Raw genomic sequence first — 62,978 nt, forward strand, 5'->3', positions numbered from 1 at the left:
GGATGACAAATAATGAGAAATGTGCTTTAAGATTGCAGATTATTCAAACTTCTGTTTTGGATTTAGGATTCCCGTATGCCTATTCATTCTATGTTATTTAGAGGCAGGAATGTAGAATGTAACTCTAATGAAACCTTATAGCATAATCATATGCCTTCTGCAGCTGTTACGTAAGCCAAATAAAATAAGAACTGATCGATTTTGAAGTTAGTTTCTCTGATTGGGCTTACCTGTTATCTATTTCTTTTTACAGTATATATAGATGATAGGTCAAATTGTTTGGGTAAATAGAGTTGCAGAAGCTTGTATATTGTAGACCTGTTTCACAAGGGGAGGAAATTACTAATGTCATAATATACTTATTAGTATTCAACTAGGCAAGAGAATATATGTGTATTTTCTTTTCTTTTTTAATGTACCTTTGATTTTGGGGGGTTTCTTTCCTCGTTAGTTTTGTTTTGTTCTTTTTGTGTTTTTTTGCTAGTTTATATTTTAACTCTTGATTTATTTCTTTAAATGGGAAAAAATTGATGGAAATAGAGCTTGCCCAAAACATCTTAATGGTTCAGTTGGTGAAGCAAATGGTATCTCAACCTCCTCCCCACCCCCTTTCCCATATTAAGATAAATAGTAGTTAGTTTACTATGAGTCTTCTAGTCCAACCCCATGTTTTAATTCAAAGAATAGAGCCTAGGGGGGATTGCAGTTGAACCTACTGCCAAGCCCGGCACTGATCAGTCATCTTGTTTAGACCTGGCACCAAAGCTGTCCCTGAAGGTACATGGACTCATGAGCTCCATAGATGCTGAGGACCGGATCTTACAGCCTTAGCTCGATAAGGCCAACTTCTCTCAACAGAGCAAGGGATGGTTAATTCAATGCTTTAAAATGTTTGCAGATACAAATTGCTCCTGCAGCTAGTATTAAACAAGCAGGACATGTGAGGAAAAGTTTGTTCACAAGGCAGTTTTATTGCAGATACCAGAAATGTTAGAACTCTCAAGGAGATGTAAGGAAATATACAAAGACTTTGTGTAATATTTTTTTACATATCACCAGCATCGGAATAGGGTGACTTCTATCTGCATTCAGAAGTAGAGATGGTCAAGCAGACAGCTGGTGCAAGAGACAAGGAGAGTTCCAAAAATATGATTTTAAAATCAAGATGAGGACAACAGCAGTACAATCATCTGTTTTTTGTGTATGTTGTACATGTGACAGAGATAAAAAAAAATCAAGTTGGTGGCTACAAGTGTATCATCACACGTACCATATTATTATTATTATTATTTTTAGCTGCATCCCTTGGGCATCTCTGCAACAGATATATTTACTCATTTGAATACATTGCTGGGGAAAAACAGCTTCTATTGCTTTAAAATGCGGGTAAGGATGTAGGTAATTAGAGTTACTATATATGGAGAGAGAGAAGGTTTGCATTCCTCCTCAATACACTGAATCCTGGGGGCACAGTAATACCCAAAGAATGTTGAATTATGTTTGCATCAATGTTGAATTATGTTTGCATCTATTCAAAATAGGTAATTCTGGGAACATTTGCTTAGATATGCTTAGATGGTGCTGCTGAAGTTGGTAGAATAAGTGGGCACCTGCCTGATATGAATCTGCTCCTCCTGCTTTTGCTGCTGGTAAAGAGATTCTACAACCTTGATTGTGCTTCAAAAACTTGCGATGTTGAATTGACCAGAAACAGTAAAGTTTGCCGAAAGAACAGCTTATGTCCTCCACAAAAACCAAGTGTTTCTCAGTGTTTCTACTGCTCTTGAAAATAGCCTTGGATACTCATCTAGGCAACCATGGCTGTGTCTAGGAAGCATGAATTATAACTAATTATAGGCTCCTTCATATGTAAAAGGTAATGCAAAATAACAAAACCCTGACTTTTCTCATAGTATATTTGAAAGGGAGAAGAGGAGAGAAAGCTTCTATTCCCCTCCCCCCTTTCCTGCCATGAGAGCAGTTTGAATGCACAAATATGTGAGGCTGGAAGGTGACAACTCGCAAACGGATCTATCCTGAGTTTAGCTTTGGGCCTGTTTTGTGAGCTTTCCTTGGGAAATTATTGGAATGGATGCAAGAGCCCACAAAAGGCTCCTGATACCTTGCAGAGCGAAGATAGGCAATTTTATTTTTGTCCAGGGCCAAGTTCCCTCAGAGATAATCTTTGAAGGACGTTGGCTAATGGAAAACAACACTGCAGAAATTAATAGGTGGAGCAAAAATCTAGTGTATCCCATTTCAGCCGCTCTGGCACTCCCTGTCCTCTCTCTTCCTTTTATTCTTTTTCTAATTCTTACGTTTGCCGGGTAAGCAGAAGCCGCAGGAATGGGATAAATGTTACCAGAAGTTAGAACTGAATGAAATTAGGCTCAAAATCACATTTGGTTCTAAATCACAGGTTGAAGCAGTTCCATGATTTCAGCTACAAAACAAAAGAGAATATTTTGAGCTAATTTGGAAAATGACAGTATTTATTGCAGCACGAGACTTTATTGACACGAGAGATAATTCCACGAGGTATTGCCGGAACTTTACATTTTGCTTTTTGTTAACAACTTTAGAGGCTGGTATAATCACACGAACTACTGTACATTAAAATTTAACAGCGGATGTACAATAAAGTGATCTTTTAAACAGAGCTTATAAAAGTAGTATGTCTAGTTTGGTGCTCCTGTTCCTCATCTGCAATTTAGTGTATTCTCTTTGTGACAAGAAGATGGGCAAAGCCACTGAAGCAGAGAAGCCAAGAGACAAGCTATGTTACCTGCTTCCTATAGAGTTATGCAACAGTACCGCTGACCACACGGAGGAAGGAAATATGTGAAGCACCATTCCGTTCACAGAAGCACTAACCCAACAACGTGAGGGTGCAGGGAAATTACAATGGTCTATGCAGCAGAGCGTGTAAGAAGACAGATGGGGTGAAACACATACAGTCAGAACAATCACATCAACTCGCATCTTCTGCCTTTCTGGGATGGGCCACTTCTGAGCCTGCAGGTGGATGATTACATGATTGAAATGCTTCTGTCATTGATCAGAAAACATGCCTGTTCATGCAAAACTAGCATGCCAGGGGGAAAAGTGGGCTCGAAGCCCTGACACACTGGTCTTGTTGCATGCATACATACATCCTTTTAGAAAGCAAAAGAGAGAGGAAGTTTCCAAGTATGTGATCATCCACCTAGAACTTGGAAGGGCTGCAATATTAGATCAACTTCCTGATCATACTTTAGGCTTACAAGTGTCATCCCAAGAAGCCATTTACCCTGTAAATGTAGAGGATTGTGTGATCACTGTAGCAGAAGTATGGGCAATTGAGGGCACACTTAATTTTCAGAAAGTACTGTATGGTGTGTTGGTTGGGTATGGGATAACAAGAGACTCTTCTGTTTCTTGAAGCAGGAAGTGACCTCTGCTTTTGGAAACCTTAGCTGATTATTCTCTTGCTTGAGGAGCTTGTGGACGATACAATCTTCATGCTTGAACTCCCCCCACCATAGGTGTATCCGCCCCCTGTGAGGCTTCCAGATCCACTTAAGCTGCCCCCACTACTAAACCGGCTCATTTTTCCTCCTCCAACACTAACATGGCTATGACCGCCGCCGCCGCCTCCACCACCACCAAGGCTTAATCCACCGGCTCCTCCACCAATAGTATATCCAGCTCCTCCTCCGGCTCCGTAGCCAGATCCCCCACCGACACTATATCCTCCGGCTCCTGCACCACTGATGGTGCTCGAGCTGCTGATCACAGCTGTGGATTGGAAAAATCATACAAGAAATCAGTCTTGATCACTAAAGAGGACAAAGGCACTCACTAATTTAATTGAAGGTTAGATTGTGTACTTACAGATATTAACAGGGGTTTCAAATTCTCCCGACATCCTAAGAGAGAGAAGAAAAACAAAGCATTGAAGCCAAGAACAAATTTTATCGTCAAGAAAATTCTATAGCTCTCAGCATTTTCATGGCTTTTATAATGACATCAAATTTGCTTCAAAATAGCTTCGAGGAGTCTTTCCTGAATCCTGAAAATTTACCACTCAGGGCCAGAGCGTCAGGTTATTATGTGTGAGCTGGGTATTCTCAGGATAATGAGATTCAACCACACAGGTCTGTACAGTAGCATTTTCATAATTCATGGTTTTCTAACCACTCCTATAGTAGCATTTATGCCAGGGGCGTCAAACTCAATTTCATTGAGGACCGCATCAGGTGTGTTTAACCTTGGGGGTCTGGAGTGGGTGTGGACAGGATGTGTGTGGCCAGCTCAACGTCTCTCGTGTTGAGGCCGCCTGTGGTGTCCCAAGTGCTCTGAAAGAGAAAACAGGCTCCCGAGCTCCGTTTTCAGCTTTGACAGCAGTATTCTACCAGTTTGCACCTATTCTCCAGAACCGGTTGTTAACCTTCTAAGCAGTTTGGAGGACCTGTTGTTAGAAGAAATTACTGGCCTAATCCTGTAAGGAAGGCAGGAAGGAAACATTCTGGTGTTACTTACAGAAACTGCCTCTCCGTTAACCTTTATTACATTCTTGGCAGGACTAGACTTCCTGTCTCAGGAACTTCTCTGGAGTTTTTTTCCCCTCCTTTGCTGGTACTTTGCTTGTGTGGAGTGACCATTCAAAGTTACAATGGCACTGAAAAAGGTGACTTATGACCATTTTTCACACTTACAACTGTTGCAGCATCCCCACAGTCATGAGAGGCCAGGTGAGGAGATACGTGCCTCGATGTGAGTGATATTGAGTTGGCTACACCCAGCCAGTCACATGGCCACCAAGCCACACCCACAAACTAAGCCACACCCACAGAACCGGTTGTTAAAAAAATTGAATCCCACCCCTGTTCGACAGCCTCCTGTAAACCTCTGCCAGTGAAAATGGACCTCAGGAGGGCCGCACACAGCGGCCTGAGCTCCTGAGCTTCCTCTGCTTTCACTGGCAGAGGCACTGTGGGCCAATCCTTCACTGTTTCCAGGGTCCCCCCCCACGAGCACATCTAAGCACCTCACTGGCCAGATCTGCACCCCAGGCCTTGAGTTTGACATCCCTGATTTAAGCTATCTCCTTTTTGGCTTTAGTCTTGTATCAACATATTTCTCTTTCTGCTGTTCCAAATAATTTTCTCTAGAACTATGCATTGTTGTTTCTTTAAAAAAAAATCTAGCTACATTACTGGCTAAAGGGATTGTCCAAGTCCCCACCCATGTCTATACTAGGCGATCTATGGTCTGTTCTGCATCTGACCAGAATAAACAATCACCTACAAAACTCAGATCTTAGCAACTGGTCTTTTGCAGATGGAAATAGGCAAAAGAATCTAATATCCTGGTCAGTGACTTACCGGCATTCCTCTCCCTCTAACAGAGTCCTGTATGTAGCAATCTCAACATCCAAGGCCAGCTTCACATTCATCAATTCTTGATAATCCCGCAGCAGGCGAGCCAGCTCATCCTTTGCTGTTGTTAGGGCAGTCTGGAGGTCAAGCAACTTTGTCCGAGCATCTTTCAGGGCTAACTCCCCACGTTGCTCAGCTTCCGCTAAGTTGGACTGCAGGCTGGCAATCTGAGAAAGAAAGAGACAAAAGTTCCCTGAGATATCACGTTTTGTGTACATGCAGGCAATTGGCAATACGAATTAATCAATTAATTCATTAATTCAAAGTGACTTTTTAGTTGCAGCACCAACATTAAATGAGCATTCTTTCCAAGCCCCATCTTTACTTTTAATTGTTTCTTAAAGAAGAATGTAAGATCTTGGAGAAAGAATTCGACTAGTAGTTGAGGGAATTTGTTTCTTTCTGTTGCTGTTGGGTGTAAGGTATCTGCTTTGTTTCTTGTGGTTTATTCATAGTAAGACACTGCTTCTTTAAAAACACCATTCTATGGTCTTGTTATTTTTACTTCAATTAAAATATGTCTTTCTCCTCCCTCCCCCCCACCAAAAAAAAAAACCCCAGGTGGTTTCCATATGAACTGGATGAAGCGAAAGTATTCAGGTGGGAAAAATAAGGTGAGAATACCAAACCAGTAAAAGTGAATAATAGAAAATGGGATCCTGAACCTGAAGCCCTGAGGAGCCTTGAAGATATGCTTTGAAAGCAATTACAAATGAAACTAAAGAAATCTGGAGAAGCCATCAGCCACCTAATTGGAAAATGGCCCATTGCCCTTTCTCCCCAGAAACCATAGAAAGTTTTTTAATAACAAAATAAGAAAGAATAAGGAATTATTGAAATATGAATTGCATAAATCCTGTTTAAAGGGAGGGGGGGTGAGCCTAGGCAGTTACAAGAGTTGAATCTTTGACCATCCTACAGCAATTAATTTCTCCTTAGAAAAAGAAATAAAGAGAGGAGAGGAGAAAAAGGGAAGGAAAAGGGATGCCTTACTGCTTTCTTCAAAATTTCAATTTCAGAGCGAAGTCTTTGGACCAACCGGCTCATATCTGCAATCTCATCTTTGGTTGATTTCAAGTCATCTCCATGTTTGAAAGCTGTACTTTGCAATTCTTGGAACTGAAAGTCAAAGTAGAAAGAAATTATCATCTTGTGCATCTTAAATAAGTTCCACTCACAAAATGTTCTTTATTCACATGCATAAAATAATTGGTATTGGTTGCAAACGTATGGAAAAAAGGTTGAGCATTCGAAGCACTTGAAAAAGAAATTTTTGAATTGCATAAGCTTAATGTACAGTAAGATCTAGTTTTTCTTTAGATGAAGAGTCAAAATTTAGTTACAGGAACAGAAATATATTTTCAATAAAGGAATGCATATACTGAATATAAATTTATATGCAGATGTGCTCTCAGGGCAAAAAGCAGATTCTTGGGAACCATTCCAGGAAGCTGGAAGACTCTCAAGACAAAAGAGCCAGCTTACAAAATGAGCAGAACATGCTTTTCCACTTGAGGAAAAACAGAAAGGTACAGTACATCGTATGTCAGGCCATACCTTTTTGTTTTCTAGCAGCTGAAACATCTTATAAATACACCCAAGATGGGGAAGGTTACATTTTAGAAAAATGAAATACAAATGGAAGGGATGAGGATAACTATTTATTGACAGCGGTCATTCACCAAACCATTTTTGGGTGTAATATGCCCTATGTGTATGACGTAAAAATAGTGCTCCCTATATCTTGTGAAGTAGATAAGATCTTTAAAAATATGATATAATGATCTCATGAACCTCTTTGGGTTGCCATAAAAACCGTTGTTTGATTTTCTTGCAAAAGACTAACTTTCTGGACAAACTGCTGGTTGGTTCTTTCAGATTTCAGTAGTTCTTAATTCAGGAGCATCAGAGAGTATGAAATTATATTTTGTTCCAGTGTTAACATTGAAACCCCTCAGAGATTTGCTGTATAACTGAGGGGACTTTTTTTGTCATTCAAGGTGAGATGAAATTACATCTGCTTTGGCCAAGGATCCTCACCTTAGATTGATACCACGCCTCGGCCTCAGCTCTGCTCCGATTGGCAATGTCTTCATACTGAGCTTTGACTTCAGCAATGATGCTGTTGAGGTCCAGATCTCGGTTGTTGTCCATTTGCAGAATAACGTTCGTCTCTTTAACCTGGGAGTGCAGCTGAGCCAGCTCCTGTCGGAGTTTCAAACAATACAATTGTTAAGGGAAAACCCCTGATGTGGAACCGTGGCCTCAGAGTGTGTTCGTGCCCTTGGATTAACTTGTTAGACATGTATCTACATTGAAAGGAGCTCACAGGAAAATAAGTATAGGAATGATTTTCCAATAAAGATTCCAGATCCTCTATCAAAGCAGATATCCTTTACAGATGGGATTTCTATCATTATATATGATTTTGAATTCTCAGTGTCACTTTGTTCATAGCTATCAAAGTAGAAGTGGCAACAACCACCATTCACTTCCATGGGGAAAAGATGTGATGCGTATTGGCCTCACATGGCATGGGAGATGTGAATCTCTCTCTGAAAGCCCATTAAGATGTCCACCTTTTCAGGTATTCTTGCAATACAGAAAAAGTCCCTCCTGATCTCACCCCACACCAAACAATCTGATAAGGATGAATTTATTTTACCTAGGATTAAGATAATAATTGTTTTGAAAGGAGCTATTCATGGTTAATGAATTTATAGGACAGCTTTTATAACAGGTAAACGACAGGGTTATGCAGGCAGTAAAACACAGTCAGAAAGCTCTACATGGGATGGCATGCGTTGCTCTACAGGGACATGCATTTATTGGTCACATAGTGGAAAAATGAATTTGCTTTAGGTGCTAATAGGTGTAATAAGGCAGAAGTGATCCTTACCGCATCAAAGAGCGCTCTTAAGAACTGGATATATTGAGTCAAGGAGTCAGACTTGGATCCCAGATCAATTTTGTGCATATATGAGCTGTCCACATCCTTTGGAAGAAACATATGAATACTATCATAGTCTGGACAGAGCAGGCAATGTTGGGTCAGAGCTTTAAATTTAACACAGAAATTCCTGCTTTAAGGCTTTTTAAGGAAGCAATATTCTATGCAGGTACTATACTGGGTACATAATACAGAACAAAGCATTTATTTATTTGTTCAATGAAGAGCTTGCTTTGTGGAGCTCAAGCCTGCATTTATAGTGCTTGAGCTTCCTAGAATTCCGCATTAGAACTACCCTATATGGTAGGTTGAATTGCCAGAGAGCCAAAGGCCCAAATTTTATCTTGTGAGCTTCCATGGGTGTGGGTGGACTGCAACCTGGCTCTCCCCACTTTTATCCCAATACTGTAACCATTACCCCACATTCATTTACAATCAGTAGTGATATCAGCTGTGGTGGACATTGCAAGAACAAATCCCTATAATTAAGCTGCACTTTTAGAAAATAAATATACCCCAGGTTAGAAGCCAACAATTTTTAATGCATAGATATGTGAACTTTTGGAAGAGAGTTTTTTTTAAAAAATGTGCTAATAGCAACAATCTGTACCTCTGTCCTAAGATAAGCTGCACATCAATGGTTCAGAAATGTTGGTATTGGATTTAACATAGGTAATGGGGTAATTGTGAATGCCAGGCATGTTAGATTATTAATTTTAGCACTGCAAATAGATGTGTAAGTGCAAATGAGTGGGGATGTATACGAAATAAAAAAAATATGATTGTGGCTTCACATTTCCATGTTAATATGTTAATATGGACCACTTACCTTTTTGAGCACCACAAAATCATTTTCACAAGCTGTCCGTTTGTTAATTTCATCCTCATATCTGCAATAGGAATAAATGATTACTGGTAATATTAGCTTTATTCAACCGGTTGTTCAAATGCATACAAAATCTTTACAAGCCTTACTAAATATATACCTTTATGACAATCTTCTATGGCAAATGAAACCAGGAGGTCATTGCTTGCCCTAAGTATCAGCAGAAGTTCTATACTTCATATGAGACTATTATACCTGGCCAGATCCTATGCACAGGACCATACATGGCAAATCAACTAGGTATAAATTGAAAGAGGACTGCCCACCCAGTTGCAAATAATGAGAAGGGAAAGCAAATCATGAAACTATGGTGAAAAAAAAACAGCATAAGAGCAATTGCAATAATTGGGAGGAAGGCATCTCACATTGCTTTGCCTTCTTGACAGAAATCCACATTATCCACCCAACATCAACTACTTTTTTTTTCATTTTTACTTACTTGTTCTTGAAATCTTCCACAAGCTCTTGGGTGTTCTTCAGTTCTATGTCCAGGTGGTTTTTATCATTGCAGAGGCTGTCAAACTGCCTTCGAAGAGTTTCAATGTAAGCCTCATAAATAGGTTCAAGATTGTCCCTTAGTGCTGGAGAGCCTTGTTGGTACAGAAGATCCCATTTGGTTTCCAGGACTTTGTTCTGTTGCTCAAGGAATCGCACCTAAAACCCAACAAGGGGAAGAAAGAGAAGAGATACCTCCTTATCTTTCTTGGAAGAATTGCCTAGAATCTGTTCGTTTGTTTTGCAGATTAGTTCCTACCCTGTCTATATAGGCCTCTCTGTCTTCCCCTTTTCCCTGCAAAAATGCTGTGAAATAGACAGACCTCAGAGAGAATGACTGGACTACGTTACCAAGTGAACTTCCATGGCTAAAGCTGGGAGCTGAACATGGGTTTCCCTAATGCCAATGCAATTCTTTTATCATTCTTTATCAGATCAGGTGGAAAGGCCCTGCTGAATCTCTGCTGATTTCTCCATGTAACAATATTCTCCAAGTCACTTCTGAGACAAAATAATAGAGTTGGAAGGGACCTTCTTGGAGGTCTTCTAATCTAACTCCCTGCACAAACACGAAACCCTAAAAGATTTCAGACAAGTGGTTTTCCGGTCTCTTCTTTAAAATCTCCAGTGATGGAGCATCCATAATTTCTGAAGGCAAGCCATCCCACTGTTTTAACTGTTCTGTCCTCCTGAATAGTTAACCCTCCCTCCATCCTTTCTCTAATTTTAAAAATTCAAAATGTTGAAAATTGATTTCCACACAATTTCACCGCATCAACATTTCGGCAGAATTTCATCTACCATCATCAGGCTTCGGTATTGTGTTTGTCTGTGAGTCAGACTATATATATATATGTTTTCTTAAGTTTTCGTGGGTACTTACATGTATGGTATTCAGCTTGTTCGGGTATTTTCCCATGTCATTATAGTTGTGCTTTTAAAGTTGTAGCAATGTTTCGGCAGAATCTCATCTGCCATCATCAGGCTTCTGTATTGTGTTTGTCTGATGAACACAATACAGAAGCCTGATGATGGCAGATGAGATTCTGCCGAAACGTTGCTACAACTTTACAAGCACAACTATAATGACATGGGAAAATACCCGAACAAAGCTGAATACCATACATATACATATTCGCATTGTGAAATTTTAAATCACCAGCTGATTAAAATTGGCATAGATCCTTTTTTTAAAAAAGGAAATAAATAGGAAGTTGCATTTTACATCTATATTTTGTTTCTCTAAAACCCCAGCAATATCTATTACTAGGAATGATTTGAACATGAAATTTTATAGGGAAGCAAAAATATTCACCTTTTTGGAAGTATACAAATCAGGATTAGGCCATCCTTTCTTCGCTCTTAACCCAGTCAATATAATTCCATACCTACCGTTGCATTTGAGGCTGCTAATTTGATTAATGGGGCCTAATAAGGTCACTCCCACTCTCAACTAACTATTTAGGCTGAAACTTCTTAGGTTGAAATGTAGATGAATGAACTATTTGACAAACCAAGATTAAGTCTTTCTAGCAGTGAAAAGCTTATCTGGTCTCTACATTTTTAGGGGCACTCGGTATTTTAGAATTGCCTTTGCGGTTTTCCATTCATTTTTAAAGGTTTTAATACAGATTTATCAATGTTCATTTTTTATTTGTATTTTTACTTCACTGGTTCACTAGTCAGAAAACCGTAATTCCTATATAAGCAAACAAATAGCTGTACACGGCCTGAAATCTTAGAACTAAGGAAAAATTTCCTGACAGAACAATTAATCAGTGGAACAAGTTGCCATCAGAAGTTGTGAATGCTCCAACCCTGGAAGTTTTTAAGGAGAGATTACACAACCATTTGTCTGAAGTGGTGTAGGGTTTCCTGCCTAAGCAGGGGGTTGGACTAGAAGACTTCCAAGGTCCCTTCCAACTCTGTTGTTCTATTCTATTCTATTCTATTCTATTCTATTCTATTCTATTCTATTCTACTCTACTCTACTCTATTCTATATCACTTTGTTTTATTCTATGATCTGCCACAATTCACAGACAAAAGCTTATTATTTTGCTACAAAATCTACCAAACTATTGAAGTAAATCTAAAGAAGTTGTCTTTGGGGTACATTATGCTTTGAAGCTGCTATTGCTTCAAAAATTATTCAGAAGGACTTCAGAAGCAAACCTATACCCTTCCCCAATTCATTAAATCAGCTATGATTCCCCCCCACCCCACCCCCCACAACTTCTACCTAAGCCAAGCCTGGGATAAAAATGTGGCTGCTTTAAAAATCACACTAATGATATGGCTGCTTTAATAAATGCACTCAGTGGCCAAAGCATAGGATAGTTTTCTCAATGGTAGTTTAGGGTTGGATTGGTGCTAAATAAACATGGAAAACCATGTTTAATAAAGATGTACTTGAAATAAATTTGAAAAAGAAAAAAAAGATGAAAAAAGATCAAAAGAGCTCTTATCTTTCTTATTCATATTTAAAACCTCTTAGGATAAAATTGCAATGGCTTATAATTTGAAAGGGAGTATTTATTAATGCTCATTAAAGAATGATATGTCTTTATAGTCATCCAATGCTCTAATTGATATGTTCTCCCCTCCTCCATGACCCCCCCCCCAGAATTCAGGTTTTTAAACTATGAGAACAAAATGTTCATTATGATTCTGCCATATTTCTTGGGTGGCCTTGGGCAATTGACTATTTATCTCATCAGAGCTGCTCCTTCATCTCTGAAACAAGAGTAATAGATAATGAGGAACTTAGCCTTGAGGGATGTCATAAGAATTAACAAGATAATGATTTTCAAACTTGGCACCAGAATGTAATGCAGTTGCCAGATGCCTGTAAACTTTTGTATTTTGCATGGGAAAAGATTATATTTCTCATTTAGCCAGAAGGAAAGGCCATATGTTTCTTAATAAGGAAATTTGAGTCCGAAAGCAGCACTCTTGAAAACACACAAGTACAGATAAATAATTGGAAAGACCAAACATCCCATTAGATATTCAGCTGTGAGGAAAATTAGATGTTAAATGTACTGAAAAAATTGTGACAAAATTCTGTCAGTTTTGCCTTTATTCCACAGTAATAAATCTGAAATACAGCATTTGCATTTCTCCCATTTGAATATTCAAGAGTGAGAGAAAGAGGGAGAAGGAATAGGAAAGGAAGAAGTGAAATAAACAAACATTGCTTTGCAAAAATGCGTACTGTATATTGCAGAAACTAAATGCAAATATGCATATACTGGAATACACAAGTATGCATGAATTTTCATGGACTGAGATGGAAACAGGATGCATTAAATATTTTTTTAAAAAATCATAAACTAGAGAAAGTAAAGCAGATAAGTCTTCCCCACCCAAATTCTGGTTCATCCTGACTGAAAGGACAGGGCATCCTGTGGAAAGTAAGGTAGTCATTTCCCAGGAATCCCTGAAGCCACATTTTAGATCATTGTGGATGACCAGTTCACAAGAACAATGTTCCCCATTACATTTTGATATATACAAATCCAGAACAGGTTTTTCCAAGGGATAATGTTTTTCAATAATAGTTGTATCCATCTTTTTTCTCCAGAACTATTTATTGGGAACTCAGCCATGAGAGTGATATACTGCTACTCGGAAATACAAAACTATATATGACTGGCAGTGCTTGGTATGCATTTTCATTCACTTCATCCTCAATGTGAAAAACCCAATGGAGAATATTGTCTCCCTCATCTCATTCCTCAACAGTGGAGGCACCTCAAAAGGCTGAAACAAGAGTTGAGTATAAATGAAAGATTTTCCTCCAAATGGAATTTAAACAAGTTTTAGTATTTTTTAAAAAAAAACATTGTTATTATTTCTAATAAATGTATGATGAGGCAGCTATAAGACAAATCCTAAGAAGAGGATTGTATCTTACACATCCAGCTTTGATTGCCAAAATGTAAAAAAGATGTTGAGATGCTGGAAAGAATGCAGAGAAGAGCAGCAAAGATGATTAGGGGATTGGAGGCTAAAACATATAAAGAATGGTTGCTGAAACTGGGTATGTCTAGTTTGATGAAAAGAAGACTACAGGTGACATGATAGAGGGTGTTCCAATATCTCAGAAGTTGCCACAAAGAAGAGGGAGTCAAGCTATTCCCCAAAGTACTTGAAGGCAGGACAAGAAGCAATGGATGGAAACTAATCAAGGAGAGAAGCAACCTAGAATTAAGGAGAAATTTCCTGACAGTTAAAACAATTAATCAGTGGAACAACTTGTCTCCAGAAGTTGTGGATGCTCCAACACTGGAAGTTTTTAAGAAGAGATTGGACAACCACTTGTCTGGAATGGTATATCCTATAACAATAAGAATAGTTTGACAATTGAGTAATTAGGCAATGGGAAAGGATAACTGGATTGAGAAAGGAAAGAAAACAGAAAAGGAAACAAAACTGAACTTATATGAGGTGAAGTAAAAAGATCATTAGACAGGGAAGAGTTAAATTCACCAGGAAAGCAGTGTTTCCTACCTACAAAGCTCCCTATAGAACCGTAACCTTCAGACTTATTCTTCAGAATAAATTTTTATTTCTGCAATGAGCAGATGAATGGACTTGGTCTAAATAACCCTACCCAACTCTATAATTCTATTTACCAATGACCTGGACAAAGACATCTGCCAGTATTTTGGAAAGCAATGAATGAGGGCTTGGCAGAAAATTTACCAGGCACGTGTCAAGTATAGATTTAATGAAGGGAAGACATTACTGTGGTATGCCTCTGTAGAGGTATATTGATACAAGTGTTTAGAAGAGAGCTGTATAGAAAACCCAGTGAGGAAAGGCTCAAAGTATTAATTAGATTTGCATAGGGCTAAACTACATTTTCAGAACATTAAATTGTACAGACAGCCCTTCCTGACCTGTTCCCTGTTAATGTTCTCATGCAGGGGGAAGGGAAGGAAAAGCATATTTTTAAAGCTCTTTCATGCAGGATGCTTGATTCCAGTGTTCTGCTTGATTGGTGTTTCTAATATCTTCTGTCTGTTTTGTAGCTTTTTTTTTTGTCTTGATTGGCTGGCAACATTGTGTTTCCTATATTGGAGGCTTTTAGTGTGGCTTGGCTCTGAGTAAATGGACAGCAAACTCCAAGACCAATAAACACAGACCAAGACTCCCAACCAATCAGGATGAAGAAAAAACCATTCTGGCACAGCAGTATGCTAGCACCAAATTTAAAACTGAAACATCTGTGAAGGTCTGACTCACAGACGAACACAATACAGAAGCCTGATGATGGCAGATGAGATTCTGCCGAAACGTTGCTACAACTTTAAAAGCACAGCTATAATGACATGGGAAAATACCCCTACAAAGCTAAATACCATACATATAAATACCCGCGAAAACTTAACAAAACATACACACACACACACACACACACATATGTGTGGGGTGTGTGTGTGTGTGTGCATCTTCAAGACAGTCTTGAGTCATGGTGACTACCTATACTAATCCCTGCAATTTTCCCGTTGCCATTGTCCAAGGCCAAGAAAGAGATATGGGCTCCAGGTCACTTAGCTACTTTCATATCCAAGACAGGACTAAAACTCAAGGCTTCCCAATATCTAGCATGATGCCTTAACCTCTACACCAAGTTTGTTTTTATTTATTTCTATTACATCATAATAATAAAACCTTGGGGGAGTAGTTTGTGAATACTAGCAATAAATGTTTCATAAAACATGTTATGAAGACGAAGATGAAACATGATTTTCACATGCATGTGAACAAACCTGTGATTGAGAAACACCTAAGAATGAAGCTGTATATGTCATTAAGAACATACTATTGTTATATAGTATGTCATTAGGAATATACTACTAACTGCATAATTCCTTAGAACCATTTATATTAACCAAATGAATTTTCAAATTACTACTATCAAATTAATCCAAAATGGTTGCAATAAAATGCAGCATGCCTACTTCTCTCACCCCTAAATTCCACCAATTTCAACAGTTCTGCATTTTAACTTCCACATTCTAAAAATCCTTTTAAAAGTCACAATTGTTCATTTCCACCCCAGTTGAAATGCATGCAAAGAAGTCCTTGTTTAAAAGCTTTTATATTTCTTTTATATATAAAAAGTAACCTCTGTCTCAAAATGTTGTAGGTTTGCTTTGCTAAAATTTGGCTTGTGTTTACCCAGCAGCTTTCCTCTTATGAGAAAAGATTTCATTTAAAACTATGTTTAGACACATGTTCCAAAGAGAAACCAGCTCTTTGAAATAGTGATGATTAACCTATTCATTCTGGAGGCAATTAGCTTTTCAGGAATTAAATAGGTTTATTTACTACATATACTAGAATAGATTTATATCAATGTCACTATAACATTTTATTTGAAAGAAGATGCCATATCTAGTAAGTGAAGCCAGCAGTGAATTTAACAGTATTGTGGGGGTGGATGTTAGTATTTCTGACAGAACTAATTCCTAATTCCTTTGGTAGAAATAAGAAGGATTGAAATTAGGAGGAATTTGCACATACCTTCTGCCACCAAGTTTACTAAATTATGCAGTAGAATGCTATGCCAGACACTAATCTTCAGATCAGTGTATCTCAACTTCAGCAACTTTGAGATATGTAGACTTCAACTCCCAGAATCCTGAGAGTTAGCTAGGGAATTCTGGGTGTTGAAGTCTTAATTGACCATGTATTCCATGACAAGATATCTTTTCATCTAGTATCATTACAAATGTCTGACCATCCTTATTTGATAATTTCCAGGGAAAATATAAACTTTCACATTTAGAGATAAGGTATTTCATTACAGAAATACCCTGAAACCTAAGAATTTCTTCCTAGTACTTAATTTAAATGTACAACTTAAATAAAGTTACTAGTTCTTTTCTCAAGTGTAGCTTCCCACCATCTGGTGCTCTCCAGATAGGTTCAATTACAAATGTTATAGTTCCCAGCCAACATAGACAAAGGGATTAATAGAAATTACTGCCCAAAATACATGAAGGAAACCTGATTGAGGAACGTTGCCCTACAATTAAAACAGCAGAAACTCTAATCATTGTAGCTTCAGTCATTTTGTCCTCTTTATGAAGTCAGGTTTTCATAAGCTATAGAAATCCTGAGCAGCATCACTCTACCTCCAGGTTCTAAAAGAAAATTTCCCTTGTTTCTTATTTTCAGAACAGCCTTGAACCCCTTGTATGATCTTCCTAGTGTTTCTTTTTGCAATGCAATGTTCTCCCTGCCCTCCATCTTACCTTGTCAATGAAAGAGGCAAACTTGTTGTTGAGGGTCTTAATCTGTTCCCTCTCTTGCACCCGGACCCTCTGAATCTCAGGATCGACCTCCACATGCAGAGGAGTCAGTAAGTTCTTATTCACTATGACGTTGTGGATTCGCCCAGGTGGTGGGCAAGGCATTGAGCCTGAAAGTGCATATCCTCCTCCACCACCACCACCAAAGCCTCCAACATGACTACCTAGGCCAATGCCACTGCCAAGGGCAACCCCGCCACCATAACCTCCATATCCTGTGCTATAACTGCTGAATCCCAGACCACCACCCAAGCTTCTTCCATAGTGAGCTCCTCCACCACCACCGGAAGCTAGGCCCATAGAGATCCGCTTGCTTCCACCAACGTTGTAGAGACTTCTGCTGCCAAAGCCACCACCAAAAGATCCCACTCCTCCGATGACAGAGGTTGAGCTGTTGCCCACTCGGAAGCCACTGTTGGAGACAGAGTAGTTCCTCCTTCCCCCCGCTGAAAATGATCTGGAACTGAATTGCCGATTCATGGTGCGTCTGTGAGTGGGAGAATGGCAAGGTTGTGAAGCAGAAACAGAAGTCGAGATTAGAGGAGACCAAGAGCCCCCCTGTGATGTGGAAATGAGAGATGTCTCCTTATATGCATTTGACGTCTTGGGCTTGGTTGCATGGGAATGAGAAGAGGAAGGCAAATATTCAAGGGCTTGGCTTGCCTTCAAGCAATGAGTTCTACGGTAACGGCCCAACATCAAGTGCAACACGCCTATCCGATAACTTTAATTTGTTCAAATTGCTTGCCTTGCAATACCAGCTTATTTGCATCCCTTTCATGTTCACCATTACCATGTTTGCTTTCTTCAAAGAGCTTTAAGCTATGGTACACAACTGAAGATTAATGCAAGGGGGTACAACTGAGGATACTTTCCTCTGTGCCAACATATACTGTTGCACATAAAGAACAAGGCACGGATCTGGGTGTGTGATGCTCTGCAGAAGTTTGTAGGTCTTCTGAGCCAATCAGCAAGATCACAAAGAGAATTCTAAGAACACACGTTCAGCTCTAGAAAATTCTGCAAAAGTGCATTTTAGCGGGGAGCCCTGTAAGAGCATTTGTGTGTTCATATTTGTGTGTGTGTGTGTGTGTGTTATTATGAATCACATATGAATCACATAAATTGTGAAGAATTAAACGTATTGCACCTCCACATCAGTTTTTTCCAACATTAGTTTCTTTGGATGTGTTTACCTGCAATTTCCACAAACGGCCACTATCACAAACAATGTTCAGAGATGAGTCTCAGGCTAAATACTTAAAGAGCATCAAGATGAGAATGGGTGATTTTCTATGAATCCGTGTAAATGGCTCAGAAATGATAGATTGAGCCATTTGAGTAACACCATGCCTTTCTTAGGGCTACAGCATCATTGGAACTTGTACAACATTTTATTTAGAGCTATGGCCATCTAAGAAAATTTTGTGTATCACTACAATGTGGGCACCTTGGTTAAAGGAATACTATAAACGAGTTCATTTTAAATAACAAGTTGCTTTCAAGGGTGATTTCAGGACTTTGGGGTGGTTTGGAAAACCATGTTCAGCTAAATGTTTCCAGCTTCTATTCAAGCAATACTAAGTACTCAATTAAACCACAACAAGTAATAAAAGTTCCCTTAATTGCAAAGAAACTTCAGGGCAAAAATGTCTTGCACTTGAAATATTATGTATTAAACAATGTTCTTTGCCTGCCTGGGCACAACATGCAAGGAACAGAAACCTTTATAGGAATCATTTCCCAAGCTTGCATAGAAACAAATGCAGCCAACTTAATGCGTCATTAGAAAAGCTGAAAAATGTATACAATGTGATCTATATTTTGGCTTTTTCCCCAGGCATGGAGCAATGGGGAGAGAGAGCCTCTTATTAAATTTTTCATGCTACTTTCCATATGGTCTTCTCTTCTGAATTCATATAGTTCTTTGTGTTGTTAAAACATTCCTAATGTTTTCAATGTTTTATGATGACCAGAGTCTGATAGCCTTATACTATAAATATGCTAAATAAACTAATAATCCCAAGCAATTCCATCCAACCCCCAACTTTCTCCTCTGATCAAGTGATGACCTTTTGCTAGTGATTTAATTCAGCCAGTTGAGATGGATAAATCAGGGAGTAGCTAAAAGCGAGAAAACAAAAAATGTAATATGTCCTCTTCAGAATCAGATCTATTCAAATGTCTTCACTAGTCTTTCATAACTGCAAACATTACAAGTGTACACTTGCTTTTCACACCTTTCCCTATAGGCCCTGTACATTTTCAGAGTAGCCATTATCTGGGTGGGCAAATTATGGATGTTTATGTTAATTGATGGATGTTTAAACTTGAAAAACAATTTGACCAGGAGCTGAGCTTTTGACTAGTATCAAGTACTGTGGAACCTAATTGCCTGTGTGCACCTCAAAGGTCTCACTTCTTTCTCAGCCACAAAGTCTCTGCACCAATGGCCTAGAAAAAAATACCTCACACAAATTTCTGTTTTGAAGATACATCTCTTTCCCTCTAAAGTGTCACCTCCTGTGGAGGTGACATGCTATTCCTCTACTTGCAGATTTAAAGAGGTGGATGTTGTTATTTATACAGCCCAAATGATACTAGGAAAACAGAAGAGAGGAAAGGGTTCTGTGTTTCAGAAAATTCCGCAAAGAATTCTGCAGAAAATCCAAGCATGAGTAGAAAAACTTCACAGGAGGCCAATTTTCTCCTACTCCTTTTCACATTTATCATTTTGAAGATCTTGTCAACTCTCAGTGGCATTTATCTTTCCCCTCAGCAACATCCATAACAAACCACAAAATGATGACATGTACACAATGGAATTTTGATAGAAATGACACAATTACATACTTGCATTGTTTCTTCTGACTCAAGTATGTAAATGGCATTTTCTTGCCCATTTTTGTTGACTCTGTCTCTCCATGTTTTATTGTGTAAATTTATTAGGTAACCCATTTCTATGCATTGTACTTTTCTTACATTTCTCCTAATGTATTCAGTTCTCTAATCCTTATCACAAAATGGGCAAGGCATACTCTTATGTAATGCCTTTTTAATTTCTATTGACAAACAGAGGGTACAGCCTACTAATACTTTCCTACCACCATTAATACAATTTTGAAATGTCTCCATCCAGTTCACCATCTTTTTACAACATTAAAGTATTACAGGTACAAAAAAGATAAACAACTTGTTTTGATTTTTTATTGTTTATGTATAATTTGCAATCACATTCTCTCCATTTCCCCTGTGAAACACAATTATCTTGCTTCTTGCGCATTATTTCTCAGATTTGCACTAAATATATTCTAATCTATTTAATATTTGCTGAATCATATTCTGAATCATATTCTCAGCCAACAACATGGTATTATCAGTATATAAAAATCCACATGACCGCAACCAAACTTTAATGTCACTGCAAACATTCCATTTATATATATTTGCTTGGGCAGAGGGTTGGACTACCAGGTTCCTTCCAACTCTGTTAATCTGTTAATTTATCACATACTTCCTCTACATCAACAAAGAGGGTAAATTTTATTTCTTACATTCTTTATTTAATTCCCTTTTACATCCTTTAATCCCTTAATTTGAGGTAGAGTCAACCCCCAACTGATATGCCACTACCAAGGACTGAACTTTCAAACTTCTGAGTGGGAGGCGAGCATCTTCACCACTAGGCCACCTCGTGCTCATGCATTCTTTACTAACCTGCTGAAAAACAGAAATCTCAGCTGCCAATCTATCCTAGCATAAGGCCAGATTGCAATTTCTCAAATTTTACTCTTTATTACTTCAATCAGAATTCAACCAAACACCTTCCCAAGCATCCTTAAGAAATTCATCCTCTCGTTGATTGATTTGTTGATTTTGCATTTACTCTTTTCTATTTTCCTTTCATTCAGAAAGATAATGATTTTCTTCCCATCATCAGCACAGATGCAGATTTCACCTACATGTTTAAAAAAGTTGCACAGCCACTCCTCAGCCAATCATGTCAAATTTAACATTCCTCTACTTTCTCAGTCTGAATCCGCAATCTTTCTATTTTTCAGCACTCTTGCAGCATTTATAAATATTTTTTTCATCATTTTTTGTTGGATACCAGCTTTTATTTCAATTCCACACTTAAATATCGCATGATTATTCCCATGTCAGTTTCTAAGAAACCTTCCAAGGTCTTAAGGTCTTCCCTCATCTCAATTTCATGACTTGCATTTTTAATCCCATTTACTCTGCTCAAGGGCTATTGAACTCTCTTCTCCCATTTCCACAGCCATGTCTTTTTCCAATCAACATCATTCTGTAGTTTCTCTGCCTCTTTTAAGCTTCACTTAAACGCACTGTTGGATTGCATTGGGTGTGGAGCATCAAATATATTGAGTTTTTCATTTGTGTTTGCCTTTGGAAATTCCTACTTTCCATTATGGCTTTGCCCTGATCTTTCCATCTTGGTCTTTCCTTCACTGACTGGTTGCTTTTCCTGTTCTCTGTTCATGTTTATAGATGGGGACATCTGTGTTAGAAGATCACATCTTGTGCACAAGCATGCTGGTGCTGGAACCAAGGTGTGTATGAAGAACCTGACAATGGCTGAGATACACAATAATACCATATTTCCCTGAAAATAAGACCATGTCTTACTTTTTTATTTTTGCCACCAAAAAAGGCACCAGATCTTATTTTCAGGGGACGTCATCCACTGACTAACCTCACTTGCACACGTCGCCCCGGCCTCCTTTTTGCTGTCAGAGGCCTTCAGAAACTTCTTCTGCAGCCAGCAAGGCTTTTCTGAAGGCCTCTGCAGCTGATAACAGAGCTCTGAATCGATCTGGAGCTTTGTTATCAGCTGCAGTGGCCTACAGGAAAGCCTTGTCAGCCTTGCTGGCTGCAGAAGAAAGAGGCCGTGAAGGCAGGTGTCGGGTGTGCAAGGCCTGGCTAAAACTGTCCAAAGCTAAGTAGTAGGGCAGCTCCACCACCACCACCCCATCCCCACCCTAGCTTAATTTTTACCTGTGCACTCTGGAGTGGGAGGGATCTTCATTAGGGCTTATTTTGTGGGGAGAGGTAAGGCTTATATTGGGCGCACATATAAAAATCAATACTTGCAGGGTAGGTCATATTTTCAGGGAAAAAGGGTACACAAGTTGAGAATTGCAGCCAGGAGAATGTCTGTGGATATTCTCAATCATCCAGGTCATAATTGTCTGAAAGGTGCTTTTTCAAAAGGCAACTGGACTGTTTTTATCTTGAGGAAGAAGAAGAAAATGCTTCATTTCTCATCCAAGAAGCTTCATAAGTTAGAAGCTTCTTGGATGAGAAGCGAAATGTTTTCTTCATTTTGCTCAAGGGAAAACAGTCCAGTTGCCTTTTGAAAAAGCACCTTTGATGCAACCAGAAGAGACCAAACATGCATCAGTTTAGTTTTTGTTTCCCTCGAGAACCCACAGCTAATAAAATATATTATGGTTTTACGGGAGGCAAGACATTCTTGCTTTTATGAAACCATAAAAAATGCTGTAATAAAGACAATAATTTTAATTTAATTGTTGAATTATGATTCATTTTAAACAGTACTAGTTGTTTTTCATAATTCTTTTCTTTATGGATTAGGATCAATATTTGGTATCTGTGCATTTTTGCAAATGTATGAATGTGGCCCATTGATTAGCACATTTTTTTTGCAATGTGGCCCTGGAATTCATATGAATTTCAGATCCCAGCTGTAAATGTTATACAGGCAGTCCTTAACTTACAACAGTTCTTTTAGTTCAAAGTTACAGGGCACTGAAAAAAGGGATTTATGACCATTTTTCACACTTATGACCATTGCAGCATCCCGATGGTCATGTGATCAAAATTCAGGCGCTTGACAACTGTCTCATGTTTATGACGGTTGCAGTGTCCTGAGGGTATGTCACCACTTTTTGTAACCTTCTGACAAACAAAGTCAACGAGGAAGCCAAATGCACTTAGCAACAATGTTACTAACTTAACAGCTTATAGTGATTCACTTAACAACTGTGGCAAGAAAAATCAATATAAAATGTTTTGTAGATGGCACCTAGCCCCAGCAAGATTGGCCAAAATGTATCCAAACACAAAAGCAGAATGTTGGAAGTGTAAATATAAAGAAGGAATGTTCTTCCATATGTGGTGGCAGTGTCCAGAGGTTAAAAAATGTTGGATGAGGGTACAAAGATGGTTATCAGAAATTAAAGAACACAAATTAGAACTCGAACCAGAAATATTTTTATTAGGAATAATTAAGGGGAAATTGAGCAAGGGCATCCGATACATCATTATACATATCGTAACTGCAGCAAGAATAGCCTTCGCACAGGGATGGAAGAAAGAAAAGTTACCATCTGAAGAAGACTTGACACAAAAAATAATGGATTGTCTGGAACTGGATAAATTCACAATGGAATTAAGAGTCAAAGATGATTTTGATTATTATGCAGTTTGGGATAGGTGGTACAAAAGGGTGAAGGATAGAAATAAGAGTTGATGTTTATGTATAAAAGGAGATGTATGTATCAATGATGACACGAACACTGTTAATGTGAATAGAGATTTGTATTTCTGTTTTTAAAAATAAAATATTAAAAAAAACTGTGGCAAGAAAAGTTGTAAAATGAGGCAAAACTCACTTACCAAATGTCTCAGTTAGCAACATAATTTTGGGCTCAATTGTGGTCATAAGTCGAGGACTGCCTGTATAAGACCATAATCCATTTATCCTATTTCACTCTAGTTTCTTCCCATCCTTCCTTTCCCTATATGGCCATTCCCCCCAAGGCAGGTACTATCCTGTCCTGGTAGTAGCAAAAATTTGTCTGTTCCACATTCTAGCTCTTGTATCATTCATTGTTTCTCTCAACCCTCATAATAAATTTCAGATTAAACCTATTTTTATTCATTATCATTGTAGTTGTGTGGACAGATGAATAGATGTATAATTACACCATGTATCTTAGTTGCCCACTGACTGTTACAATTTTCATTCATTTTTGTCATTCCCAATGACCCAATGGGGTCTTTGTCCTGTATTTTTTGTTCTGTGTCCCCACATTCATCTATTCATTTTGCCTGACATCATAATTTCCCCCAGAGACTGGCTTCATTCACAACGTTGCACCATTTATCCCAACTTCTTCTTGGTTCTACCATTATCACCATTCAATGGAAATCCCAAAGGTGCTTTTTCCAGAAGGCAACTGGACTTTCTTGGGGTTTTTCCTTTGCTTGTCGTCCCAGAAGCTTCCGCAGTTTTAGCTGACTGGTGGGGAATGGAAGGTTAGAATCAGTCAGTTGGAACTGAAAAAGCTTCTTGGATAAGAAATGAAATATTTTCAGAGAGAGGAAAAAACCAGAAAGTCCAGTTTCCTTTTGGAAAAAAAGCACCTTTGGGACAACCATGACCTGGATGAATGAGAATCTCCATAGTAAAAAGCAACATGCAACTGTTAAAAATGAGGAAGCCCTACTTTCAGAAGAATCTATAATATAGTAGATGATATCAGTTCAATCAATTTTACATGCATTTCAGCCCTTTTAATTATAATTATACCATCCCTTCCCTTCATGTATTCATCAACTCCCATTCATAGGAGCCAGCCACCTTCGTTCAACTTTATTACGTCCTTCTTCTTTTCTTACATTCCGAGTTGCATTCTTTCACATTCCAAGTCATCATCAAATGGCCCTATAAATATTGATCTCCACTGCTCATCATGGGCTTGGCCAACTGAAGCTTTTATCTATCATTAGGGAACCAACCTTAGTCACATCCATGCCATGTGCACAATTCCCCACAATGAGGCCAGCATCAGTCAATTTCTACTCATTTTGATCAGGAGGCCAGAAGCACAGTAGAAACTACCTTGCAAGCCAGTGTACAGTTGCTGCAATCCCACCAGCTAAGAAGTAAATACAATCTCAAAGGTGCTTTTTTTTTGAGAGGCAATTGGACTTTCTGTTTTTTCTTTGAAGATGTTTCGCTTCTCATCCAAGAAGCTTCTTCAGCTCTGACTGGATGGTGGGGAATAGAAGGATTTATATTCCTCGCAAACAGCTGGTCATTTGCATTCTTTTAGAGATACAGTCTAATAGCAGATGATCAATGTTAAAAAAAGGATAATTATGGAGTTAATGTTATTTACATTTCAATTAAATCAAGTTTAGCTTTTCTTCTGGCCTCACTTTTAATGTCTTTCTCCTTATCCCACCCACTTTTTGAACTGCGTGACCCAGTATGCAGCCCAATAGGATCCTCCTGCCATATAAACTCTGCCTCTGGTCTCGGTTATTCCACTTCCAAATGTTAAGTGGGACAATCGCATATTTGAATACTCTCATTAAATTATGGCATTTATTCCATGATTTTACAAGCCTGTGCCCCTTCCCAACAGAGAAGAGAAATCCCAAGCCATTTATTAGGAAGAACTTTCCCCATGAAAGTTCAAGAGGAATGCATCCCACCCCTTTTCTGAATATTGAAACATCTCTCAAACTGTTACTGGCTTAATCTGAATGGCTGATTGATTGATTGACTGACTGATTGATTGATGATTGATTATGTGTCATCAAGTCATTTTCGACACCTAGTAACCACATAGATAGATTTTCTCCATGATAATCTATTCCTTAGCTAATCCTTAAGGTCTCCCCATGGTGCTTTCATCACCACGGCAACAGAGTCTATCCACCTTGCCGGTAATGGCCCTCTTCTTCTCTTTCCTTTCCCCTTTCCACAGCCTTGGAGCCTTTTCCAGACAGTTCGGCCTTTGCACAAGATAAAAGAAGGAGAATTGGAGCCTGGTTGTGGGTGCCTCACGTAAGAACTCTTGTTTGGCGATCCATCCAGTCTCTTTTCTTGGCTGTCTACAATATTTACAGACATCTCCAATTCCAAAGTTAAAAAGAGTCAGCATTCTTCCTATCTTCCTTCTTCAAAAATCCAATGACTGTCTTGCCCATCATGAATTAAACCCAAGCAAAGAGAGGAGAAACAAACTGGAGGCAAAGGGGAGGTGGGCTGGCTCACCTTCCCAAGTTATAAAGTAGCTTAGGTAGTCCTTGACTTACGACCACAATTCAGACCATACTATCCATTCCTAAGCACAGTGAGCTGTGCCTGATTTTACAAGCGTTTTTTGCCCTAGTGGTTAAGCAAATCACGGCAACTTTTAAATGAACCGTGTAATTGTTGAGTGAATCCAGCTTTCCCCATTGATTTCGCTTGTTGGGAACCAGCAGGGAAGGTCAAAGATGGTGATCGCCTGGTCCCAGGATGCTGTAAATTCATGCCCATTGTCAAGCACTCAAATTTTGATTCCATGCCCCTAGGGAATATTGCAATGGTCATAAGTGTGAGGACTGGTTGTAAATCACTTTTGTGACGCCATTGTAATTACGGTTACCCCCAAAATGGTTGCAAGCTGAGGATTGCCTATAGAAGGATGTAATATCAAGAATGGACCCACTGCTGTTACCATTGATATGTACATATTTAGGACAAGGTAGTATATTTTAAAGAATAGAATCCTTAAGATTGGGGAGGGGGAACCTTTTTTCATTAAGCTATATCTGGATCTACACATTTCGGTCAAAAGCCAAGGAACTATTTGTGATAATGACAAACCTAAGGTGACTGGATGGGAACTGATAGCTGCCTCCTGGCCTTCTCTTTCCTCTGTGAACAGAGCGTTCTCTGTCATCCTGGGCCAGCTTAATAGACAGTTACTGCTTAATGATACAGGACTGAACATGATTGAGTAAAAAGACCTGCTCCCTTGATAGCATCAAATCTTTCAAGCCTGAAACTCCTTCCTGGCCGTGCCAGTACATGTTTGACTCTGAGATAGATATGGCAGCGTTTCACTGAGTGGTGCCAAGGTCGGGACAAAAGACACAATGTTTCTCCATAGAAGGGTGTAGAAACAAGTCCATCCCACAATTTGGCCACGGAATGCACAACCACTAAGGTGTAGCTTGCTCATCTAGGTCAGGGATGGACAAAGAGCCACCTGCAATGCTGGATGATGGGTTGGGGTGTCATATGGGTGTCATATACACCTGAGTACTTTCTATGAAACCCAAGCTGCACAAATTTGCCCAGTGATCTAAAGGAGCTGAGAAAGTTATGGAGGAAGGATAGGTCTTTTCTGTCACTAGGGGCTGACATAGTAGTGATGTTTCAATATTTGAGGGGCTGCCTTAAAGAAGTGGGAGTCAAGCTATTCTCCAAAGCACCTGAAGGCAGGACAAGAAGCAATGGATGGAAACTAATCAAGGAGAGAAGCAACTTAGAACTAAGGAGAAATTTCCTGACAGTTAGAACAATTAATTAGTGGAATAGCTTGCCTTCAGAAGTTGTGGTTATTCCTTACTGGAGGTTTTTAAGAAGAGATTAGACAACCATTTGTCTGAGTGTATAGTTTCCTGTCTGAGCAGGGGGTTGGACTAGAAGACCTCCAAGGTCCCTTCCAACTCTGTTATTCCATTATTCTGTTATTGTTGCCTGCTCTTCTTAACAGTGTTCAGAATTTCAGTGCCATAGCAGGAATAACAAGCGCAGTAAAATCAGAAAAATAGAAGAAGAGACTTTGACTGTCATCTAATACAATATATAGAAAAAGGGAAATCCCTACTAGAAATCCCTAAAATTACTTATCAACATTTCAATGATTGTGTGCTTTCTGCAACCCCCAGATTTTGCACCTGGAAAGGTCTGTAGGCTTTGTACTGTACTAGGCTTTGCAGAAACTGGGTCATTAAAAAAAATCAGCAGGAGTTGTTATTGAGAAAGTCCCAGAAAATTGCACAAGTTACAGGTTGCCCATCCCTGATATAAAAGGTATTATTCTCACTTGGAAGAAAATGTGAGTGAGTTAACATTATTTGGGAGGGGGCTCCTCCCAAGGTGGCTCTGCTTTCTGGAAAGGAATAGCTTACATCTTAGTGTGTAGTATAGACAACTTCCAAGACTCCATTCTAGTATCTCCCCTTTGTAAGGACTTCTTTGCTTGAGACAGTGAGAAACACTTGTCAGTGTCAGCTACTTGGCTAGAGTTCTATGTGCTGCAGTCCTGCCTAGCATCTTGTAAGGCCACAGGGGTTTTCAGTACACCTAATAAGTCACCTTTGTCCAGGGCTTCTGATACTCTTCCACTGGGAACTGATGGTGTCTATAGTGCCTGCAGAGATATTCTATCTCTGGTCAACAAAACAAAAGAGAGGAGAGTTTTGGGTTGAAGTGAACTCTACACGGCAAGCATCCAATGTCCAGAGTAGCAGTGGTGTAACAAGGCTAAGACACCAAAACTTAAAAAAAAAACCCTTTTAAAAAATTATTTTAAAAATAAATTGGCATCACAGATCAAAGGAGATACTGCCTCATCCTTGTCAAACCCGTCAGTCTTAACAGTTTTGGAATGCCAGGAGTGCAACACACAATAATTATCAACTGTCCCCCAGTAATTATTAACTACTTGGCATCCCGGAGCACCTGACATAATTTGGCACCTGCTAAAGCAATCTCCTGTGTAATGTTACTCTGTTTGTGCTGCTACCTGTTGGAAGTTCACAATATGGACTTGATCATAGAGCTGGAATAGGTAGAGACACAAACTGTATATGAAACCAGCAATTAGGAGAAGCTTTCAATAACCAATACTTGTGCCCTGAACTTCTATTACACAAAGAGATTGTTTATGTTCTTATAAAGTCTGCTGATCAACAAACAGCAAATAGGATTTTTAGTGGAAAACTACTTTAATCACCAATCCAAACAAGTGCAATTTGTCTATTCTGGCTTATTAAACAACACCTTTAATAAGCAAGACTGGATAAATTGCCATTGTTTGGATTGTATCACAACCTATTTGCTACAGTTGGCTACCTTCATACAACATGATAAGCCAGAAGAAACCACCAGGTTATGGGTTTGCATTGTGTTTGTATCATGAAAGGGTGATGGTGTCATAAAATAAAAGTCTTCTTTATCCCTCTATGGATTTAATCATGTAAGGAAAGAAAAAGAAGTAACTCCTATTAATTTCAGATTTGTTGCACTCCTTAAAATAAAATTAAATGCTATCCTATTCTTATGAACAGAGGCAGATTGCAATTAGAAGGAAACACAACAATAACCCAATTTTTTTTTGCTGGAGATGTTCTGATCTGTCAAAAATGGTGGGGGTGCTATTCGTTAAAACATGGAAATGAAAGTAGGATTAATGGGAGGGCGATATGATACCCTCATGCTGATGCTGGAAATTAAATTAATTAGGAGAACTTTCTGGGTAGGGCAATTATGTCAGTCTCTCACACTAAAACCAAAACTGAGTTTTTTAATATCTGAAAGCTGGAATCACCAGCCAGTTTGTTTCAAAATATGCTAGGAATCCCAGTCAACAAGCTGGTTCAGATCTCTGCAGATATATTCTAAGGGATGAGTGTCAAACTCAAGGCCTGGGGGCTGGATCCATGGGGCTGCCCTGGAAACAGTAAAGGACCAGCCTGCGGTGCCTCTGCCAGCAAAAATGAAGCTCGCGAGGGTTGTGCACGACCCTCCTGAGTTCCGTTTTTGTTGGCAGAGGGTTTCAAAAAGCCATCCCAGCCAAAAGCAGAGCTTTCAAGGGCCATGTGTGACCCTTTCCGAGCTCTGTTTTCACTGGCGGAGGGTGGCAAGAGGCTGTTGAAGTGAAAACAGAGCTCGGGAGCCTGTTTTCACTGGCAGAGTGCTCGGGCCACCACTGGCACCCCAAACACAGCTGACATCATGCTGGACATGCCCCACCCTGGTCATGCCCACACCAGCCCTCTGAGGTCAAACACAACCCTGATGTGGCCCACAATGAAATCGATGGGTGTGATGACCCAGGGCGTGGCACAAAGGCAACACAGTCACATAAGTAAGAAGAGTCCCTTTAATACCTCCAACTTTGCCCCCAATGTCCAGGTCACCTTCATCTGGAGAAAAAACTTTCCCAAGAATAGTCTTTAAGTGGAGGAAATTCAGTCCGAAAACAAAGTACATACAACCTGTAAATAAAAATCCATACAAACCACACTGCAGTAATTAACTTGACAGGGCAGGAGAAGGAATTCCAGATTTGAAAGGCCAGTCAAACACACATAGTTGGGAAGATGCCAGGAACCCACATAAGCCTCGACAATAACAGATAATTTGCTTCCAACAAGTTGCTGTACGTAGCTTTCCTTTTTAAACACTTTGTTCTCAGCTGCAGCTAATGAAGGGAATCAGGGCCCTTTCCTCCCCTGTAAACCATGAAACTCATGTTGCTCCCTTCTCTGTTCCTCCCTCCATGTCCTAGGATGAAGAGGGGGTGGGCCTGGGCCCTCCTCTGAATTCCTTCTGCCTTGCTCTACCTCTCCCCTACTCTGCCCAGCCAAACTGTGCCTTTCCCCAGTTTCTTCCACAGCCAACAGAGCCACACTCCCACTCCTTGTCAGCTGCTTGGCCTCCCCTTCAGAATCAGATTCCAACAGGGGCATGACAAGGGTTATCAAAAAGACTAGTTCAAAGACTAATATATTTATTGTTCTATTAGTCTTCATGGACATATTTATCATCCTATTAATCTTCATGGGTTACTACCCACTGTATCAGATGCAGAAAGATCCTGAATTACAGGATATTTGGGGGAGGACTGTAAAGAGTAAGATCATGTAACACAGAACATACAGTCTGCATTGGCAATCATGTTATAAGCCAGCGGTTGCCAACCGATGGGCCACGGCCCACTGGTGGGCCTTGAGAAAATTTTCATGGGCCGCAGAGAAATCTCACCCCTAGAGCACCCCCAAAGCAATTAATCCAGGCTGTGCAGAAACACAAGGCTGTGCCGCCAACATGGCCTGCAGGAACGCTCCCCGCCCACTTACTCCTTACCCAGCAAACTTGCCTGCTAAAATTGCTGTTTTTCCTTTTTCCGACCATCATCTGTTCTGCTGTGCCAGGAGATTTAGATTAGCTAGGAAGCAGGAAATGGTTGGATTTCTTGCTTTCTGGCTAGTCTTTAGATCTTCGGTTCTGCTTTTAAGTACAGCCAAATCTCCAGACTCACGGCAAGCAAATTTGAGCGACTGAGCTAGCTGATGGCAGATAGATAGATCACTGAATGATTCTGTGAGCAACTCAATCTGCCTGCTTTGCCTGCTTTGGGGTAAAAGTTGCTCTTTTTTTAAATAAAACATTCAATATTTACATGCATGGTGTGTTGTGAGTTAATTTTATGAGTTTGTTTGCAAGCAAATTTTATGTGACAGACTGAGCTAGCCAATGGCAGATAGATAAATCTCTGAATGAATCTGTGATTCTATGAGCAAATCAATCTGCCTGCCTGCTTTGCCTGATTTTGGGTAAATGTTGCTCTTTTTTATGAAAAAAACTCAATATTTATATAAATAATCCAAGCCATGCCCAGCCAGTCACATGACCACCAAGCCACACCCACAAATTAGGCCATGTCCACAGAACCGGTTAGTGGTCCCTGGGATCTAAAATTATGAGTTTAGTGGTCCCTGAGGTCCAAAAGGTTGGCAACCCCTGTTATATGCAGTTGCTCCTGTTCACAAATGGAATATTTCAAGTGGAGATGAGACAACGAACTCTTGGGGGTGCCTTCCTCCAGATTTCTGCATTGAGCTGGTGGTTAGACTTAGATAGCATCTAAAGATGGAAGGAAAGAGAAAAAGAGGACAATCAATAGCAGCAAGATAGAGGGACTCAGTAACAGTGGTGATGGGAGCATTGGTGGAAGACATGAATGGTCCCAGGCTAGGGACAGCTTATCATGGAGAAAATATATCTGTCTGATCACTAGGAATCAAAAAAAAAAATACTCAACAGCACAGTATCAACCAACCCGTTCAATAGTTTTATAAACATTAGTCAAAGCCTTGAGGAATCACTTCGTCCATGAATCTCAACATTTCCCTATTCAGTAATTTCTTTCCTTCATCCCATCTCCATTCTATTTTGTTCCCTCCTTTTATTTCCATTTACTTTCAAGTAGAGTTTCTCCTTGCCCTAAGTCTAGCTTCTCTTCTGAGCCCATCTCTAATTGCTCTCTAGAGTAAGACTCTTTCTAATGAACTTGAACAGTATCATGGCAGAGGGGTGGGCTACAGACAGAGCACAGACTTTGTGCTGTACTTAAGACTAGGACATGGGAGCTTATGGATATGTGAGGTAATCAGTAGATTAGTCATTCTGAGTGAGATAGGCATCCTCTAAATTTGATATATAAACAAACAAACAACAAACAAATATAAAATGGTGCTTTTTTTTTCAACACCCTAATTAACAACTAAACACAGGGGTGGGATTCAAATTTTTTAACAACCGGTTCTGTGGGTGTGGCTTAGTTGGTGGGTGTGGCTTAGTGGTCATGTGACTGACTGGGTGTGGCCAACTCAATATCACTCACATCGAGGCACGCATCTCCTCACCTGGCCTCTCATGACTGTGGGGATGCTGCAACAGTTGTAAGTGTGAAAAATGGTCATAAGTCACTTTTTTCAATGCCATTATAATTTTTAATGGTCACTGCACACAAGCAAAGTACCAGCAAAGGAGGAAAAAATACGTCCAGAGACGTTCCAGAGACAGGAAGTCTAGACCTGCCAAGAACGTTAATGCCAAGAGTTAATGGAGAGGCAGTTTCTGTAAGCAACACCAGAATGTTTCCTTCCTGCCTTCCTTACAGGATTGGCCAGTAATTTCTTCTAACAACTGGTTCTCCAAACTGCTTAGAATGTTAACAACCGATTCTAGCAAATAGGTGCGAACCTGTAGAATCCCACCCCTGACCGCGACCAAAGGTTTATTCTTCCAAGCTTTCAGGCTCACGTGGAGCCCATCATCAGAGAACTTCTTTCTCTCTCTCTCTGGAATGTGGTTCCTGGCTGTGCATGGCTTTTAGTCAGGGGTGGGATTCTACAGGTTCACACCTATTCTCCAGAACTGGTTGTTAACATTCTAAGCAGTTCGGAGAACCGGTTGTTAGAAGAAATTAAAACAAAAAATTTTCCTGTAAGGAAGGCAGGAAGGAAACATTCTGGCATTGCTTACAGAAATGGCCTCTCCATTAACCCTCATTACATTCTTGGCAGGACTAGACTTCCTGTCTCTGGAATTTCTCTGGAGTTTTTTTCCCCTCCTTTGCTGGTACTTTGCTTGTGTGGAGTGACCATTCAAAGTTACAATGACACTGAAAAAAGTGACTTTTGACCATTTTTCACACTTACGACTGTTGCAGCATCCCCACAGTCATGAGAGGTCAGACAAGGAGATGCATGCTTCAATGTGAGTGATATTGAGTTGGCCACGCCCAGCCAATAACATGACCACCAAGCCACACCCACCAACTAAGCCATGCTTACAGAACCAGTTGTTAAAAAGTTTGAATCCCACCCCTGGTCCCGGTAACTGAGTCAAACTGTATCTTGGTGCTTTTTTTGTCTTCATAACAGTTCCTCAGTAAGATTTCCACCACCACCCCACCCCCAAAAAGAAGCTACTTGAGAAAGATTACAGTCTTCTGAAAGTAGGACTTCGTCATTCTTAATAGTTGCATGTTGTTTCTCTACTTGAGAAATTAGATTTCTCTGTATTGTGATATCATTTAGACACAATCTAGTCCTCAGGATATGCAGAGTTCATACTTGCAATTTCTGAATGAGTCAGCACAGTACTGGAGGGTTCCAAAATATTCCAAAATGCTTTTTTAAAAAAAGAAAAGAAAAATATGCTTAGATTTTTTATTTCAAATATGCATTTATTTAAATATTTAACATGACATTTATCTACAGACATTTTTCAATTTACAGATAGCTACAAAACCTACATGGCACAGATTTGAGTGAGGACGTGAACCCTTGGCTGAACCATAACTCACATTAAATTATCTGTCCCAGGACACTAATTCAAGAGAAAGGGGACCTGTGGCCCTTCATACTTTGCTGATGAAGCTATAGCTCAATCACAAGGTCTTGGAACATAGAAATGGTAACTTAGGTTGAATACCAACTCAGCTGGATTTCTTGTTAAAGTTCCATGACCTGAATGTCTTCCTTTCAGCAGCTTCCAAATTGACCATGGGCCAAATGGAAGAAAGCCTGAATTCCCTGTATAAGTAAGTTTTTAATTCCAGTGGTTTGGCACGACGAGGCAGAGCTAATATCTTGGGAGTACTTGAATATCATTGATGAATACCCTGTAGATTTATTATTTATTTATCAAATTTTTGTACCTGCCCATCTCACAAAGAAATGACTTTGGGCGGTGTACAAACAAGGCTAAAAACAATTAATTAATAAATGGCCAGGAGCGTCACAAAACCCTATAATTAAGATATCGGACTTCAAAGGAATTGTGTCCAAATCATTCAGTGGGTGTATGCATTGCAGAAAAAGGCTTCACACCACAATCTATTTTCTCCCAGAAGTTTCACACAGAAGATTTGGTATGCATGTAGGTCACAGTGATAAAACAGAATCTGTTCTGCAGTATCCATACTCCATCCAGTTCTGAAGGGCTGGATACTCTTGGGGCTAGATGAAAAATGCTATCCAGCTGGTTCTGATATGATACAAACTGATTTGAGCAGGCTTGGCTTGCACCTCTCAGATCATATTGGAATATAAACAAACACTTTTTAATATGCTTCCTTAAAATAAAGACATGTTTTTCAGTAGAACGGAGAAGATAGAATAATAGGGTTGGAAGGGACCTTGAGTTCTACTAGCTAGTCTAGTCAACTAACTGAGAATAGAATAGAATAGAATCATGGGGCTGGAAGAGACCTTGGACTTCTGGCCCAACCCGCTGCCCAAGGCAGGAAAACCTATACCATTCCAGACAAATGACTGTCCACTCTCTCTTTGAAAACCTCCAATGATGGAGCACCCACAACTTCCATTGGCAATGCATCCCACTGATTAATTGTTCTCACTGTCAGAAAATTTCTCTTTAGTTCTAGGTTGGATCACTCTTTCATGATCTTCCATCCATTGCTTCTTGTTCTGCCCTCAGTTGTTTTAAAAATAGCTTGTCCCCTTCCTCTCTGTGACCGCCCCACAAGTACTGGATGACTGCTATCACATCATCCTTAACCCTTCTCTTCATTAAGCTAGACAAACCTAGTTCCCTGAAGTGAACACCACATGATTTAATTCCAGACTCCAAATCATCTTCATTGCTTTTCTCTGCACTCTTTCTAGGTCTCAGCATTATTATTTTTATTTTTATTTTTTTGTATAGTGGTGACCAGAATTAGATGCAATATTCCAAGTATGGTCTCACCAGGGCAATATAAAACAGTACTATCACTTCACGTGATCTCGAAGCTATCCCTCTATTGATGCAACCTAGAACTGTTTTAGATTTGGGTGTTGTTGTTTTTTTGTAGTTGCAGCACACTTGTAAGCTCAAATTTATGTGGGTTGGTCTACTAGGACAGCTGGAGCTGTCTCACAGTTGCTACTGTTCTATAAAACCCCTTATCTCCAAAAGGTATCAAAATATATATTCCTAGGTAGATATTAGAATATGTATTTTAAGAGAGACATATTTAAATGTAAGAATGTTATTGGTTCTGCATTTTTAAAGAAACTGATTAAATTTTCAATGAAACTTTTTAATCCAAATTTTCTAATGCATAAGCCCACATTGATCTGTATACGAAGGAAACTGCATGTCAATTAGCATGCATTATTTTGTATTTCTTAATTTGCAGCTGCTGCAGATATAGGAGGAAATAAATTTAGAGCTGAATAAATGCAAGTGAATTGACTATTGGGAAATTTAATTAACTAATACTAACAAACATGGATCAGCAGTAGACTGATTGAACTAATTCATAGTCTGAATTGGATTTAAATGCAAATTTTAGGTACATTGGAAATGTAATTCACATGATGAATTAATTGGTAGGTCATTCAAAAAAAGAAGATTCTAAGTAAAAATAAACTGACTCATCTCTCAGTTCTTCCTCAAGAACCTATAATTCTTAGCTATTGTTTTGCAAATCATCTTTAGCTTTACTTGTTCAGTCATTGCATTGAGTATCACATATCATATTTATTTGAAAGGAAGACAATCTTGAATTTAAGATGACATTTGGCGAAAAAAGTAACTAGAATTGGACAAAAATATATTTAAACATATACTAAAGCTCTATGTGGTGCCCATTTTCAAACCATGATTGCCAGCTTTAAACAAAACAGATGCTTCCTCCTCCAATACTTTTGTATTGAACATATTTGTGCATTTGCACATGTACAGTATGTGTGCACATACTGGCTAGAGGCCACATTTCAAAATAAGGCAGGTCCAAACTGAGGAAGAAAAAAGGGAAGGTAGGAGGCTGAAGTGGTGGTGAGAGGAGAAATAAGTGAGATAGGGTTAAGAAAGGAAAGAGAGTAACCGAGAAAGAGAACAGAAAGCCCAGTAGGTATCTGGATCTTATACAGCAAGTATAAATCTACAATAGGAATGCTGTGGTAATTTTGAAATCTTATTCATAGGCTGCTGCTGGGCTTGAAATAGATGACTTTAGTGGGGTGATGGAAACAGGTTAGGACTAGGGTTCAAACTCACAGGGCATTGGAGAAAGAGCTCCCTCCCCCCATACACACACACACACAAACACACATTCACACTTACATTTGCAACCCAAAAACTTTGACAGAGGCATTTGTGCTGAGTTGTAAGGAAATTCAAACCTACGCATGCTTACAATGTCATAAATCCCATTGAGACCAATGGCTTTTCCAAATGAATATGCTTGGGGTTATCAGACCTGTTTGGTCATCTGAAATCCATCAAGAGAGGTGAAAACTATTCAAGAGGAGTGGGAGGCCTGAATGCCCTTCCTACCCTATTGTTATCTCTTTTCTGCCACTCACTGGAATCATTGACATCTAGATACCTCGATTCTCCCATTCATCTTTTTCACTTTGAACAAAATCTGCTTTGAATATAAGACAATCCTCCCACTTCAGAGAGAAGTCTTTTGGGTTAACCTCCTGCTTCTCATCTTACTTGATTTTCAATGGCTACAGGTTTGTTTGTTTGTTTTAAAAAAAAAAACTTTAAAGAACACAGGCCTACTTGGAGGTCAAGCATTCTCTTTGCCCCTACACAGAAGGTTTCTTGAATCTCCTGAACCACAATCACATCTTCATCTTCAACTTGATATAGACAATTGATCCTGTCTGTGGGGATTCTGACCTAGCTACCCCCTTGTAAATCCCTTGTTCCTTGTTTTAAAACAGCTGCAAGAACAAAACCATAATCCTTCTGAAGAATTTGCAATTCCCAGGCAGTCTTCTGTGTAAGACCGTGGTCTTAGCACCACTAGTACTGTCACTTCCCAAAACATAAGAGTAGTATTCATTAGGGAAACATCTCTTCAACGAAGTCTTTCCTAGATGTCATTTAAACTCTGCAGATATTTCCTCCATGTTCTTGCTGTGTCATGCTCTTGTATTTCTCAATGAGGTTGAAGGGGCAGATCCCTTAGGTTGGAACTGGTTTGAGTCTGAATGCTACAGTGGATTGTAAGCTTAGCAAGGGAACATAGGAACTCAGCTCTTTTCCTTCCCTCCATCAGACCCCTCCTTCTTTGGATATTTCTCCCTAGGATTCCCCTCTTCCCTCAACCCCACCCCCAATTGGGGTTAGAAATAACCCTTCCCCAGCAATTTGGGAGATGAAAAACATGCTGTATCAGCATTTGGCAAGAAGCTCTTTCTCATGCTACTGTAACATCAGTGCCAAGAGTTCAGTGCCAAGAGATACTTTCCTGATTGTCCTACCAGCTCCCATTCAATGTGATGAGAGAATTTGCTTTTGAAAGTCTTCCTAAGGGGAAAAAAATAGAAAACTTCCCTATGTGCTCTTCTGCTTATATTACTACAAAGTGAGGAAGGGGATCTATGTTGATATCCAGCCTTTCACTGCACCGTCATCATGCTGGGCTCTGGCTCCCTTGATCTATTAAATCCTCATATATTTCTTGGAGTGTTGTGTTACCCTCGCTTGAGCAACTCTGGGACAATTTCTTATTTCCTCTGCAGAAATTCTGAAAATTCATTTGTCCCCGCCGACAAGTTTGGAAGGGAATTTGGAAAATCCCTCTGAGCCCAGATTAGATCTGATTTGTCCTCTTGGGCCATTTGGGAAAAGAGCCAGATTTGTTCCTAATCTCTGAAATCAGAAAAGTTTACTATTTTAGCCTGAATTATGAGAATGCCATGGGGGGGGGGTGGGGAGAGAAAAATCACGATGTCAATTTTTTTTAAAAAAAATTATTTTTGCAGTTGGGCTGTTGCTTTATTCAGGCGAGATCAGTCATTTGAGTAAAAGCACTTTCTGGTATGAAATCAGTACCTCGTCCCGGTTGACAATGGTACATCTCTCTTATACTTGTAGTATTGCCCATCAGTGAGACACCAGAGGTAAACAAGATGAGCCACAAATGAGTCGATCAGTTGAAACCATTTTGTAAGGGGGGAAAAATGTTGTAAACCAAATATTCCTAGTCTCCTATTTCTCTTTTCAGCTATAGGTCCTCCATGTTTGAGTTCTTCATTGAGGAAAAAAAAAACATTTTAGCCCTAATGAACACCCATGGGTAAAAAAGAAAGAAGACACCAGCAAGAAACAAGTTATCACAATGCAGTTTATTTGCAATTTCAAGCATGAAGTTATGGAGAACAATAGACCGAGCAAAAGAAGCCGAACAGTTGCTAGTTTATTTACAACAAGCATTTGGGGACACTTACAAAATAAGCCATACAAACTATTATGCATTTTTAAAATGTTCTTCATCAATTGGGAAATTTATTTAACAGTTTTTTTAAAAAAAAATCAACTTGCAGCAGGGAGAAGGGGAAGGCAACCAAAAGAATACTAAAAATATTTTTCTACGGTTGATAAAGTCAAATGCTATGCTTCTTCTAAGCACAGAACAATAAAAGGCATCGTTTCAAAAGATGGCTGACCTAAGCACTTGTCTTCTAATTCCCAATTAAACAATGTGTTGTTTTGACTGTGTATATTCCTCAGGGTGTTGGAAGAGGCCTGCCTACTATTACAACTGAATTAAAACACAGGAGTTCTTTGTTTTCTGTTGGCAACTTCTACATATTGCTTCAATTAGCCCATCCATTAAATTGCCCTTTCCATTCTCAAATGCCATCTCAGCAGAAGGCTACCACATTTTTAAATGCTGAGCGACATGCGCCAAACAGAGCAATGGGGCTTCAGTGAGAAAAATACAGGCCCTGATGATACAGACCAGTTTGGGTTACACTTTCCTCCTGCTTTCAATGGGATTTAAGAAGATATAATTATATCACATTCATCTACTGGTGCAAAGCACTCAACAAAAAGAGCAGCATAAGAAATTGCAGAAATATGAAAATGGACGTGAAATTATGACCATAAAATGAATGTCAATACTGGAAACAATTCAGTGGGGTTTTTTTGAGTGCTTAAAAACAACCGAAACAAAAGGTAAGCATTTTCCCCATCCTGTTGATTTCAAATATGGAGAGTGAACCTAGTACTCAATCTCCCACTGAAATCATCGGGGTGTTTTTAAAAAAATGTCTTATGTGGTCAGATTTTATTCCTAAAGTTTTGCACCATAAGAATAGTATTTGAGGCAGGGAAGAGGGGTCCTTAGTCAGAAGGCTTGGGCTTGGCTTTTTGGTTTGTTTGCTTTTGACTAAAATCAGCCTTCACCAAATTCCAGATTTACTGATTTAAAACTTGCTTGCCAATTCATGAGGTGGTGGAGGAGGGGAGCTGGACTAGATGACCTACAAGGTCCTTTCCAACTCTGTTAACTTGTCTGAATTCCTATCACAGAAGGGCATTGTCATCCTTTTGAAAGAAAGTAGGGGAGGAAATCATCAATTTTGTCCAACGTGGGAGGGGTGTTTTAATTCATTCAGCCTGTACGAAATGTGGTACTTCTTTACTGAAGGCAGAATTGCAATAACAGAGAGAGGAAAAATCAGAGACGCCTCGACAGCCACAAGTCACGTTGGTTGGGAAAGAGACTTGTAACATCAACACTGCCTGGCGAAGGGGGTGATATGAGCCATTTCTCATGAATGGCCAACACCTGCTCAGAGGTGTCCATTCAGGAGACAAGGGACAATGCCTGTTCATATTAAACTTCTCAGGGGGTAAAAAGAAGAAGGATGACTAGCTTGGGGACTTGTGCTGATGCTGGCGATTAGGAGCATTTTTTTTTTTCAGAATCAATTGTCAACATGTTATTTATTTTTTATCTGACCATTTTTCGGCTGGACGATGAGGTTGTGGTTGAGACATATTTCATGCTGGAAGAGCCTCCTCCACCTCCAACCCCTATTCCCCCACCATAGCTTCCAGTGCTATAACTGCTCCCTCCAGTGCTTATACCATAGCCGCCAGCACCAACTCCTCCCACTGTCAGGCCCAGGCTGCCTCCGGCACCACTGCCTCCCCCTCCTCCCCCAACCCCCAGGCCAAATCCTCCACGACTGCCTCCACTCATGGTAGATGAGCTGCTGATCACCGCTGCAAGAAAAACACAGGGGCGTTACTGGACTTTGTTCCAACTATTGACTTGTAGCCCATAGGAAGGAATAGATGACCATCATACACAAGTCTTGGGGACAACAAGGGCATGTCTGAGTCATTCTCCTATTCCGAGATGCTAATTTCTCCACTATAGTCCCCCACCCTGAAATTATCAAACAAACTCCCATCCAAATTCTAACGAGGTACGATCCTGCTTAAGCTTTTTAAGGTTTCAGGTGCTGCCACCTATTGAAGGCAACATGAGTAGCATTGCTGCCGAATCGCTCACTCGAATTTCTCATCTAGTGTCGGGCTCTATTCAAAACTAAATATCAAGGGGTATCTCTTGTAGTGCTCATAGAGGATGGCCTTGGAGAAGAAATGGAAGATCTACTACCAAGACAATGATCAGATAAGCAAGATTTTAGCCCAAGCAAGGAAAGTGGCTTATGAGAAGCAGAAGACCCTATATCATTTCAGACAGGTGGGTGTCCAGTCTCTTCTTAGAAACTTCCAGTGATGAAGCACCAACAATTTCTGAAGGCAAGCTTAATTGTCTTCACTGTTAGGAAGTTTCTCTTTTAATTCCAGATTGCTTCTCTCCTTGATTGGTTTCATCCATTGTTTTTTGCCTTGCCTTCTGGTGCTTGGGAAAATAAATTGACCCCCTCTTCTTTGTGGCAGCCCCTCAAATACTGGAATACTACTATCATATCACCCCTAGTCCTTCTTTCCTCTAGACTAGCCATACCCAGTTCCTGCAACCCTTCTTCATATGTTTTAGTCTTCAGGCCCTTAATCATCTTAGTTACTCTTCTCCCAAGGTCTTTCTCATATGCAGTTGCAGATCTACCTCATAAGGCTAACACCTTCTAATTCCTTCTTCTATTTAGCAAATATATAGTTTTTGTTTCATTTTGAATGGATCACAACTTAATCCATTTTATTTATGTTTTCTTAAAGCCTCATGTCTCACTTTTAATCTAAGTTATTATTTTCATCAATAGTATAAAATAGGATAGGCACCCCCTCCCCACCTCACACAGAGTATAGAGTATTTCTTATTTGATCCTCTTGTCAGTGATAGAGAGTATTTTTTGAGATTTCTAAATTATATTCAGTATTAGTATTAAACAATAAAGTCTGTGCAAACAAATGTATTATCATGAGCCTTCATGGCTAATTAGCATAAATGAAATACTTACACATGCTGACAGGGGCAGTGAGTTCTCCAGATATCCTATAGGCAAGAAAGAAGAAACAGTGTGTATATAAGTCAATTTATCTTTATCATGTGTAGCTCATAGCCTATAAGGCCCTGTCCTTGCAAATAAAGGTCTGGGGAAAGTATCAACTGACAATTAGGAACCACCTGTCACTGTAAATTCTCCATCAGATGGGTGACAAAATAAAGGAAAACGTGCTTTGTCTCCCTCCTGCCCTCCCAACACACACACACACACACACACACACTTCTTTCCTTGCATTGTCTAGATAGGAATTTGGGGAGTGGGTTATTGATGTATTTGATAAATTCCTGTGGAAGTTAAGTTCACTGAGGCACGATGTTTGCTGCATTTATTCTTTCTTGCTTTTGGACTATATACCAAAACTGCCTTAAATAGCTTGCTACTTCTGGAGACTCCCTGAAGTTGACATATTTACTTCATGGACTGACTCCTGTTAGCTTTTTAGCTATTATTCAACCACACCTTTCCATTTTTGTCAGTCTTTGTCTATAATAAAGATTTGATTTGATTGACCCCTCTCATTTGTTTATTATTCAACAGACAGAGTTCTTACTCATAACTAAGCCATTTAAAGCTTAACTGGACTACTGAAAAGAAGAATCCACATCACACCAGTTCAAACTAATCACCCTATGGATTAGTGCCACCATGAACAAAGCTGTAGAGTTATACTTTTCTTACGAAAATCATAAAACAGAGATTTTGCATATGCCACTACAGATAGGTGAGTTCAAAAGAACGCCCAGGATTGGGTGCTCTGCAACTAGAGAGAAATCCTTTAAGTTAAGAATCTATTTCTGAGAAGTTGCCGTAAAAAAAGGCACTGGTTTCAGACTGAATGGAAAAAAAGAAAAAGAAAATAGCCTTGATGGGTTGGGGCTCTTTGGTATAATTGGCTCCTATCCCTGCCAGCCAAAGGATGCTTACAGTTTCTCTGCCTTTCCTTCCTGATAGAAAAGGCAGCAATTTTATTAAACAAATTAAAATGGTGGTGGGGAATTCCTAGGGAAACTTGTGAGAATGAAACAATCTACATCCCCCTTTAAGGGATTTTGCAAGGCAGGTGCATAACACTTATGCACCATCTGAAGCACACCCCTGAGCTTGGAGGGGGTCACACGAAGGGATTAGGATTTGGGAGGAGACTGAAACAGGTTTCACAGTAGTCTTTTTAGCTGGCTTACAGTGGTTCGCCCCTCCCTCAGGGGATCCTGCCCTCCAGTCTGAGCAGAACAAATTCCTATAGCTCCCTGTCTACTGCAGACTTAAGTGGAAAAGGGGGGAAGAGGAGTCTGCCCCTCTCTTGCTGGCAGAACTTACACTTCAGCCCTGAGAAAGCAACCGGCCGCAAAATGGCCGTGCCCGTTTTGTGGCTCAACCCACAAGAAAGGATTTTGCAGCTGCATTGCCACACAGGTGGTGCAACGTCTCTACCATCTTCTCATGGGATGCAAAATTTATATTCTGTACCCAGTTAGCATCTTGCTCTCAGGAACAAGATGCTCTCCCTTGATGGAACTGCCTTAAGAGCACCCTCCTGAGGCCAGAGTGCTCATCTGCTTTGTACAAAAACATTGTGAGGGAAGACAATCCTGACCCTTATTGCCTTTCAGGCTTATCCAGATGACAACAGGAGACCAGCATAGCATTTGCTGTTCTTCAGGGTCAGAAGTTAACCAGAGTAAAGTACCTGAACGAATGTTGCTAAAATTGTTGGTGTGCCTCTGGGTATATATAGATTATCCCTTTTTTTTACATCTGTATAACTACTGGCAATTATTTCACCCCAAGAATAAAATACATTCAGTTCAAGGGTTACTACAGCACAAGGTTTTTCCAATGTGCTAAATCAGACAGTGGCCTGGAAGAAGGCTCACAAACAAACTGCACCAACACACATAAGTCAGAAACAATAGATGTTCTTCAGACAGATGCATTTCCTACTATTTTTTTTTTCCTGGTTCATAACTCAACAATTTTAGATCCTGGACTTTTAGTGAAGGTACACCATTATTTTTAATATCTAAAAGTACTCCTTGCTCCTTCCTCTATCTGATCGCCATGCTCCATTATTTCGTCTGTGACGGGCAACTATGGCGTTGAACACAATGAGGCCTGATCTCCATTCTTGTGGGCACCAGAGTTGATTTATGGTTTCCAGAACTAACTGCAGCTATATCTTAGGGATATGGAAAAGTAAAATGCGGTTTGGCCACCTCTCCTTCAGTAGCTGACAGAATTCTAGGAGTGGTCTTATAATTAATGTCTACACTAGATTTTCTTGTTCAACAAAATTCAAGGTACTGCTGCAACTGATATCAAGTACCAAAATCCAGCCCACCGTTGAAATTCCCAGAATGCCATGGATCCACACTATCTCAGAGGGATGAGGAAAATGAACAACATAGCCTTTCGGCTCTGACATTGGTGGCAGCACAAAGCCAATTAAGCTCCCAAAGCACGTCCACAAATGAAGTGACCACAAGAGGTCACTTTGCCCAGTTGCCTGCTAGCAAGTCCTTCTGCTATTAGTTCATCTCTTGCTTCAAAGCATGGGTTAAGTAGTGGAGGACAAAATGAAAACTAGGGGCTCTTCATATTTAAAAACAGGTTTTCCTCATAAGGTTAATAGGAGCTAATGTCCTTTCAGAAAAGTCGAGGACTTTAAATTCTATCTTTTTTCCCATTGTCCTGCCTCATGGTCCCAACAGGGAATGCATATGGATTAAGTTAGAAGTGATATGGACCCCTCCCTTCTTGAGCACAAGATCCAAAACCATTCCAGACAAATGGCTGTCCAATCTCTTCTTAAAAACTTTCAGGGTTGAAGCACCCACAACTTCCGAAGGCAAGTAATTCCACTGATTTTTCTCACTGTCAGGAAAATTCTCCTTAGTTCTAGGTTCAATTTCTCTTTGATAAGTTTCCATCAATTCCATTCTTATATTGCCCTCAGGTGCTTTGGAAAATAGGTTGTCGCCATCTTCTTTGTGACAATCTTTCAAATATTGAAAAACTGCTATCATGACACCCCAGTCCTCTTCGTTAGACTAGTTCCTACAATCATTTATCATATGATTTAGCCTCCAGACCCTTACTCATCTTTCTTCCTCTTCTCTGCACTCCTCTAACATCTTTTTTGTATTGTGGTGATGCAGCTGCTATCTTTTTTTTGAAAGGATGAGAGATCTTTTCTTGGTTTTAAACAGAATGGGCTTCGAGCCTTACCCAGTTATCTTGGGCATATATTGCAAACTCTACAAATTATGTAGACACCCTCCATCATTTCTAGCTATCTTCTACTTCCCCTTTCAATAAAAGCTCATTGATTAGAGTGGGCTGGGAAAGAGATTGGTAAAGCCATAGATGATCTTCTAAAGAAGAACAGAGCAGCTGTCATCTCATCCTCCATAATCACTGGATTAAAGACAACACAACTCTTGATTTGGCAGTTTAGGACAGCTTTTCCCAATCTGATTTAGACCAATCCATAGTAGCCCTAGGAAATTAAAATATGTACAATCCATCTGAAGGACATCAGATGGTAGGAAACTAAGTGATGTTATGAACCAAGGTAGCTAACTTAGAAGAAAATATTTCAAACATAAGGGAAATTACTTTAGGGGTAAATGTACACACATTTGGATTGCAAAGTGGTGAAATCTTAGAATGTAGAGATATTGCAGAGAGAGAACCAGATTTAATTCCCAGCACATATTTTATGTGGAATGCAAGCCTTACTTTGTTTGATATTTCTTGAGGAACATACTTGAGAAAAGACTGCTTCTATATCTGCGCTGTATTTTCTCTTCTGAATTTTCACCACTAATTAAAATATCAGGGTTGAAGGATAATTTTATGTGTCTCTCTCCAAGTCAGCAACCAAAACTTACTATGAATAATGACTAAGCAATATTATAATAGACATAATGACTGTAATTAATTCCAGATTGTATAGGAAACATAATTTTAGTTATTTACTTGTAATTACACAAGCATATATTATTTATTTATATTCTTAAAAGCCTACCCCATGCTAGAAGCATCCCTGGTTAATGTTAATGTTAATGCAAATTATGGATGTGTGGAAATGTCTTCCGCTATACTGATGATATTGAACAGCATGTAGTGCTTCCTAAATATGACATTGAACCTTCAGACATTTCAACATTGTTGGAAATGTGCCATAAAAAAAGTTAATATTTGCATGAACACACACACACACACCTGCCGCATTCTAAACTTCCTACTGACAGCTTGAGAATCATTTTTATTTATTGGCTAAATATACCATAACATATACTCTAGATTTGGGGATAAAGCTAGACATAATGTTTAGGGAGGCAACATATTTAGGGGCAGAAAGAGAAAACTCATTTTAGCTACAAAACATTTGATATCACTTTTCATTGATAGGTCTCTTGTGGTTTCCCATGAAATTTTTTTGCTATTGCTGAATTTGGGAGAAATGTCCTCTATATAATGTCCTCTCCTTGGAGCCCTTTGGAACTTTATCCTATGCTTTATCCTATGAATTGTGCTAGGCAAAAGGAAACTGAAAGAGAGAGAAAGAGGAAGAAGAAGAAGAAACTGGTCAAAACTGAATAAACTAAGGATCAGACCCAGGGACAGGATGGTTGAGGAAAGACAGCCTTTTAAGAAGGATGAACTACATGCAATTTTCTATAATTCGGCATCCACAAAAGGTACTTATTTGTCTCTGATTGGAAATTCCAGGAATTTCCTAAGAAAAAAATCGATGGAAAAAGCCTGCAGAGCTCTGAAAAGAGAATCAATAGAAAAACATACAGGCTTCAAACCTAGGATAAGACCTTTGTTACACGCGGAAAAAGAATGACAGACAAACAAACAAATTTTAATGGGGAAGATAGTGGGTGCACAGGCTGTATTTCATACACACAGAAAAAGCAGTTATAGAAAAAGCAGAACAGCCATGATGACAGGTATCTGTTGGTATATTCCTATGTTTAAGATTGGGTAAAATTGACACACAAACAACATGCAAATAGATTTGTTTCACTCAGAAACACAATACATTGCAAGAGTGCACCCACCTGCATTCTTCGCCTTCTAGCAGCGTGCGGTATGTAGCAATCTCAATATCCAGAGACAGCTTGGTATTCAACAGCTCCTGATAATCACGCAGGAGACGTGCCAGCTCATCCTTCGAATTTTGCAGAGCCAGTTGCAGGTCGCTCAATTTCACGCGGGCATCTTTCAGGGCCAACTCCCCACGCTGTTCAGCATCAGCAATTGCTTTTTGAAGACCTTCATTCTGGATACATTTGTATATTAATTAGGTTCTAATTTCATGATACGTGTGTGTCATAGCATGCGTGACTTCATGAAGTATTAAATAAGTAAAGGTAAAGGTTCCCCTCCCACATACATGCTAGTTGTTTCTGGCAGTGCTCATCTCTGTTACAAAGCCAAAGAGCCAGCACTGTCTGAAGAAGACCCCGTGGTCATGTGGCCGGCATGACTAAATGCCGAAGGTGCATGTTACCTTCCCATCAAAGTGGTCCCTATTTTTCTACTTGCATTTTTACATGCTTTCGAATTGCTAGGTTGGCAGAAGCTGGGATAAGTAATGGGAGCTCACTCCATTACACGGTGCTAGGGATTCGAACCGCCGAACTGCCAACCTTTCTGATCAACAAGCTCAGTGTCTTAGCCATTGAGCCACCGTGTCCCCTCTGAAGTATTAAATATAGATGTCTTAAGAATCCATTGGTAAGAGTCAGCACTTTTTCTCTCATTTCTGTTATAACAGCAGAGCGCTAAGTGTTTACAAGAGGATTGTAAACAGGATCGCATTATTGTACACTGGCTTTTATTTGGACCCAAGAGACTCAAAAAAATCAGATGGCCACTTCAACAAGGATGTTGATAAATAATGTCTTATTAAATTGATGGGGTAAACAGATTCAACAGGACTCATGCATCTTTCAGTGGACAAGTTCTAAATCTCGTTGAAAGGCCACTGGGCAAATTTTATTTCAGCAAAATGAATTTCAACAAAATATGTAACTCAAGGGATTGTAATACCAACAGTCCTTGACTTATGACCACAATTGTGCCTAAATTTATGTTGTTAAATCAGACATTTGTTAAGTGAGTTTTCCCTATTTTACATCCTTTCTTGCTATAGTTGTTAAGTGAATCATGACAGCTGATAACACGGTAACATGGTTGTTAAGTGACTCTGGTTTCCCATTGACTTTGGTAGCAACATGTCCTTGGGACACAGCAATGGTGGTAAGTATGAACCAATTGCCAAGCATCTGAATTTTGATCACATTATCATGGGGATGTTACAAAGGTCATAAGTGTGAAAAACGGTCATAAGTCACTTTTTTTAGGGCCATTATAACTTTGAATGGTCACTAAATGAACTGTTGTAAGTTGAGATCTACCTGTACTCTCTCTCCTTCACTATCTATCTCCATCAACAAATTTATTCTTCAGCAAACCAGTTCAGAGTGAGTGCCACTTTCTGTTCCTAGACAATCTCCAACTATGACACTTAACAGGGCAAGAATTATTTATGTTAATAACATGAACATGTGCTTAGATAATCAAAATGTTTACTCTGGTTTGATGTGCCAAGGAAGCCTTTCATGGTCCTCTTTTCCTTGTGTGCATCATCTTGGCCTAGGGCTTGATTCCAATTATTGGCAAATAAGCAATAGCACTTAGACTTATATACCGCTTTATAGTGCTTTACAGCCTTCTCTAAGCGGTTTACAGAGTCAGCATATTGCCCCCAACAATCTGGGTCCTCATTTTACCCACTTCGGAAGGAGGGAAGGCTGAGTCAACCTTGAGCTTGGTGAGATTTGAACTGCCAAATTGTAGGCAGCTGGCTGCAGCAGATGTAGCTTGCAGTATTGCAATCTAACCACTGTACCACAGAGGCTCCTAAATACTTTTTGCCCCTAAAAATCTTGAGGAAATGCATACAGCATCATAATGAAAACATATCCTGCATCTTGAATTTTTCATGCATTCAGAAAAACAGGTGCAGGGAGTTTGTGAGTTTGAGCTTTTATTGGCATAGCCAACAAAAAGTAAACCTGGAAATTATCAAATATTGCATCTTCCTGCAAATGAGAGACTGAAGCTCTCTGAAACAAGGAATCATGTAGTTATTATAAGTCATATAATATATGGTAGTGCAGTGGTTAGAATGCGTATTGCAGGCTAACTCTGCTGATTGCCAACAGTCTGATCCTGACCAGCTCAAGGTTGACTCATCCTTCCATCCTTCCAAAGTTGGTAAAATGAGGACCCAAATTGTTGGGGGACAGGCAATACGCTGACTCTGTAAACTGCTTAGAGAGTGCTGTAAAGTGTTATAAAGCATGTCTACGTGCTAGTCCTATTACTGTTGAACTTTGAGCAGTGTTTTATTCTAATCAAAGCCTTTCTGGAGCTAGTGAGTCCATTTCTATGCATTTTGTAAATAAATTTTGTGTTTCACCTATAAAATAGAAGCTAATATTGACATAATAGGGTCACCGAGTTTCAGATATTATTCAAGCTGCCATGTTTTGTATTACAGAGCAATTTTGGGAGCAAATTCATATTCAAAAGTATGCAACAATTTAAATGTGAGGTTACTAGAATTTAGATTAATGAAGTGAAGCTATTTTTATCCAAGCAGAACAGCAGCTGGCACACAGTCAAAGATGGTAATGCATGACTGACGAATAGTCCTGAGAATCAAAGAACACCTCCACATAACCGTTCTTTCAATATTTCTGCTCCACTTCTACTGTAGAGGAAGAAATAGCAACTAGAATACATCTCTGCATCAGTAGTGGGATGCAATTTTTTTCACTACCGTTTCTGTGGGCGTGGCTTGGTGGGCATGGCAGGGGAAGGATACTGTAAAATCTCCAGTAAGAGATAGCATTTGCCAGTTCTCCGAACTACTCAAAATTTCTGCTATTGGTTCTCCAGAACTAGTCAGAACCTACTCAATACCACCTCTGCTCTGCACGTTGTGTAGGCCTGAGTTATAAACAGTCAGGGCAGGGGAACGATCTCCTGAAAATGGTGGCAGGGATCATTTAATCAAAGAGCTATCCAACTTGAATTGATATGCTTGACCACTTTTCCTCAGAAATAAATCCTGTTGAAATTCGATGAAAAATGCTCCTAGCATACATACATGAATGAACTGCAAAATAAGGTGCAAACTAAGAGCAGATAGACCTGTAACAAAGATGAAAAAAAGAGAACAGAAAAACCCATGCTGACAAGAGTATTGCTATATTCAAATGGCCGCTTACCACTTTCTTCATATTGTCAATTTCTGCTTTTAGTCTCTGAATATGCCGAGTCAGTTCCGCAATCTGATTCTTCATATCTTTGAGGTCATCCCCATGACCAACAGCTGTGTTCTGAAGTTCCTGAAACTATAACATCAAAAGAGAATCCTAATGACTGATGGGAAGCAATACCAGCTTCACAAATTAGACAAGAGGCCTTGGATATGAGGTGAGTTCTGTGTGTCACCTTTCCCTAGAAAAGGCTGATGAAAGATTTGCCGAATTTGCCACATCTAAACCTAAATGTGATTTCAAAACAAAAAGTGGAATCTAAATATTTGCCTTGTAGGAAGAGGCAAAAAAATAAAAAAATAAAACCCTTTCCAATATTATGTACTGAGACAATGGCATCACACTTTGTCTTTTAGCAAAGCTCAGTAGGCACTAGAACTTTGTGGTTAAAATGGTAGGTACAGAAGTTGTAGTTGCATTATTTCTCATGATAAATTGCAAAGCTCCCCCAGGGCTTCTCTTATAATAATGTGTAGGGTTTTTCTGTTCTTCCTAGCAGTCCCAAAAGTAATGCTTGTTACGACCTCATTATAAAGGAACCTACGATATAAGACAAATGTTCTACATCAGATTCAATTCACTTAAAGGATTTCTGAAAAAAAAAAAAGCCGATTGGAAGTGTAAACCCATGGCCTGACTCAACCCTCTCACTTCAGACTTTCCTTCTCGTTAAGAAGAGCATTGATTCCAGATTAAGAGGATAAGATGATCTTAACTGCACAATCATTGCTGGAAAAGGTACACAGAGTCTTACCTTGCCTTGATACCATGCTTCTGCCTCAGCCCGGCTCCTGTTGGCAATGTCTTCATACTGTGCTTTCACTTCAGCAATGATACTTCTGAGGTCCAGATCTCGGTTGTTGTCCATTTGCAAAACAACGTTGGTGTCACTAATTTGTCCTCGGATTTGAATCAGTTCCTTTTTGGAAGAACAAGATGCTATTATCCATCCATCCAGATGTTTACAGATTGTTACTCACTAATTCAAGTTCATCTTAGCAATTGAATCATACAAAAATATTCTGTGGAAGCCAACTCAAAATAAAGGTTGGCAAAGCAGGAAATTGTCAGTAGGCTGTCTAGTTAGTGTTGTCATCACAGACTACAGTATCTCCCTGAGACTCTAGATGGAGGTTTTTCTAGCCCTATTTAAAAAACAGCATTTCAGCCTAAGAGTTAGGTGCAGAGGTGGGCTGCAGCCAGTTCACACCGGTTCAAGCAGACCGATTGTTAAGATTCTGCAGTTTGGTGAACCAGCAGATCCCACCATTGGCCCTCCCCGCCACACCCTATCTCACCTCGCCTGCCTTGGCCAGTGGCTAGAGTTACGCCCATGCCCAACGACTCTCTGGCTCCTTTGTTCACTCACCCAGACCACATGGCCCAGTTGATCTCCACGCCTCACCCATTCTGCTCACAGCTGCTACCCACAAAGTTAAGGCTCTCGGATGAAGGGTCACCTTGGGGTGGACAAACCGAGTCTTGGCCACCTTTCAGGACTGGCTAATGCTGCCCACTTGCCCTTTGCCTTAGGTCGTGGGATGTGCAAGTCCCTGGCTCCTTTCCCAGGGCCACCGCTCGCATGCTGCCCACTCACCTTTCACCTCAGGTCAGGGAATGTGACAGTCCCTGGCTCTGGCCTTCCCTGGGGCCTCCACCCACATGCCACCCACTTGCCCTTCACCTTGGGTTGAGGAACATGCCAATCCCTGGCTCTGGCCTTCCCGGTGCCTCTGCCTCCATGTTGGGCCTCCGCTGTAAGAACAGTGCAAACCCCATGGACTAGAAAGTAAAGCTGATGGCAGGGAAGGAAGATCTGCTCCAGGTTTGCTGCACTCAACCAAGGACCACCTTGGTGGGGGCGAAACACACAGAGAGGCTCGGTCCCATTTTGGACCCAGCTTCATCTTTTGGGGGGAGGCTTCCAGGTGTGAGGCCTGAGAGAAGATGCCTCTCCCGAGGACCGCCTGCTCTCCCATCCACCTGCCAGGTTGGCCTGGAAGCAGAATATCCCCTTATTGTAGGCTGGATGTGGGACCCGAGGCAGAGCATAGGTCAAACAGGCAGCAGGCCAGAGCAGGGCCCAAAAGGCAGTCGAGCCTCGCCATGTCCCCCACACACTGAGAACCCTGCAGCCGCCAGCTCTTTGCCGGCATGAGAATCCTTCAGCTGCCACCTCTTTGCCAGCACGAGAAGCCTGTAGCTGCCAGTCTTTGCTGGCGTGAGAAGCCTCCATCCACTGCTGCTATCTCGATTCCAGCTAGCAAAGTGGCGGCGGCTGCAGGCCCTTTGCACCGGCAAAGACTTCTCACATTAAAAAAGACCAGTGGCTGCAAGATTCTTGCACTGAAAAAGACCAGAGGCTGCAGGCTTCTCACAATGAAAAGGAGAAGCGGCTAATTTTAGTCAGTGTCCAGGTAAGAATGAGATTAAGATTTGTGCCATAATCCAGAAGTCTAGGTTCTAGAAATCCCTGTAAGTTTTAGTTTTCTATTCAATATGGAGTCCCATTATCAGAAATTTTCATACCACCGTTTAGCTGTAGTCTAGTTTAATTTTTATTTTATTTTTCAGTTTTTCATTCAAACAAAGCTTAAGTTAAAGAAACTTGAGCAACCTTTTTAGATATTTCCCAAGCTTTCACAATAGAAGAGAATATGGCTGTCAGAATAATAATATGGATTTTTTAACCTAAGGATGAGGAAAGAGAACGTAGTAAAACCATTCAAGCTAACTAATCAGATTATATCATTCTTATGTCTGGGAACCCATTATTAAAAACATTCTGATTCAGAATATCAATTAAAAAGTACACTTTTTTATAGATAGCACTTTCTCCATCACTGTTTTTAATAATGGTAGGCCTCGTATATATCAAATTGTTTACTGTTTCAAGAAGACATAATTGATTAGTGGACCTGACTGACTTCCTCTTTCTCCTTTGTAGTTCAATGCTGCCTCTACACCACGGCTGTCAAACTCCTGGCTCGCGGACCAGATGCATTAAGCACTGGCCATGCCCATAGCCAGGTTAGCAAAGGGGGAAAAGTACTAATACTTCACGTGACGACAATGTGACGGCACGAGTCTGACACCCCTGCTCTACATTGTGTGTCAATCAACATTTCTTTAAACCTATGAAAAGAAACTATATGTAGCAGTCAGGGGTGGGATGCAAATATTTTTACTACCAGTTCTGTGGGTGTGGCTAGGTGAGCATAGCTGGGGGACATGGCCATGTGACTGGGTGGGCATGGCTTCCTTTTTTTGGCACACGCACCCCGCGCACTCCATTTTGTTTGCCTCCTGGGACTCAGGGAAGCCTCCTGGGAGGCAGTTTTTTCTCCAAGGAGGCTTCCCTGAGGCCCAGGAGGCCAGAAATGGAGCGTGGGTGGGGGGGCACACAGCACCCCACCTGCATTCCCTTTTTTTTTTTTTTGCCTCCTGGGCCTCAGGGAAGCCTCCTGGGTGAAGCAGTAAGAAAGTGAGGGGGATCCTGGCACATCTGATCATCGGAACAGCTCGTTGTCAGGAGGCGGGGGAAGAAATACCGGTTCAGTAGAACTGGTAGTTATTTTTTTACTACCGGTTCAGCCAAACAGTTACATTTTTTACTACTGGTTAACCTGGTAGAATACCACCACTGGTATCAGTACTGCAATTAGGTTTGCACATTACATCATGCCAGCATTAAAGAAACAGCATTACATGTTAATGCAAAATGTTGTCTCAGCCAATTGTGATTTAATCAACAAATCTGGGCTAGCAAAATCACATCTTAGCCTGATGTGTGAATCCAATCAGGACACTCCCAAATCCATATTGTGGATACTAGCCTCCCTGTCCCATAAAAGAGCTCCAAGGTTTTGATCTAAGTCCCCAGGAGATCTTTGAAATAGAACATAGTAATTCATAGGATTGTCAATGAATCATATTTGTTCTACTTTCCTGACAAGATCATTCCAATTCTTCCTCAAATGCAATGTGATTTCTGGCCCTGAAGGACTTTTCATTACTTTGGATTCAATGACAAGAACATTCAACACTTACAGCCTCAAAGAGGGTCCTCAGGAAGTTGATCTCATCTGTCAGCCTATCAGTCTTTGCTTGCAGGTCTATTTTTTGCATGAATGAAACATCAACATCCTGCAAGAATGCAACACATACCAAAATTACATAAAAGCAGTCCAAGGATTCCTAGACAGCTGCTTCATACCACTTTAGATATTCAATTTATTTAGCCCATAGAGTGTACTCCAATGGACAGCATTTCTTCAGAGTGTCACATAAAAGTTTTGTTTTTAATTAATAAACTGGGCATTAAACTTATGCCTTTTTACAACAAAGAAAAATGTCGGGGAACAGGAGTCCTCTAAATGTTTTACACCACATAAAAGGGATGGAGAAATTGAGGTCCTTCAAAAGTGGCTGAATTACAATCTCCAGCAGCTGTAGCCAACACAACTAATGGTAAACAAGACAAGAATTGTAGCTGAACATACTGTATATGGAAGACTACAAACTGTCCAATCCAATTCGACATTGCTGCAAGGTTCTGTACGATGCACATTTCTATTTAGAATTGTCCCTTTTAATTCAACATCTTACTCTGAATGTGCCACTACAAGCTCACTGCCTAATAAATTAATGCAAGTTTAATATCACACATCAATAGATAAAGAATAAACATTTCCTTACAGTGATGTAAAATGCAGACCATAATTTTAAGTTGCAACTCTATCAGTAATCAGTTTACATTTAATACTAAATGTGAGCCTTCCAATGAAAAGGCCATATTTTTTTTTATAATCTTGTTCCAGTTTCTTGCTTTAACAAGTGAATGGATTTGCAGGTATTAATGGGCTCTGATGACCATCAACCAAAGTGAAGAATGAGAAATTATAGGAGTTGTGTCCAGCAATGGCTGAAATGCTGTAAATTTCTCAGCCTAATTAAAAATTTATAAGACTTTGAACAAAAGTCTTTTCTCTGTGTATAAAAATCTCCCACATATTATTTTTTTTTTCTTAATTCTTTTGTTTTAGGGTAGTCACCTTTTTGATACCAACAAAGTCATTTTCAGCAGCGGTGCGTTGGTTAATTTCATCTTCATATCTGTGAAGAGAAGGAATATAGATTTTCAGTCCACTTCAAAGAAAATATCAGGCAGAGAAAAGTGCCAGTCAATAGCCTTCAATGGCCTTGACAAGGCTGTCACAAAAGCTCTTCTTTCAGGGAAACAAATTGTCTATAACTGTTTTAAATTAATTTGTGGCACAGCAGCCATGTCAAAAGAAAAAAGAAGAGTCTTACTTATTTTATAATATTGAGTCAAACTATCTGCAAGGAATATCAAGAACGAATTATAAATATCACTCCTGATTGTCATACAGAGATGACATTTCATTAAACTCACCAGCATTTATTTTACGTCTCATGCTTGAGGAACCTGAGTTTCAATAGTTTATCTCCTTTAAAACAGTGTCTGACTTAAGTTACCACTCCATTAAGTTGGCTGCTGGAACTTGGCCAGCATTTCTGCATGTGAAGGATTGTTATCTTTCATCATTACTGCCAACAGCAGGTCATTACAAGTGTTGGATGGCAATGCTTAAATAAGCAGCTATTTATTTCTTATTATTTATACCACTTTAATCATAGTTGATTCTAAGCGATTTGACTAAGAACGTTCATTTAAAAAACCTAAAAACTGTACTGAAACAATTATAGTGCAGAAATTAACACAACATAATTCGGTCAGCATCCATCAACATTAATTCATGGCACTGCAATCTCTGAGTGGTCTCCAAGACTTTGCACGATAGTTGAAATTTCACATTTTTGGAATACCATAAAGGAAAGGTTTATTCTTGCTTCATATTACATATGTAATACATTATGACTATGTAGCACTCCCAATTCAAAAGTCTGCTATAACCTCGCCAGTCAATTTACATTTTTCTCCAGGTTGGCAGAAAAATAATATCTATAATGCTATTGTATAGTTATGAAAATTATATTTGCATAAAAATAGTGGAGTAATTCTTTTTTTTTTTCATTTTCCTATTTATTCTTGTCTTTTTCTTTATCTTCATGTTAGCTTGTTAGTCTGAAGTTTTTACATTTTTAATTGTAATTGTAAAAAAAAGCAGTCATTTTTATTTTTTAAGAACAGCTCTATAATATATGGACATAGAATAAGCACATATAGCATGAATACATCACTTCTATTGTATCATGTACTGTGTGTGTGTGTGTGTGTGTGTGTGTGTGTGTGTGTGTGTGTGGTTTCACCAGTTTTCAGATAGTATCAATATTCTTAATTTAATCTGAAACAACATCTGAAAGCTAATAATTTAAATAACAATCTTCCAAAGTAAATTCAAACGAGGAGGCAAGTAGCCTTGTCAAATACATCACAAGTCTGAGTAGGCATTAGAAAGTTTGATGGTGCTCCACAAAATTGTTTTGTTTTGTTTTTTTTATAAATGTTCTTATTTTCACTGGTTAATCTATTGATATTATCATATTTGATTACTATTCCATCCATTTAAAAAAAAAAATTAAAACATGTCAGTTCCATTTCATTTTATTGTAACTGTCTCCTCAGCACACTTGATTTAATTGCTACCAGAAATTTTCATAAACTTCAGAAGTGTTCAGTTCATTTTAATGAACCGTAACTACTTGCTTTAATGTCCTCATTTCTTTGATAAATCAAAAATGTCTCCACCCTAAAGCTCGAGTTCATGCCAAAATGCACAGGCACACAGCTATCATTTGGGCATAGTTCCAAGGAAGACGGATAGGATGGGCTGCTGCAGCTTCTTCGGAGCTTCCTCGGGGTACTTCCTCCTGACCCACAAGAGTATTTCACAAAGTAGTTCTCAAGGGTCTGGGCAGAACCTTTTGGGGGAGGGGGAGTCTACAAAGTCAAATTTTAAATATTTTAACATTTCTCAGTTTTCATTTCCAGTACATATCAATAGATATGGTCCACATAAACCAAAACTCTTTGGGGTCCTCAATCATTTTTAAGACTATAAAGGAGCTCCAGAGACCAAAATGTTGGAGAGTCATGGCTCTGCTAAAACCTTCTTGCAGACAGCAAGCAAACAGAGCATCGAACATTCTTATTTTCTGCCTGTTTTAGTTTTTCATTTTGTGCATATTTTTTCATAAGGGAAGGCCTTAACTCGTTTATGCCCCCCATGCCCATTTGCAGACTAATCTCATCCCACTTTGTTTAAGTGGGCCTTGGAATCCCACTTACTTCCTTCTGTAGTCTTCCACAAGATCCTGTACATTTCTTAGCTCTCCATCAAGCTTTGCCCGATCGCTCGTTAACTGATCCACGTTCTTTTTGAGGTTACAAATGTAAGTTTCGAATAATAAATCTATGTTGAACTTTGGAGCTGAACTGCCCTGTTGTTGCAGAAGATTCCATTTTGTTTCTAGCACTTTGTTCTGTTGCTCAAGAAACCGTACCTGAAGTCCAGAGAGAGAGAGAGAAAGTAATGCTTTTAGGAACCCTTTTAGATTGGAATGCACACCTCGTTGTATAATGAGGACTAGCAGCATTCAAATCAAGGGATGACAACCACAGTGCCACAAGTGCAGCAAGACAACCAGGAGGCCACCCAAATCCTTAATAGGGCTACCAGATCAACCAGGTGACAAGCAGCAAAGATTTAGAATCTTGAACCTTTACTTCCTGTCATCCAGAAGTAATCCAGACGTTGCAACTCAGGTCTTATAGCTGTATCATTAAATCATGTATGTGGACAAAAATATGTTACTTTGTTGGATTGTGGATAGATTGGTTTTGTACTTATTTGCTAAAAAAATAAGGCTAAATCTGTATGCTTCCACTTGTGTCCTTCAGGAAAGTTGGAGTTCAGCACCTATCATCCCATTAGTAATCTATACCCTAGGGAATATGGAGCTGGGCAAAATAACTTTAAATTACTGTATCATCTTTTCTAAAAAAAAAATCTTTGGCATTAATAGTGCTGCAAACTGAGTAGGAAAAAATAGTAGGAAATTGCTATAAAAATAGCTTTCTTTCTATCTATACATGACCAATTGGCAATCCCAAAATGATGGTATCATTAATTCTGGGCTGAATCTAGCATTTTCATGACAGCCTAAACACTACATGGATAGTTGTATTGTGAGGATTGCCAATTAACTTTGAGAAAAAAGAGAAGTATAGGTATTCTTGTTGTATTTAGCACAAACTAAGTGCAGAAGTTTTCTTTTTCCCAGCAAAAACATTCTTTACTGACACTTCACATCAAAATTCTCAGAAGGTAGTTGAGAAGCTGCAGTTTTACCAAATCAGTGGGTAGCTTCAACAAGTCTAAAAGCCTTTGTAAAGTATAATTGATGTGCCTTGGAACAATTCTGCCTCTCGTCATCAAAAGTATACAGAACCATCATTACTGCCACCACAATTACACCTGTGAGTATAGGGACTTAAATTCTGTGCAGAGGACTGTAATTTCTGTTTCTGAAGACCTTCTGATTATTGCTAAGACTGGCTACATTGTGGGTAGTCCTCGACTTACGATCACAATTGAGCCCAGAATTTATGTTGCTAAGTGAGAAATTTGTTGAGGTTTGCACCATTTTACAACTTTTCTTGCCCCAGTTACTAAGTGAATCACTGCAGTTGTTAAATTAGTAACACAATTGTTAAGTGAATCTGGCTTCCCATTTGCCAGAAGGTCACAAAAAGTGATTATATGACTCCAGGATGCTGCAACTGTCATAAATATGAACCCGTTGTCAAGCATCTGTATATAAATCATGAGACCATGGGGAGGGGACAATGGTCATAAGTGTGAAAAATGGTCATGTCACTTTTTTCAGTGCTATTGTAGCTTCAAACAAGGAGTTGAGGACTACCTATATTTTAAGAACTGCAGGCCCAAAAATATCTTCAAGCTTGAGTTAAAAATCTCTTCAGGAGAACTTGCATTCAAATTTGCAAAAAGGTACTTGGAATGAAACTTAGAAATTGATGCTTGAAGATACTGTAGACAACAAAAACAAATAATCCTATGTCATAGATGTCATTTTGGTCAACTCCTCTTCCTATGGAACTCTGGGAGTTGTAGTCTTATATAAAAATATGTGAGATGAGTGGTAATGTATCTGCTGAAACTCTGAATGATTTCCTAAATGTGTTCCATGAACAATGCATTGTGAGAATCCTGATTTCACTCCTCCAGCCTCGGAGGAATTACAGGAACTTGGAATCTTGGAAATTTTTGCAAAAGGGCTCTCAGGTCATAACGTTCAAAACCTGAAAATTCAGCTCAAACAGTTCTGCAGCTTAGTCATAAGTAGTGTTTTGAACCGTGATCTCTGAGATTATCCACCTTAAATAGTCTCTACTACTACTACTACTACTACTACTACTACTATTATTATTATTATTATTATTATTATTATTATTATTATTATTATTATTATTTTTAAGAAACCCCCAAACCAGAAAGCTCTCTCTACTTTGCATGATCATTGAAATTTTGCAGGCCTTGGACAGCCATGCAACCTTAAATGCAATCTCCTGACTGCCAAAGTATTACTTTAACTCCATCTGTCTTTTCAGAAATTAAATGTTTGGTTTGGAACACTCATATCTGTCCTCATTTTCATCCAAGAAGCACTTGGATGGCTCATGTATCCATTTCCATCTTGCAATCTTATTCACAGACTTCATCCTTGAGACTACCTGCATAGAACTTGATGGTTGACTTAATAGACTCACCTTGTCAATGAAGGATGCAAACTTGTTGTTGAGGGTCTTGATCTGTTCCCTTTCCTGTTGCCGCACTTTTTGAATGTCAGGATCAATCTCCAAGTGCAGTGGTGATAGGAGGTTGGGATTGACAGTCACTTTCTGGATGCCCCCAGGAGGAACCATGGGCCCCATTCTTAGTCCACCATCATAGCCTCCTACTCCTACTCCTAAACCAAAACCTCCAGCTCCATATGCATAGCCACTACCAAATCCTCCTCCACCACCACCGCCGCCACCACCATATCCTAGGCCAATCCCAAAGCCTCCTCCAATGCTGCTATGGCTGATTCCTAAAGAGGTCCGTTTGCCACCCCCGAGATTGTAGAGGCTTCTACTACCAAAGCCCCCACCCAATCCTGCACTTCCCTTCACACCACGGGATAATGAAACTGAGCTGAAACTAGCTTTGGTTCCACTGGGAATGACAGTAGTGGAAGAGGTATATCCCCGGGAAGTCCTAATCCCTCCCCCAGATCTAGAACTGAATTGCCTACTCATTGTGCCTAATTCAAAGAGTGCTAAAGAGAGCTGAGCAAAAGCTGAGCTACAGAAGGAAGGAATAAAAAGAGAGAGAGAGAAGGACAGTACACCCCACTCCGAGGTGCAGATTTGGTTTCCCCTCTATATATACACACACATTTATATGTGGAGGTGGCTTGGCTGGAATTAGGTAAGTAATTAAGAATCAGATCGTTACTGGGCTGGGTTATATCTGGCAGCAATAAAAAAATATATCTTCAACTTATCTTAAAGGTGCCTTTGAACTGAAGTGCTACCTTCAAATTGCTTAGCTTGGAGGCTTACATGACACAAAATCTATGTAAGCTTACCAATTAATTTACCCACCATTGCCTCTATGCATAAACAAATAATAATTCAGAGCTGACAAGAAGGATTTTTTTATTCTTAAAAAAATCATTTGCTTTAATTGTAGATGATTATTAGGTGCTGTACTTCAAAGCTATGTAGAGGTTTCCACCACCCCCCTTGCCACCATTGGCTGAAAATCTAAAATCTGTAGCACAGCATATGTACTGCAGGTGGTTGATTGCTTCCCCTGAGGGGAATTTGATGCAATTCTCTTGCTTACCCCTCAGTATATGTTTGAAAGTGCTTTCCCTATTTCTTGGAACAGGAACAGGTGTTTTTCTAGCCCTAGGTCAATCTCATCCATGCTTTAGGCAACAAAACTCCAGCTTCTGGTCCTATGAATCAGAAAGGCTACCTTTTCTCCAGCACTGCCATCAAACGCATGCTTCTTTCAGCTCTTGTGATGTTGCTGAACTACAACTCCCAGCAGATGTAATCAATATAATCAATGGTAAAGAATGTTGGGATTTTTAGTTCAAACACAGCTAGGTCCTATATAGGGCCTGTTTCGCTGAACTGCTGAGAAGGAAAGATTCCCAACTCAGTACCTTTTCACTGAGGAGGTCAGTAGTGGCAGATCAAATCTTACTTCCTGTTTCTGATCTTTCCTTAAAATGAATGAGACCGTACCATTGTTTTGAATCTGAGGGTTGCCCTTAGTTTGAATGGCAAACTGAAGTTTTAAGGTCAAGCCAAGATGCTAACTGTTGACAGTGATCTGAGAAGTACTGGGTTAGGAAAGTTGGCCATTTATGGTACACCAAGAAAATGCCTTATATATTCTGGAATGCCCTCTTAATTTAATTTGGGGAACAAGCACCCAAACTAAGCCAATCTTCCAGGTGGTGAACCTACCTTACAACAATGAAACACTTCATCTGCTTGTATAGAATCTTCCTCCCACAACTGCAAGAGCAGACTTTTCTTTTCCCATGAAACCTGCAAGGAATAGCCACCAACCAGTGGCAGGACCATTGGGAATTTGACACAAAAAATAAGGCAGCAGCTGAAGGCCTGTTGTCTCTAATTGTAACAACAATAACTATTTTGGAATTTAATGCACAAAGGGAAGGCATCAATTCTTTTCATTCAAGGTCCAAATCTAGAAGATGAACCTGTGGGAACAGCAGAATTTAGCAGCCTCATATTTGGTGAGGGAGCAGCATACTTTCTGAAATGATAAAACATGAATAGCTACAAGTCAGAGATCTCCCACCCTACTACTATCCAACCCCCGCAACCCCCAACAAAGTATGGTGCATATCTCTTCATTAGCTCAGTTGGTACATTTCTGCAACCCACTTTATCTCCTGAGCTAGCAAAATCCTAACCCTGATCACATATGCTGTTTAAATATTTTAATATATATTACGCAGCATTTACTATTCAAATGCTGATAGAAAGCATGACAGGACCTGATTAGCAGCTACTGTTTTTTAAAAAGAGATTTAAAACCAGAACTCAGTAGCTTCAGTTGGAGGCAACAGGGGCTGCAGCTGTGAAATGAAGCAAACAGAAAATTCAGTTGTAAAAGCAGAATATTAGACCTGCCTAATCTAAGAACTTCATATTATTTGACTATTTCAACAATTGACATACCCTTTGGTCTTTGTACCTGTGTCAAGTTCATACTGAAATCCTAATCACTAAGAGCCAGTTTGGTCTAGTAGTTAAGGCACCAGAATATTGTGAGTTCAAGTTATGCCTTAGCCATGAAACCCGGCTGGGTGACCTTGGGCTGGTCACACACTCCCAGCCCAACTCACCTCATGGGCTGTTGTGGAAGAAATAGGAGGGAAAAGATGTATTGGATATGTTGTTTGTAAAAAAATAATAAAGATGAGATATAAATAAATAAGTCAGTGTTTCTCAACTTTAGCAACTCTATGATCTATGGACTTCAGCTCCCAGAATTTCCTAGCCAGCAAGGAATAGATAACCTAAAATTGAATCTTAACATTTTTTGCAAAAGACAAGAAA

General features: G+C 39.6%; 2 protein-coding genes across 2 annotated transcripts; both read right to left on the minus strand.

The window, feature by feature from the left end:
• Nucleotides 1–2,471: 2,471 nt before the first annotated feature.
• On the minus strand, nt 2,472–17,702 carry LOC113445510 (keratin, type II cytoskeletal 75-like). The gene is made up of 9 exons (XM_026714722.2): nt 17,022–17,702; nt 9,696–9,910; nt 9,200–9,260; nt 8,320–8,415; nt 7,461–7,625; nt 6,414–6,539; nt 5,367–5,587; nt 3,874–3,908; nt 2,472–3,777 (listed from the first exon to the last, which is right to left on the minus strand). The coding sequence occupies exons 1-9, from the start codon at nt 17,556–17,558 to the stop codon at nt 3,452–3,454; spliced, it is 1,782 nt and encodes a 593-aa protein (XP_026570507.1). The 5' UTR covers nt 17,559–17,702; the 3' UTR covers nt 2,472–3,451.
• A 21,087-nt stretch (nt 17,703–38,789) lies between these two features.
• LOC113445518 (keratin, type II cytoskeletal cochleal-like) lies at nt 38,790–60,724 on the minus strand. The gene is made up of 9 exons (XM_026714730.2): nt 60,096–60,724; nt 57,591–57,805; nt 55,372–55,432; nt 54,368–54,463; nt 51,072–51,236; nt 50,267–50,392; nt 47,024–47,244; nt 41,904–41,938; nt 38,790–40,695 (listed from the first exon to the last, which is right to left on the minus strand). The coding sequence occupies exons 1-9, from the start codon at nt 60,624–60,626 to the stop codon at nt 40,421–40,423; spliced, it is 1,725 nt and encodes a 574-aa protein (XP_026570515.1). The 5' UTR covers nt 60,627–60,724; the 3' UTR covers nt 38,790–40,420.
• Nucleotides 60,725–62,978: the final 2,254 nt, after the last annotated feature.

Source organism: Pseudonaja textilis, chromosome 2 (assembly GCF_049901715.1).
Source record: "Pseudonaja textilis isolate UNSWEBS1 chromosome 2, rPseTex1.2, whole genome shotgun sequence".
Taxonomy (NCBI): Eukaryota; Metazoa; Chordata; class Lepidosauria; order Squamata; family Elapidae; genus Pseudonaja; species Pseudonaja textilis.

Coding starts and splice junctions, on each gene's coding strand:
- LOC113445510 (XM_026714722.2), bottom strand. CDS start 17,558: ATGAATCGGCAATTCAGTTCCAGATCATTTTCAGCGGGGGGAAGGAGG. Junction 9,261..9,695: donor GTGGAAGATTTCAAGAACAA/GTAAGTAAAAAT, acceptor TTCCTATTGCAG/ATATGAGGATGAAATTAACA. Junction 3,778..3,873: donor TGAAACCCCTGTTAATATCT/GTAAGTACACAA, acceptor TCCAATCCACAG/CTGTGATCAGCAGCTCGAGC.
- LOC113445518 (XM_026714730.2), bottom strand. CDS start 60,626: ATGAGTAGGCAATTCAGTTCTAGATCTGGGGGAGGGATTAGGACTTCC. Junction 57,806..60,095: donor TTGCATCCTTCATTGACAAG/GTGAGTCTATTA, acceptor TCTGGACTTCAG/GTACGGTTTCTTGAGCAACA. Junction 41,939..47,023: donor CTAGAAGGCGAAGAATGCAG/GTGGGTGCACTC, acceptor TCTTGCCTATAG/GATATCTGGAGAACTCACTG.